Source organism: Ursus americanus, chromosome X (genome assembly GCF_024610735.1).
Source record: "Ursus americanus isolate L20-20 chromosome X, mUrsAme1.1.p, whole genome shotgun sequence".
NCBI classification, from domain to species: domain Eukaryota; kingdom Metazoa; phylum Chordata; class Mammalia; order Carnivora; family Ursidae; genus Ursus; species Ursus americanus.
The window spans coordinates 113,036,973-113,109,061 of NC_142164.1; the positions used below are offsets into that span (position 1 = coordinate 113,036,973).

The 72,089-nt window shown below is 42.8% G+C and overlaps 1 pseudogene; it reads left to right on the forward strand.

Moving 5' to 3' along the window:
• Nucleotides 1-27,841: 27,841 nt before the first annotated feature.
• LOC123794516 (small ribosomal subunit protein eS6-like) lies at nt 27,842-54,545 on the forward strand (annotated as a pseudogene).
• The last annotated feature ends 17,544 nt before the right edge of the window (nt 54,546-72,089 follow it).

A 72,089-nucleotide genomic window follows, 5' to 3' on the forward strand; every position in this document is an offset into this window, starting at 1 on the left:
CAAAGGTAAGATACACCATCATCTCTCCCTGCTCACCTGCAAAAACACTAACATTACTACCATACCACACCACTCCACGATTATGGGTATTCACGGCATAATTCGCCTAATACTCACATGACTAAATACAAATTTTCTCTGAAACAGAAACAGTGGAACAGCATGGTTACTACAACTGGTAAAATGCCATCATTTCTTACCTGATTATCTGAAAAAACAAAAACAAAAACAAAAACAAAACAACACCCATGGCAAGTTTAGTCAATCAACAACACTTATCTAGGTATGTGAAGGTCAGATGACTCGAAATGGTGTAGGTGGACATCATCACTTACCTGGGGAACAGAAATGTCCGCAGAGAGTGACTAGTGCTAGGTTCATCATCATCTCTTGACAGGAACCTAAAAAAGACATTATGATATATGTGTAAAGGACACAGCTCATTCTAACAGGACACCTATGAATAAGCGTGGTCATTTCCATCATTATGAAAGCATCAACTCCACCTGAATATCTGTAGTACCCCAAGTTCAAGACCATTGTCAGGTAATACAACTTTTACAGGACACCTACAAAATTCCCATGATCACTACTGTGGTTGAGATAGAATGACCAATACCTGATACATATAATCCCTCATTATTCAGAGTTAGACAAGAATTTTCTCTAAAAACTGAAAACTCATGGTTTCAAGAATTAGTAAGGAATCTATCATTTCTTACCTGAAGTCATGGTAATAACATGTATTAGGGACAAAGAAGTCATGGTAATAACATGTATTAGGGACACCGTCATCACTTACCTAGCTATCTGAAGATCAGATGGTCTGCACTGTGACTTAGGCCCACATCATCACTTATTGTGACATCAGCAATGTCCCCACCATTGATAGGCTCACTGTGATGTATTGATAGGAGTCTGAAAAAAAAACACTATAGAAAATATTTTTGGTGCATATCTCATTCTACCTCTACACATGCAGATTCCCTTGATCACTGTATCATTTCAGGAACCATCAACACTACCTAGATACTTAGAGAACTCCAAGGTCAATCCTTGAAGAGACACCTCCTTCTCTTCCAGGTATACCTGCGACAATTCCACAGTCAATGAAGTAGTGAAGGACAATATGATAAATTACCTGGGTATCTGCAAATCTGTCTACTATGTTAAGTACACATTAACTCTAAACAAGAACACACTCACACAAAGTCTTATTCTTATCAGTATTATAAGGGACAAATTAAACTCTTAACTAAATACATGCCAAAAACAAAGTAAATTTAAGAGACTTGAAATCATAAATTTGTAGATATCTTAATATAGAAAGGTCCTTAGGGGAACCTAGCTGGCTCAGTTGGTGGACCATGTGACTCTTGATATCAGGGTTGTAAGTTCGAGCCCCACGTTGGGTGCAGAGATTACTTAAAAAATAAAATCTTTAAAAAAGGGACGCCTGGGTGTCTCCATTGGTTAAGCAGCTGCCTTCAGCTCGGGTCATGATCCTGGGGTCCTGGGATTAAGCTCCATGTCGGGCTCCTGCTCAGCAGGGAGTCTGCTTCTCCCTTTGCCTCTGCCCCTCCCCCCTGCTCATGTCCACGTGCTCTCTCTCTCTCAAATAAATAAAATCTTTAAAAAAAAAAAAACTTAAAAAAAAAAATAAATAAAGGCCCATGGCACCTGGGTGGCTCAGTCAGTTAAGCGTCTGACTCTTGATTTCTGCTCAGGTCATGATTTCGGGATCATGGGATTAAGCCCTGAGTGGGGCTCCATACCCAGGGGGCCCTGTGCTTGAGATTCTCTCTCTACCTCTGCCCCTCCCTCCCCCACTCACACTCTCTAAAACAAATAAGTAAATCTAAAAAAAAAAGTCTTTAATCAGTTAATATCACATCATCTCATACCTGCATGCTAGTAAAGATCTTAACCTGATACCCACAAAAATCTAAAAAAAATACACATTAACACAAATGTTAAGGATATCATCCTCACTTACCTAGATGCTCAAGTTCTGACGGTCTTTATTGTAGTAGCATTCACTTTAACACTTACCTGGTTACTGGCAAGATTGTGTTAAAAACCATTTTAAGTTCACCCTGTTTTCTTAACAGGAACCTGAAGAAACACATACAAATGAGTTTAAGATACAATATGTTCTACCAAGACACCTGCACCTATCCTTGCTTACTTCCATTATTATGGAACACATCAACTCCACCCACATTTTCACACCAATTCAAAGTCAACAGTGTTGTCAGCAGAGACTAACATTACTTGACTGGATACCTGGAAAAATCCTGTGGTTACCACTGTGGTGACACTCCACTAGTTACCTAGATAGTATCGACTCCTCAATACTTACAGGATTAAACATAGATTTTCTCTAAAATGTGGGAAGTGTAAACTCATGTTTATAAGAATTGGTAAGGACTCTACCATTTCTTACCTGAACACCTGCAACAAAATCACGGTAACAAGAAGTGTTAAGGACACCATCATCACTTACCTAATTGTGTGACGATCAGATGGTCTGTGTTTGTGGTTTAGGCCCATATCACTTACCTCATTACCTGCTATGTGCCTCCTTCACTACCACTGACAGGCTCACAATCACGGTCTTAACAGGAACCTAAAAAACATGCTATGGAAAGTGTTCAGTACACATCCTATTTTACCTGGACACCCACAGAATTCCCTTGGTCATCTGTATCATTTTGTAACTCATCAAGGTCACCTGAATAACTGTAGAACTCTGAGGTTAAAGTCTCATATGAGATACCTTCCTTTCTTGAAGGGATAGCTGCAAAAAACAAATTTGTTGGGGACACCATCTTTATCTAGATACTGAAAATCAGATGGTCTGCATTGTAATAAGACCCACTTTATCACTTACCTGGTTACTAGCAATGTCGAATAATGACCATTGCTAGATTCACTGTGATTTCTTGACTGGAACCTGAAAAACACGTGCAATGATTATGTTTAAGAACACAACTTCTGGGGCGCCTGGCTGGCTCAGTTCGTTGGGCATCTGACTCTTGATTTTGCTCAGGTCATGATCTCAGGGTCATGGGATTGGCCTCACATCAGGCTCTGTGCTCATTGTGGAGTCTAGTTGAGATTCTCTCTTTCCCTCTGCCCCTCCACTCCTCTCTCTCTCTCAAAATAAATAAATCTTAAAAAAACAAAACAAAAACACAACTTGTTTGAGGTGCCTGGGTGGCTCAACCAGTTAAGCATCCAACCCTTGATCTCAGCTCAGGACTTGATCTCAGGGTCGCAAGTTCAAGCCCTGTGTTGGGCTCCACACTCCCCCCCCACCCCCAAAAAAGAACACAACTTGTTCTACAATGACTCCTACAAATAATCTTGGTCACCTTCATTACTGGGGAAGTTTCAACAGTACCTCAATCTTGGCAGAACTTCAAAGTTGACACTGTTAGAGACGCCATCATTTCTTTACCAAGTACCTGTAGAAACCTCCTGGTCAGTAGCATTTGGTATTGACTAGTAGGATAACCTGAACGCTTGTTTATCCCTGTCCCTTCTATATATAAACATACATTATATCCAAACTCTAAAATACCAAAGGCTAATGTTTACTAGCATCAGTTGGGACAGTATCATTTCTTACCTGAATACCTGCCCCCCCCCCAAAAAAAAGTAACACAAATATTAGGGACATCGTCCTCATTGACCTCAATATCTGAAGATCACCTGATCTTTAAGAGGCTTAAGGCCCGTATCAGTACTTACTGAGATACATGCAAAGTCTCTGTTAATGATGATGACCAGGTTCACTATGATCTCTTGACTGGAACCTGAGAAACACATTGTGAGAAATGTTTATCTAAGGACACACATCTTCCATATGGACACCTGCAAATAACCACCTTCACCTCCATCATGGCAGGATCCATCACCTAACTGGGTTTTTGCAATATTCAAGGTCTACCTATATTGAAAGACACCATCATCTCCTGACTACACACCTATAAAATACCATGGCTACAATTGTGAGGCAAAATTTCAGGGTAATTACCTGGATGAATGCAAATTACTCAATACTCACATGATTTCACGTACATCTTCTGTACAATATGACAGCAGGATAACATGGCTGTTAACACTGACAAAACATTATTATTGCTTAAGAACTCGCATGATAAAACAGGTCTGGGCAATCCAACATCATTCAGCCAGATATATAAAGATCAGATGGTCTGTGAGGTGTATATCATCACTTACCTACATACCAGAGATGTCCCCGTTACTGACTTATGATTCATCATGGTATCTTGATAAGAACCTGAAAAACACTTTGTGAAGTATGTATTATGGGATACAACTTTTTTTTTTTTTTTTTTGCCAGAACATCTGCAAATAACCATGGACACTCTACCAAGCACATCATGTCTACCTGGATACTTGGATTAATTCAAGGTCAACACCACAGTCAGGTAACACCATCATTTCATAACATAAAAACTGTAAAAATCCCACGGTTACTAATTGGGGGCAGGACACCATGACGTTTACCTGGATACACACAATCCCTCAACACTCACAGAGTTAAATTTTTCTCTTAAAAATAAAATGTGAAAACCAACGGTTACAAGAATTGGTTTGGAACCTATCCTCTATTAATTGAATACTTGCAAGCATTATGTTAACAAGAACTGTTAGAGATACCCATCCCTTCTTACCTATGTATATGAAGATCAAATGATCTGTGCTGTGGTTTCGGCCCACATCGTCACTTACCTTGATAACAGCAATATCCCCTGTAAACTCATCATTGATAAGCTCACCGTGAGGTCTTGACATGAATCTGAAAAACATATTGTGAAAAATGTGTTTGGTGTGTGACTCATTCTATCTCTATACCTACAAATTCCTTTGGTCATTTGTATCATTCAGGACCCACCAAGGTTACCTGGTTACTTGCAGAAGTCCAAAGTCCAAGGTTAAACTTTAGAAAAAGACATCTTCCACTTCTGGAGAGATGCCTGCAAAAGTCCCATGGTCATTGAGGTGTGATGGAGAATAGGATAAATTACCTGGATGCCTATGTATCTCCTTACAAATGTTAACTACACATTAGTTCCAAAGAGAATACTGTAAAATCTCATGCTTACTAATATTGTTACGAACAAATTTCTTAATAGCATACATAATAAGAGAAATTAATATGCATTTCTACATCATTAATTGTCTAGATGCCTGAAATAAAGAAGGTCTCAATGTCACATAGTACGATACTTGTATACTAGCAAAAACATTAATGCGATACTTGCAAAAAACATGGTAATACAAGGGTTATGAACATTATCCTCACTTACCTCGGTATTCGAAGGTCAGATGGTCTGTACTGTGCTCAGACCCACATTATCACTTACCCGGTTAAGAGCAAAGTCCTGTTAATATCCACTGAGAGCTTAACTGTGATCTCTTGACTGAAACCTGAAAAAAAAACATGTAACAAAAGTGTTTAAGGACACAACTACTTCTACCAGGATACCTGCAAATAACCTTGATCACTTCTATCATTATGGGACACATCAACTCCCTCTAGACACTTACAGTACTCCCAGATTAATAACCACTGTCAGATTAAGACCATCATCTGGTGACTTTATACCCACAGAATTCCCATGGTTACCTGTGTTGTGGAACACCATGATTGTTACCTCACTCTCAGGGTTAAATGTAAATTTTCTCTCAAATATCAAAAGTGAAAACTTGGGGCACCTGTGTGGCTCAGATGGTTACGCATCTGCCTTTGGCTCAGGTCATGATCTCCTGGTCCTGGCATTGAGCCCCATATTGGGCTCCCAGCTCAGCAGGGAGTCTGCTTCTCCCTCTCCCTTTGCCTCTCCCTCTGCTTGTGCTCTCTCTCTCAAAATGAGTAAATAAAATCTTTTTTTTTAAGTGAAAACTTGTAGTTTCTAGAATGTAAAGACTCTACATTTTCATACCTGAATTGCATACAATCAAAATATGATAAATATTACTGAAACCATCATTGCTTACCTACATTTCTTTTCTTTTTTTTTTTTTAAGATTTTATTTATTTGTCAGAGAGAGCGAGAGCACAAGCAGGGGGAGCAGCAGGCAGAGGGAGAAGCAGGCTCCTCACTGAGCAAGGAGCCCAAAGCGGGCCCAGGACTCTGGGATCATGACCTAAGCCGAAGGCAGATGCTTAACCAACTGAGCCACCCAGGTGTCCCAACTTACCTACATTTCTGAAGGTCAGCTGGTCTGTGCTGTGGTTTAGGCCCACATCATCACTTACCTGGACATCAGCAATGTCCTCATTAATGAGCACTGTTAGGGTCATTGTGAGGTCTTGACAGGAACCTAGAAAACATAAAGTATGTGTCAAAGGATACCGTTTATTCCATCGGGATACCTGTAAATAACCTTGTTGACTTCCATCATTATGGGACATATTAACTCTACCTGGATACTAGCAGTATTCCAAGGTCAACATTTTTAGGTAAGACCATTATTTCCTAATTGTACACTTGCAAAAATCGCATGGTTCCTGCTGTGGTGAGGAACACCATCATTATCTGTATACCTGCCATCTCCTAACACTTGGTCCATTGTTTAGGGACCCATCAATGACACCTGGATTTTGCAGAATTTCTAGGTCAAATCCTAGTAAAAGACATCTTCCTCTCATGGAGGCATACCTGTAGAAATCCCATGGTTAATAACATAATGTTGAAGAATATGATAAATTAACTGGATACCTGCATATCTATCTACCACTAGGCAAATTAAATACATGTTACCCTTAAACAAGAATTCAGTAAAATTTCATGCTTACTAGTACTGTTAGGAACAAATTCTTTTTTTTTTTTTAAAGATTTTATTTATTTGAGTGGAAGGGGGGGAGAGTGCGTGCATGAGCAGGGGGAGGGGCAGAGGGAGAGGGAGAAGCAGATTCCCCTGCTGAGCAGGGAGCCTGACTCAGGGCTCCATCCAGGACCTGGGGACCACAATGCAAGCCAAAGGCAGATGCTCAACGGACTGAGCCACCCAGGTGCCAGGACAAATTCATTTTTAACTACATACATGCCCATAACGGTTTTAACATAAGAGTCTTGACAACATCATTAATTAGATTCTGGAAATAAGAATGTCTTCGGTGAGGGGCACCTGAATGGCTCAGTTGGTCGAGCAGCTGACTTGATTTCAGCTCAGGGTTGCGAGATCAAGTCCCATGTTGGGCTCCATGCTCAGCGGGGAGTCTGCTTAAGATTCTCTCTCCCTCTCCTTCTGCCCCTCTCCTCTCCTCTAAAATAAATAAATAAATCTTTAAAAAATAAAAAAGAACATCTTCAATGAGTAAATATTATATCATCCCATACCTGTATTCACTAAGGAAGACCTTAATGGGAAACCCTCAAAGAAACAAAACCCAAAAAACATGGGGATACAAGTGTTAGGGTTGCAATCCTAATTTCCTGATTTCTGATTATTAGCTGGTCTGTAGCACAACATACATCATCACTTACCTGGATACCTGGAAAGCCCCGTTAATGAACACTTTTACATGCCCCATGATCTCTACCCTGGAACCTAAAAAACAAAAAAAAAAACAAAAAAAAAACACAAAAACATGTGGCAAGTGTGCTTAAGGATGCAATTTGTTCTACAGGATCATGACATATAAATAATCTTGGGCACTTCCATCACTAGGGAACTATCAGCACTACTTGGTTCTTGGCCTAACTCCAAGGTCAACAACATTCTTAAAAGACACCATTATCTCTTGACTGAGCATCTCTAAAAATCTCATGGTCATTACTGTGGTGAGAAACAGCAGAATATCTTCATGCAAAAAAACCATGACACAAATTTTAGGGACTCCATCCTTACTTACAGAGATAACTAAAGATCTGGTCTGTTGTGTGCTTAAGGCCTGTACGGCCACTGGACACCAGCAAGATCCCTGTAAACAACCTTGGTGAACTTCACCATGTTGTCTTGATTGAAACTTGAAAAACACATTGTTACAGATATTTCTGCCTATACATCTTTTCCCTCTTGGACACGTGTAAATTAAACAGGTGGCTTCCTTCATCGCAGGATCCGTCAGTTCTACCTGGATACTTGTTCTATATTCCATTGTCTATACCTTTGTGAGCAGCAATATCTTTGTCCCCTGGACACTTGCAAAAATCCCATGATTACTACTATGGTGGAGAACACATTGTAAGTACTTGGATACAGCAATCCTTCAACACTCTGATACACATCTCTACACACGAATACAGCAAAATCGCATGCTTACTATTAGGGACAAGTTTGTTACCTACCTACCTGTCAAATATGTCAGTATAAGAGTTCTTGATGCCATTATTAATTACCTAGATATCTGAAAATAAGAAGGTCTCTAATGTGTACCTCTCATGTTATCTCTTACCCATATACTAGAAAAGTTCTTACCTGATACCTGAAAAAAACAAAACATGGTAACGCAAGTGTTAGGAACAGCATCGCTGACCTAGATTTGTGAAGATCAGATGGTTTGTAGTGTGGAGGACCCACGTCATTACTTACCTGAATATCACCAAAACCCCAGGTTTAAGACCATTATTATGATCTCTTGACAGGAGTTTGAAAAACACATTATGAAACGTGTTAAAGGAGACTTTGTCTTCAGGAGATCCGCAACTAACCTGGGTCACTTCTATCATTATAGGACATAAAAACTCTACCTGCTATTGGTAGTACTCCAAGATCAACACCATTGTCAGATAAAACCATTATTTCTTGACCAGACGCCTACAAAAATCCCATGGTTTGTATTGTGGTGAGGAACACCATGATAATCACCTAGATATGGTAGTTAAACAACAATTAACACCCATAGCTTTAAACATACATTTTCTCAAAAATGTAGAAAGAATTCATGATTTCTAACATTGGTAAGGATTCTATTATTTCTTACCTCAATACCTGCAAAACAAACATAGTAACAACAATGGTTAAGTCATCACTGAACTTTTCCCCCCACCCCTTGATTGTTGCCAATTTTGTTTTGTGCATTTGTGTCGATGTTTAGTTTACAAGTTTGGGGGCCCTGTAGTTACATAATTTGCTTTGAAAAGTGCACTTAAAACACAATTTTCTATTGTTTAAGGCTGCATTCACATCAAAATTACCTCGGGTAATTTTTGATGTTGTATCTGTGGACAAAGCGAATAGTGGCTTTTTAAAACAGCACCTTGCCTGAACAGGACTTTAAAGAAATGAGCATTCGGAGGGGGGTGTATATATATATTTGAACCCTTGATTACTTTAATTGCAACATTAAAACATTTGACTTAAATTATTTGATCATTCCAGTCAGTGTACTATTCTAATTTCTCATTGTATAGGCTGATTTGTTGGTCAGTCCGTAGGTCTTGTTCACTGGGCTTTATAATTTTTGTGCAACTAAAGGCGAGGGACTAAATGCACTGCTGTATAAAGAGATCACATATGACTATCCTATTACACTTCAAATAGTATGTGGGGATTTATAACTGCTTGCATTATTTCACAAAATGAATACCTCATGTCAAATACCTGATAAGCATCTAGGTTATTTCTACTGAATCTTGGTGAGATAGGGACAGAACAAACAGTGGGTACAGGGCACTTGGGCACTCGGCGCCAAGTGCAGCTTCCACTACCCGGGTGATCACTGGACAGGTCCTCTTCAAGACTGCAAGGAGTCCTCACCACACCCTGACAAGAGAGGACATAGGTGCTATTATCCTCAACCCTCATTAAAAACCCGAGGGAAGGGGCGCCTGGGGGGCGCAGTCGTTAAGCGTCTGCCTTCGGCTCAGGGCGTGATCCCAGCGTTCTGGGATCGAGCCCCACATCAGGCTCCTCCGCTGGAAGCCTGCTTCTTCCTCTCCCGCTCCCCCTGCTTGTGTTCCCTCTCTCGCTGGCTGCTTCTCTGTCAAATAAGTAAATAAAATCTTAAAAAAAAAAAAAAAAAAAAAAACCTGAGGGAAACAGTCTTGCTTCTGAGCTGGAACTTTGCACCCTTGAGTGCCTAGTAATCCTGTTAACTTGGGGGCCCCCTCCCGTTATGAAGTGTCAGAGCCTATTAGTCACTGCACCTGTGCATCCGTGGAGTCAGAATACTTCCCCCTAAACCCAGGTGAGAGAGCGTTCATCACCTAATCCAGATCAGGGAGTGTGCCTTTATTTATGTGCCTATGTTGGGCCAGCAACACGTAAAATCAAATTTCATTTTCGCAATTCTCCTGTTTTTGTGAGCTGTTTGAGCGAGCTGGGACACATTAAATTGACCAAAGCTTTTAGTGCACGCTTCACACACAGTATCCAAATAAGCAGTCGACCCTACATGGGAGTTTTCGAAGTAGGTCGCAGCTACCCCTTAGCAAGACGACTTAAATTCATGCAGTTCAAGACTGAACCCAGTTCCCATCAAGTATACCTTCGCTGCTCAAGGCTTCTCGCACGGCCCCTCCCTTCAGACACCCATCATGGCTCGGTTACCTGAACCTGCACGTATCCCTGATCACCACGGAGAGGGCAGTTGACCCTTAAAGGAAAGGCACAGGAATGCGCCGGGTACTAAGTCGCTGATGTCTCCCTAGGGTACTTCAACCCAGGCTTTAACGGCTGAAGCACGAGTCTCGCAATCCCTGGAACACTTCACATCCTGCGCAGCAGAGCGCAGCCACATCACTGGTATTTAAATTCAAAATGGCGGGGGTGGGGAGGGGGAGTTCAGCACGCAGTCCAGTACGCAAGCGCGTGCTATGGCGTCACGTCCTGACCCCTGGTCCCATGCGCAGGCGTGGCTGGTACTCCAAGGCAGTGCGGTCACTTGCTTTCCTAAGTGAAGATCAAATGGTTTTCTGCTCCGGTTTAACCTTACATCATCACTTACCTGGATACCAGCACTGTCCCACATTAATGATGACTATTGTTAGGCTAATCATGGTCTTTTGAACAGAAAAAGCACATTGTGAAAATTTTCTTTAGTACTGGTCTTATACTAACTGGACACCTATTTCCTTGATCATTTCTATGTTTGCTGTTCATCAGTTCTACCTGGTTACTTGCAGAGCTGTGAAGCTAAGCCCTAATAAAAGATACCTTCCTCTCTTGAAAGGTTACCTGCAAAAATCCCATGGTCAATAACACAGTGATGGGTGATATGATAAATCACCTGGATTCCTGCTAATTGATACATCACTGTGAGTATTAAAAAAACAAAACAAAACAACACATCACATCATCTCAGAACAAGAATATATAGCATTTCATGCTTACTAATATGGTGGGGCAAATTAATTTCTTCCTTGCATCCCTGCCAAAAAACAGGTTATCAGAGTTATGATCACCACCAGTAATTACCTAGATATCTGAAATTTTGAAGGTCTCAAATGTGAAAATGTCATATCACTTCTTACCTGTATATTAGCAAAGTCCTCGCCTGAAAACCTAACAAAACCAAAACAAAGCACACCCTTGTTTATAGGGGTATAGTATTATAGGAATCATAATCTCTTACCTAGATATTGGGAAATCTGAAGATCTCTAACATGTAAATGTTCACATCTCTTTCCTGCCTACCAGCAAAGTCCCATATTTGCTGTCATTGTCGATTTCATGGTCATCTGGACCTTTATTTTATTTTAAAGATTTTATTTATTTATTTGACAGAGAGAGAGAGAGACAGTCAGCGAGAGAGGGAACGCAAGCAGGGGGAGTGGGAGAGGAAGAAGCAGCCTCCCAGTGGAGGAGCCTGATGTGGGGCTCGATACCATAACTCCAGGATCACGCCCTGAGCCGAAGGCAGATGCCCAATGACTGAGCCACCCAGGTGCCCCTCATCTGGACCTTTAAAACCCACGGTGGCAACCACAGCTAGGGACACATCTTTTTCAACCTATACCATGCCAGATCTCATGGGAACTACCAGCATTAGAGGAACCATCAGCTTTATCTGCATACTTGAATATTAAGGTCAAAGCCATTGAGATACCATCATCTCTTGACTGGATACCTATAAAAATCCCATCGTCAATAGTGAGATGAAAAACACCACGATAACTTACCTGGAAACTTGCAAACCCTTGAGTCTTGACCAGGGTTCAAAACATGTTATCTCTAAACTAGTAAACAGTAAGGGCAAATCCTTAGTAATTGTGGGAACTCTGTCATTTGTTATTGGAGTATCTGCAAAACAAAACAAAACATGGTAACACAAATGTTGGGGATACCATCATCATTTACCTAGATGTCTGAAAATCAGAAGGTCTATAGTGTAAGACTCACATAATCACTTACTAGATACCAGGAAAGTCCTATTAACCACCATTGTTAGTGACTCTGATCTCTTGACTGAAACCTGAAAAAACATTGTGACAAATTTATTTAAGGACCTAAATTTTCCTACTGGGGCAGTGGCAAATAACTTTTGTCACTTTCATCTTTATGGGCCCATTAACGCCACCTGGACACTGGTAAAACTTCAAGGTTAACACTGCTGTTACAGACACCATTATCCCTTGACTGTGTACCTGTAAATATCTCCTGGTCACACGGTGATGAAGAAAATTGTGCTCACTTACCCAGATGCCTGTCAATCCCTCATTCATTCCTCAGCTTAAACACACACAATCTCTAAACTAGAAAACTGGTTAAACTACATCTCATTGTTATTAGTATTTATAGGCCCAGTATCATTTTTTTACCTGAATACCTGCAAAAAAACATGGTACTGACACATCTTAGGGACACCATCATCATGCACTAGACTTCTGAAGACCAGATGGTCTGTACCATGCTTAAGGCCTACATCATCACTTACCTGATTTCATGATCTTCATCAGTATCTCTCGATTAGAACATGTTAAAATGCGCAGTGGTGACTGTAAGTAGGCATACAGCTTCTACATGGGCCTCAAAAAATTCCATGATCACTACTGTTGTTAGGGGAACCATGAACTCTACCTGGATTCTTTAGTTCTAAGGTCCACATTGTAGTTAATGAGATCATCATCTCTTGAATGGGAACTGAAAAAAGATGTTGGAAACCCTGGTTAGGGATACATGTTCATCCATCTGGACCCCTGCTGGTTCCATCTCTCCATTCCATTAGGGCAACCACTAAGTCTACGTGGATACTTGGAGATTCTAAGGTCAACACTGTAGTTTCAGACACCATCATGTATTCACTAGACACCTGCGAAAATCACATGGTTACTAATGTAGTGAGGAGTTTAATATATTGCTGGGGTACCTGCAAATATCTTTGTCACTACTAAGTTTTAAGACAAATCATCTCTGAATTAAAAAAAAAAAAAAAACAGAAAAGGGGCGCCTGGGTGGCACAGCGGTTAAGCGTCTGCCTTCAGCTTAGGGCGTGATCCCGGCGTTATGGGATCGAGCCCCACATCAGGCTCCTCCGCTATGAGCCTGCTTCTTCCTCTCCCACTCCCCCTGCTTGTGTTCCCTCTCTCGCTGGCTGTCTCTGTCTCTGTCAAATAAATAAATAAATAAAATCTTTAAAAAAAAAAAAACACAGTAAAATCTGACGGTTACTACTTCTGTTAGGGACATTGATTTCTTACCTGAATACCTGCAAAAACACATGGTAATAGTAAGAGTTTGGGACAGCATCATGACTTTTCTAGATATTTGGAAATCATATGGTCTCTAATGTGTTTAAGGCCCACATCATTTCCTATCTGGATATTAACAAAGTCCCACATTTACTCCCATTGTTAGGTTCACCATCATTTACTGATTGAAACCTGCAAAATCCCATGGTCTATAGTAGTGAGTGACACTGTGATAACTTATTTGAACAATTCCAAAATAGCACAGTGTCTACCTGGTTAATGCCTACATTATTTCTTGCCTTATTATTTAGCAAATCTGATGGTCACTACCGTGGGTAATTTCACCTTCATTTCTCTACTGGAACCTGCAAAAAAACATGATGACAACTGTAATTAGAGACACATCTTCTCTTACCAGGACACCCAAAAATCCCACAGTCGTTACCATGGTTTAGGTCACCATCATTAGTTAACAGATACTGAAAGGTGGCAGAATATGCCTCTTTGGCCTAAGAATTATTTTGAACTGATTATTTTGAGCAACTGCAGACACCGGAAAAGCTCTGGAAGCTCAGTGGAAGTTACGCTTTTGTAAGGGAAATTTATATCAGAAAGGGGCCTGTATCAAGAAGAGCGTTATTACCAGGAAGTCCCTCAGGTGAAAAAAATCATCTGCATGGCAGAGCAAACTGTTAACCATACATTTCTTCTTTCCCAGGCCCCTGTCCCTTTCCTCAGCTCAGAACAGAATATAAGCCTCAACTGCCTGGCCGCCTTTTTGAGTTTCATATCTTTGTGGGATTCCCTTATGTACATATGAGCATAAGTATCTAAAATTGTTTTTCTCTTGTTGATTGGTCTTTTGTTACTGAAGGGTCTCAACCAAGAACCTAAAAGGGTAAAGGAAAAATTATTTTTTCTCCCCTACAATACCTTCAAAGTCCCATATTTACTTGAGGTTTACCATCAGTTCTTAACTAAATACCTGTAAAATACTTTGGTCACCACAGTGATTTGGGACACATCATCTTTACTTGGTTATCTACAGAAGCCTATGGTCTCTGCTAGGTTTAGAAAAATCTATCTTACATGGAGATCTACAAATTATCCAGATAAACGTCAATGTTAGGGACACTTCGTCTCTAACCTGGGTAACTATAAAATACTTTGGTACTCCCATTATTAGTTACACATCATTTCTTACCTGGATACCTTCAAATGTTATGGTCACCACGTTTTTAGGGACATCAACATCTCTTACCTGGATACTTGGAAAATTTCTTGTTCACTGTTGTGATTAGGAGTGCCATCGTCTTAGGTATGCCATGACTGCATACCTGCAAAATCCCATCATCTTTTTCATGGTTAAGAACACCATCATCACTTTACTAGACCTCTGAAAAATCCCATGGTTGCTTCTGTGGTTAGATTTCCCATCATACCTGGAAAACCACGAAATGTCACGTTCACTAATGTAGTAAAGGATACCATCAGCTTCTACCTGCCTACTTGAGAAACCCCAATTTCAGTACTGTAGTTAAAGCCCCCATCTCTGAACTGGGTATCTACAAAATACCATGGTCACGCCCATGGTTAAATTGATCATTTCTTACCTATAGAACTTCTATATTCTATGTTTACCACCTCATTTCCTGCCTGGATATTTACAAACTCCCACAGACATTACCATGGTTAGGTCTCAGTCATCTGTTCATGCTAGATCTACAAAATCTCATGGGTACTACCATGGTTAGGGACACCATTATCTCTTCCCTGGATTCCTTTAAAAACTGTGGTCACTGTAACGGTGAGAGCCTCTATCATCTCTTACCTGAGTATCTGTCAAATCTCATGGTCACTGAATCTCTTGAATAGACAGTCAAGGCACTTCATGCTCTGACCTCCGCCTGTCTCATCAGCTTCAGCCCCTGCCATCCCTTCTCAACCTTTATAATGTGAACATTCTGAGTAGTCGAACTTCCCTGAAAATTCCTTTCTCTCCTGGTTACAGGTAGTAGAATGCTCAGGCCAGCCCTTATCATCTACTGGGAGCTGATTATTGGCACCTCTTTGCAACTCACTGTTCCATGGCCTGGAAATTGGCCATGGTGGAGGTATTTATGCCACAGAAATTGGCAAATGCTACACATCAGGGCTTTTCTTTAAGGCATTTACCAGGATGTGCTGATGAATAAAATAATAAATGAACAGGGAGAGGCACTACTGAATAATGACAACTCAGTCTTGCTTTCTCATGAATTTGATGGGACTTCTGTGAATGAAGCAATGTGTCAGTTTGTTCTACAGATGCCTTAAAATAATGTTTTCCCAAATGTTTGCAGTTAATGAAAAAAATGGATAAATGCTTTTATTATAAATTACTTAATACAATACTAATGCTGATCAGGGCTTATGTAATTTCAGTGTGTCCAAAGTTTATAAATTCACTAAAAAAACCCCGAAAAACAAAAAATAAAAAAACCCAATAGTTAAACATTAACTAGACCTAGCCAAAAAATATTTTATATATATATATATGTCTCATCCATTTACCAGAGCAAATCTTTTCTTTTCCTCACTCTATAAATTTCTTATTGTGCTTTTGGTGACAATCTAAATTTCTATCAGTAACCATATTTAGATTTCATGAGGTTCTTAGTCACTCTTCTTTCGAAAAACAAGAAAATGTCAAGTGAGAGAAGCATCACCCTACATCCCTGCTTTTTGGGTCTACAGTGTGGGAGCCAATTTTATGGTGATTCTGGTGGGGGGGAACAAAGAAAAGGAAAGGAAAGGAAGCTCCAGTTGGCTGCAGTTCTGAGGGCTGTGTCCTTCCGGACGCCCAGAGACTAGCAGAAACGGAATGCAATAAATAAGGGCTTTTTTTTTTTCCATGTTGGGATTGGTTTCAGCTTCTAACTTCATTTCTCCTTGCATCTTCACTTTCCGTAACGCTTCCCCATCACAGAATCCCCCTAAATTAAGTCAACAATGGAGATTATAAATACAAAACTGATAATACCACTGGGCAATTCTTTTTTTTTTTTAAAGATAATGTTCTATTTCTTAATGCTTCTTGGTAGCTACTCCCCACTTCTACTCACCAAGGTCAGCCATCAGCCACGAGAAACAGTGAATGAGTGCACCACCAGGGACGTGACCCATTCCTGAGGATCAATGCTGTCTCCTGAACCAGCTGCTCGCCCACCTTGCCCCTGACATTTTCTAGGTGAAAAAGATTATCTTCGTTGCTAGTACTGATCTTGTTACAGGGACTGGTTGAATTCACGTGGAATTATATACTTTCTTGCAGGGAATTAAATGTGCATTACAATTATAATGGGCTACCAACTGGGTTTTTAGGTTCCAAAGCCCCCGGGGTCAGATTCACGTGGGGCTTTCCCTTTATATTTTGACTTTAGTGGAGAAAATGTTTTCACAGTCTTCTCTGTTAGCCATTTGGTTAGAGTAACTGAAGAGCGTTCCTCTGTGTTTATCAACAGCTATCTGGCAACAAGTGACAGCTGGGCCCTGCTTTCGGCTGAAGAGAGGGCAAAGTCTGGCATTTGGGGTTCCAGCTAAGGCATGCCCTGACTCAGCAAGGTTCCTCGTCTTTAGCAGCCTTGCTCTCCCCCAGGACATGACTGAGAGATGCCTTCTAAAATTAATTCTGAGATCGTAGCTACACTTGCGGTGAGCACAGCATAACTTAGAGACGTTGAATCACTATGTTGTACACCTGAAACTACGGAACATCACGCGTCAACTCATTTAATTTTAAATTCTGTAATTTACATATCTCATGTCTTGACTATTATGTCTGAATACAGTCACAGTTCCATATAGCTGTTATGTATATGATCTATAGGATACATATATGTTAGTATAGATACTACTACTAATTTTAAGTAATAAATTCGGAAATCCTGGGATTGATACTAAAATTACTACTTTGGCGCTTAAGAGTTCTAATCCCCATTACAATGTGTGGAGGGGAGGTTTTCCCCACACCACCAATTCTCAGACACCAGCTGGGTGTTCCTCAAATTTAACTCAATTCTGACACTGTCTACCTAAAGATAGCATCAGCTCCTACGGGTTCAGGGCTCAATCCCACAAGACCGCCCCCCTCCTTCAGACGTCAGTTGCAAGCCCAGGTTGTTAGCTGAGCTTCGTGTGGGGCATCCCGATTGGATGATCGGATGGGGGTGCCCGGCAGCGGCAGCGTGGGCGGTGAAAGATTCACCCCAGGCAGAACAAAAGAGATAGAAGTGTATTGGCTACACCGCAAGGGAGCGGCGGGCAGTTCAGCAGAGAGCCTGTCTGCCAGGAGGTGGTGCGGAGGGGCTGCAGTTACAGGGCAGAGTAAGGGAGTATGGGAACATACGGAATTTTCCCTTTTTTGGTACCTGTGCCTGGTTGTAAGCGAGGGCCTATGGTTATTTCGAGGTGTGCAGCTTAATGAGCCCATTTGCGTTCAGCCCAGCGGTCGCTGTGGCCATTTTACCTTACTCAGGTCTCCATCGCTCAAGCCTGCTGCCCAAAAGCGGCCTCTACGCTTTCGACAAAGCCGCTTAGGAATCAGATGTCCCCACGACTCCCTCCTTGGCTTTGGTTCACTCGCTGGAGCAGCTCATCAAACTGAGAAACGTTTTACTTACTAGATTACCAGTTCATGACAAAAGGATGTAACTCAGCCACAGCCAGATGGAAGAGAGGCAGAGGGCAGGGTATGGGGAAAGAGTGGGGGACTTCCAGGGCCCCCTCCAAGTGTGCCATTCTCCCCAAACCTCCACGAGCTCACCAACCCGGAAGCTCCCCACCAACCCTCCTCTGGGTTTTTATGGAGACTTCGCCTGGCAGCCGTGCTTAATTGAATCACTGACCTTTGGTGATTGATTCAACCTCCAGCCCCCGCCCCCTCCCCTCCCCCTCCCGGAGATGGGGGATGGGACTGAAAGTTTCAACAAGGCTGAAAGGTTTCAACAAGGTTTGAGCCAGGTTGGTTTCCCTGGCGACCAGCTCCCACCCTTAAGCACTTTGCAAAAGTCACCCCATTAATATAAACCCCATTGTGGTGGAAGGGAGTTGGTTATGAATAAACACAGACCAATTACACCTTTATGGCTCTGCGGGGATTTCAGAACTGAGGACAAGGGACCAAATACGACAAAAGATGATCTCTTTGCTCTTATCACTCAGGAAATGCCAAGGGTTTTAGGAGCTGTAAACCACTAACCATGGATGGAAACCAAAAATATATGAGAAATAAATTTTGATAATCTGACTCACCAAATATATAATTCTTATAAATCACAATATTGCAGTACTTTAAAAAAAATCAAGAAAAATCACACACACACACACACACAGGCTGCCACTTTTTTTTTTTTTAAGAGTTTATTTATTTATTTGACAGAGAGAGACGGCCAGCGAGAGAGGGAACACAAGCAGGGGGAGAGGGAGAAGAAGAAGCAGGCTTCCAGCGGAGCAGGGAGCCTGATGCGGGGCTTGATCCCAGGACCTAGAACACTGGGATCATGCCCTGAGCTGAAGGCTGACGCTTAACGACTGAGCCACCCAGGCGCCCCCAGGCTGCCACTTCTAAGCATACTATTTATATTAACAGTGAAACCCTACTTACAAATTCTGATTATTTAACTTCACTCTCTTCTCCCTTTTCTGTAAGCAGACAGCAAACACTCAGATTTTCTGGGCACAGTGAAAAATATCAACATCCACGCACACAGATTCGTGTATCATTAAACAGGTATTTATAAAATCCAGCGTTGTCAGTGTCCAATGAAAAAAACAATTTAGTAACCAGTTTGATGTTCTTTATTCAAGGGAAAACAATCCATGGGTTGGGGAAGTACAGCCCCTCACCAGCAGCACAGCTCCCTTCCTGGGGGGGTTGGGGCAAGAGAGAGTTTTGTAAAGAGGAGCGCCAATGCAGAAACGGCATGACTGGCCAGGTGCTCAAGGATTTTCACGTCAGGCTAACAGTCCTATTTCCTAGGATAAGGGAAGCTAGCTAAAGCTGAGGTGGGAGGACTGTGACTGGTCCGTGTTAGGTTCCCCTGACAACTGTTCCCATAGGCGCAGGCTGACTTAGGTTTAGCTTTGCAGCACGGGGCCTGGCCACTGGGGCGGCCTCCAATTTGCGGGTCTTGATTTATGGATTAGCTTTATCATTAGACACAATGGAAAGTCAAAGATTTGTTTATCCTCTGTAGTCTGCTGTTTGGTGCTATTCAGCCACTTGTGTTCTCTTTCCTGTTTTTGTTTTCTTATATAGAAAAATGTTGCTACACATCAAAAAGAAACATTAACTACATGAAGTAGTCAGATGGTAAAGTCGTACACAGCCATGAGCGTACTTTACGTGGGGCGCCTGGGTGGCTCAGTCGGGTAAGCGTCAGACTCTTGCTTTTGGTTCAGGTCACGGTCTCGGGGTTGTGGGATGGATCTCCGTGTCAGACTCCGTGCTCTGTGTGGAGTCTGCCTGTCCCTCTTCCTCTCCTCCCCCCCCCCCAAACCTTGCTCGCTCTCTCTCTCTTAAATAAATAAATAAATAAATAAATAAATAAATAAAATCTTTTTTTTAAAAAAAAAGAACATACTTTATGTGGGGCATCCTGGATCAGGTGAAGGCCAGTGGTGTGGGCGGTGAAAGAATTCACCTGAGGCTTTGTCATGACACATCTCCAAAGGCAAGAGAAACAAAAGATAAAATGAACTCGTGGGACTTCATCAAGATAAAAAGCTTCTGCACAGCCAAGGAAACAGTCAAAAAAACTAAGAGGCAGCCCATGGAATGGGAGAATATATTTGCAAATGACACTACAGATAAAAGACTGGTGTCCAAGATCTACAAAGAACTTCTCAAACTCAATACACGAGAAACAAATAAACAAATCATAAAATGGGCAGAAGATATGAACAGACACTTTTCCAATGAAGATAAATGGCTAACAGACACATGAAAAAATGTTCAAAATCATTAGCCATCAGGGAAATTCAAATCAAAACCACACTAAGATACCACCTTACGCCAGTTAGGATGGCAAAAATTGACAAGGCAAGAAACAACAATTGTTGGAGAGGATGTGGAGAAAGGGGATCCCTCCTACATTGTTGGTGGGAATGCAAGTTGGTACGGCCACTTTGGAAAACAGTGTGGAGGTCCCTTAAAAAGTTAAAAATTGAGCTACCCTATGACCCAGCCATTGCACTACTGGGTATTTACCCCAAAGATACAGACGTAGTGAAGAGAAGGGCCATATGCACCCCAATGTTCATAGCAGCATTGTCCACAATAGCTAAATTGTGGAAGGAGCCGAGATGCCCTTCAACAGATGACTGGATTAAGAAGATGTGGTCCATATATACAATGGAATATTACTCAGCCATCAGAAAGAACAATTACCCAACATTTGCTGCAACGTGGACGGCACTGGAGGAGATAATGCTAAGTGAAATAAGTCAAGCAGAGAAAGACAATTATCATATGGTTTCACTCATTTATGGAACATAAGAACTAGGAAGATCGGTAGGGGAAGAAAGGGATAAAGAAAGGGGGGGTATTCAGAGGGGGGAATGAAGCATGAGAGACTATGGACTCTGAGAAACAAACTGAGGGCTTCAGAGGAGAGGGGGGTGGGGGAATGGGATAGGCTGGTGATGGGTAGTAAGGAGGGCACGTATTGCATGGTGCACTGGGTGTTATACGCAACTAATGAATCATGGAACTTTACATCAAAAACCAGGGATGTACTGTATGGTGACTAACATAATATAATAAAAAATATTATTATAAAAAAAAAAGAATTCACCTGAGGCAGAATAAAGGCGATAGAAGTTTATTGAATACACCGCAAGGGAGCAGCGAGCAGGATGGCGGAGGAGAGACTGCCAGGAGGCGTGGGGAGGGACCACAGTTACAGGGCGGAGTGAGGGAATATGGGAACGTAGGGAATTGTCCTCTGTTTTAGTACTCTTAGAAACTGTGCCTGGGTCTAAGTAGCCCATTGGTCAGTTAGGGCCTATGGCTCTTTTGAGGTGGGCAGCCTCATGAGCCTGTTTCTGTCAGCTCGGTAGTCACTGTGGCACTTTTGCCTTAGGTTTCCAGTGCTCAAGCCTGCTGCCTACAAGTGGCCTTTATGGGACACCTGGGTGACTCAGTCCGTTAGGCATCCAATTCGATTTCGGTTCAGGTTATGATCTCAGGGTTGTGAGATCGAGCTCTGCATTGGGCTCCACACTCAGCATGGAGTCTGATTGAGATTCTCTCTCTCCCTCTGCCTCTGCCCCTCCCCTGGCACGTGTGTACACTCTCTCTCAAATACATAAATCTTTAAAAAAAATAAATAAGTGATCTCTACACTTTAGAAAGTATCAACTAACCTATAAAAATGCTCATAAATAATGTTGTAGGAAGAGGAAAAGATACATGATATACATATATATAATAAAGTCAATTACATTTAAAATAACATTATTCATGCAAAAAAAAATTTGCAACGTCATGCACTGAACAGTTATCTCTGAGAATGGAATAATGGGTGAGTTTTATGTTCCCCTGTAGACAGTTTGTAGCTTGTAAATTCCTACAAGGCCTGTATTTGAGTTATTAACAGGAAGGGGACAAACCATCTTGAAGGTATCTGCTTTCTTCTTGACTGCTTTATTTGATGAGAGCAAGACTGTCTGATGGGACTTCTGTGAGGCTTAACTAGAACATCTGTAAACCACAACCGCAGCTCAGTACCTCTAAAGATGCTGGTCCTTGTCTCCCCACCAAGGCTATTTCTGCAATTTTATTTGTACTTTGGAAACCGCTTAAAAGTTTAAAGTTCAACAAAAATCAAAATGGCTGCACTAATGCTTCAGTGAAGCTCAATTTTAAAGTAACCTTTTTCCTCACTTCTGTAAACTTCTCCTCCTCCCTTCGTAGCCTTCTGTTTCAGGAACCTGGCCCCACCCTAAAGACACGATCCACGAGCCTGGCAGCACAATTCCTATTAAAACTGGCTAGATCCTGCATTTCCCTGTAATCGCACCCCCCTAGCCCTCCCCCAGCCCAGCCGCCCCCCGCGGCTGGCAGTGGTTGAAGGCCATAGCCTGCCCTAGCCTCCTTTGCCTGCAAAGCAGTAAAGGTATTGTTCCTCTTTATCCCAAACTCTCGTCTTTGCGTTATATTGTGGCTCTGAAGCATGGAGGTCAGTTTTTAACAACACCTCTGATAATACCTGGTATTATTACCTATTTGTCCTTGTATAATCTGCATGCTAAACAGACTGTAATTTTTCCAGTGTTTACCTCTTAGGACCCCGGTACCTAGGAGGCCTCCAGTAAGTAGATGAGACTAGAAATCATTGACCTGTAGGCTTTGTGGGGCAGCATTTCAAGACTAACTTCCTGGGCCTCATGGAAAAATAGTCTAAAGAGAAGCATTATCTTTGTACTACAAAAATCAATAAAGAGATAAGAGTAATGAGATCTTTAGGATTCCGGTACAGCTGAGGAGCTAGGCCATGGTGGCTACTTTCTCAGATCACAGCGGGGTTCTAGCTCAGCACATTAATACCTTGGACCAGATCATTTTTTGTGGATAATTCTTTGTTGTAGGAAACCTTCCTGTGTGTTGTAAATGTTTAGCAGCGTCTTTGGCCTCTATCCACAAGAGATCAGTAGCACCCACCCCCCACCCCAATCCAGTTATGTCAACTAGAAACGTATCCAGACATTACCAAGTGGCCCCCAGTTGAGAACCAACGGGTTAGAGGAAGAAGAAGAAAAATAAAAAACATGGTGTTTTTTTTACTTTCTCTAAATCATCTGATCAATAAGACTGCGAATGGAAATCTAGAGACAGGTCATAATAGAACAGACTTAATTTAGAAAGATATAGTTATGGATTTAGCCACTTGAATACAAGTTATAATTCTTATCTTTAGTCCACTGCTTAGTCATCCTCAGAAGAGTGTCTTATCAAACAGATCTCTTGGGCTGTTTCAGATTTAAGGGAAAAGAGCTGGAAACTCATAAGGTGGAGTAGAGGTCTGCTTAGAAGCCAGAGAAAGCCTATTCTGCAGCAACTTGAGAGTTAACGGCCATGCACAGAATTTGTAAGAAACCCCTTCTGTCACTGAAAAGGTCACTGGGATTTGATACCGTGGAAATGAAGTCTGGTTCAAACCATAAAACCAAATAGCATTAAAAGATCCTTCTTTTGAAAATCACATTTAGTTTGATTTTAACATTGTATTTGTAGAGTGTAATTTTAGCTGAAAATGTGGTTTTGTGAAGGGGTTGGTGGCTGCTAGTAGCAATCAATACGCCAGGTCCCCCAGGGACCAGAGGCTACTCACACCTGCATTTCAACAGGCCTGCCTCTGGTTGTATACTCATCATGCCTCCCCGTTAGCTCTGACATGAAAAGAGCTGGGAAGTATCACTCCTACCGCCACAACAAGAAAAAAGCTGAACAAACTGAGAATCGATAATTTTCCTTGGATCTAGCAGAGAACTGAGATCACAAGGAAAACGACCATCCTGAAAACTAGAGAGATATGTAAATACAAAGAATCACAGCTCACCAAGAGCCCTCTGGAGCCAGACTAGTTGGAACATTAAAATGGTAGTTGGTGGGGCACCTGGGTGGCTCAGTCGGTTACGCGTCTGCCTTTGGCTCATGTCATGATCCCAGAGTCCCAGGATCGGGCCCCACATCGGGATCCCTGCTCAACGGGAAGTCTGTTTCTTCCTCTCACCCCTGCCACTTGTGCTCTCTCTCCCTCTGCTCTCTCTTTCAAATAAGTAAATAATCTTTTTTAAAAATGGTGAATTACTAAAGGCTGAGTGTAGACTAATTTGAGAGCTAAAAGCTGCTGCTGCCCCAGCCGTAGAGGCCCTCCCATAGTTTTGTGAGTTTTATCTCCAGGAGCACTACCAGGAATGAATATCATGGGGGAGAAAAATGCCCTTTCCTTTAGGCACCAAGAATCAACTGGGTCTAAGTAACGTTTATAGAATACTTCTTCCAACAAAGCAGAATACGAATTCTTCTCAAGCTCACGTGGACCATTCACCAAGTTAGGTTACAATATGGGCCATAAAATACACCTTAATTTAAAAGGATAGAAACCATACAATGTGTGTTCTCAGGTCACAGTGGACTTTAACTAGAATTCAACAACGGAAAGACAGCTGGAAAATCCCCAAATGTTTGGAGATTAAACAACACACTTCTAAATAATACATGTGTTAAAGAATTATCAAGAGAAATTTAATTTTTTTTTGAAGATTTTTTTATTTTAGAGAGAGTGTGTGTGCTTGATGGGGGGAGGAAGGGCAGAGAGAGAGGGAGAGGGACAAGCAGACGCCACACTGAGCAGGGAGCCAGACACAGAGCTTGATCCCAAGACCCCAAGATCATGACCTGAGCCAAAACCAAGAGTCTGATGCTCAACCAACCGAGCCATCCAGGTGTCCCAAAATTTTAAAATATTTTGAACTAAATGAAAATGAAAATACAACTTATCAAAATATGGAAGATGCAGCAAAAGCAGTGCTTAGAGAGAAATATATAGTATTGAATGCATATATTAGAAAGAAAAGATCTAAAATCTGTATTCTAAGTTTCCACTTTAGGAAACTCGAGAAAGAAGAGCAATATAAACCTAAAGCAAGCACGAGAAAAGAAATAGTAAAAATTGCAACAGAAATCAATGAACTTGGAAACAGGAAAACAATTTAAAAATACCCACAAAACCAGAAGTTGTTTCTTTGAAAAAAATCAATAAAATTGATAAACCCTTAGCCAGGCTAATTGAGACGAGAGAAGAAACAAATTAGTAATAAAAGAAAAGAGGGGCCATCACTACTGATCCCATGGACATAAAAAAAGATAATGAAGGAATATTATTTTTTTTTTAAGATTTTATTTATTTATGTGACAGAGAGACAGCCAGCAAGAGAGGGAACACAGCAGGGGAGTGGGAGAGGAAGAAGCAGGCTCCCAGCGGAGGAGCCCGATGTGGGGCTCGATCCTGGAACACCGGGATCACGCCCTGAGCCGAAGGCAGACGCCTAACGACTGCGCAACCCAGGCGCCCCATGAAGGAATATTATGAACAATGCTACACCCACAAATTTGATAACTGAGATGAAATGGACCGATTCCTTGAAAGACACAATCTATCAAAATTTGCCCAAGAAGAAATAAGTCATTGAATTGCTAAAAATGGGAGCAACCAAGATATCTTCCAAGAGATGAATGGATAAATAAAATTTAGCACATCCAGACAATGGAATATTACTCACTGATTATAAAATGAGCTGTCAAGCCATGAAAAGACATGGAGGAGCCTTAAACGCATATTGCTAAGTGAAAAGATCCAGTCTGAAAAACGCTACAATACCGTATGACTCCAACTATGACATTTCAGAAAAGGCAACCCTACAGTCAGTCGAAAGATCGGTGATTGTCAGGGGATCCACATGGGGGGAGGGGTCGAAGGGGAAGTGTAAACAGGCGAAATATGGAAATTGCAGGGCAATGAAACTATTTTATATGACACTGTAAGAGTGGATACATGACATTATGCATTTGTCAAAACCCATAGAATGTACAACATGAAGAGTGAACCCTAATGTAAATTAGGGACTTTAGTTTATAATAATGTGTCAATATTGGTTCACTAATTGTTAACAAATGTACCACACCAACACAAGATGTTAATAACAGGGGAACTGTGTATGGGGGGGGGGATATGTGGGAACTCTCTGTACTATTGGTTCAATTTTCCTGTAAACCTAAAACTAAATTCTAAAAAATAAAGGCTATAAACTAAAAGAAAAGAAAACAAAAAGCCTGCCAATTTCAGACTCCTTCCAAGCCTACCACCAGTCATAGGAGTCAAAGCCATCAGCTCCATTTTTCCCGCTTGGTGTATATCTCTCTTTCATCTGCCTTCCTTATCTCCCTGGAATCACAGGAAGGGGAGCATGCTGTGACTATTCTAGAGTCCCCTTGCCTCTTGTTCTTTCCTCCCTCCATCCCATGACAGGTGGCTCTGCCTAATTTTTGCATTCAATATTGGCCACCACTGTCCCTCTGTCTGTCCACTGTAGACATTGTTCAACAATTACGGCCCTCTTTTTCACTAAGCTGGAACACAGTTTTGCGTCATCAGCAGCACCACTTTAAATGAGTTGGGGTTTGGCACAATAGACGATTACAATTTTCTCTGTCTGAACTAGGTGTTTGCAATTTACTCCATAGATGAGATGAAGCTGCCTCATGGTTCTCCTTGGATCTTGATATATTTTGGGGGGCAAATGACCAATAGTTGCTCTTATGAAAAAGGTGTTTAAAAATACTGTTTTGCTCCTAACCCACGTCATAAAAATGGGATTTTAATAAATAATAGTTAATATTTCCTTCTTACAAACTTCTTTGTACTGGCAGCTCTCAAAACTCTTGAAAATATGAATTTTTCTCCTAGTTTTATGGTATAGAGCGGGGGTTGACAAACTTTTCTTGTAAAAAGCCAGATCCTAAATACATCTGGCTTTGCAGACCTCTGTTGCAACTGTGTGATTCTGCCATTCTTGCAGCAGGAATGCTGTGTAGACAATGTGCAAACAAGTGGGTGTGTTGGTGTTCTAATAAAACTTTATTGAAAAAACAGGTGACAGGAGACCATAGTTTGCTAATCCCTGATATCAGGAGACACCAGCCATGCAATTCAAAAAGCATTGGAGGGGAGCCTGGGTGGCTCAGTTGGTTAAGATTCTGCCTTTGTCTCAGGTCATGATCCCAGGGTCCTGGGATCAAGACTCATATTGGGCTTCCTGCTCAGCAGGGAATCTGTTTCTCCCTCTGCCCCTGGCCCCACTCATGCTCTCTCTCTCAAAAATAAATAAATAAAATCTTCAAAAAAAAAAAAAAAGAGTATTGGATTTGGAGTCAAAAGACATACTTTCAAGCCTCTGGTAAGTAGGTCAATTCAGCTGAGTTTTCTAATTATAAATCAGAATATGCCCTTCCTCATAGGATTTAATGGGATATTTGTGAAAATACCATGTAAGCTGCAGTGCAAGACATCCACAGAAACACAGGACACACTTGTAGAAAGGTGTTGTAGCCAAGGTGTTGAGGGCTCTGCCCATATCCTCCCAGCACTCAGAGTTCTAGTACATACCAGTGGTATCCACTGGCCATGGCTTCTACAGCTGAGGACTTCCGCTTGAGCCCAGAGCGGTTCCGGTCGGAAGTGAAGGAAAGCTAGCATCTCTGGAAGCAGCCCTCAGTCAGTAACAGATGGGAGCTGGAGGAAGAGTCACCCCGTATAACTTGCTTCTCAGTAGGCAGCGCTCTGAGACACGTTCTGCAGTGTTTCCCAAAGCTCGCCCACAGAGCCAGCCTCAGTTTTCCTCAACCATGACCAGCGTCCTTCCCCGCCCTGCCTCGCTCCCTTTAGGGGTGCTTGCTGGGCTCACCTCTTGACAGGATCCCTGGCTCAGAGCCGGCTCTCCTGGGATAAGCCAAACTAAAGTAGTCGCTGAAGAGAAAGCTTTCATCAAAGCCACATGTCCATGGTGAATAGAGTTCAGACTAAGATGGATGGTGATAGAAGATGTGAATATAAAATGAGAAGATGGATGGAAGCGGGCTGGGAGAAGATAAAGCACTCCACAAATACAAGGGGAGAGCATTAGTATTACGGGTGTCATGAACATCAGAGCTGGAAAATTGCTCTCTAAACCCTGCCAGCTCACAGCTACCTATAATGATGGAGGCAAGCAGTGGTATGAATAATGTAAAACAGTAGGTGATTGAAAACCTAATAACACATGGCTTCGAAGAACAGTATGTGAAATTTAAACTGTATTTTTTAGTATTTTCTTATAAATTTATAAAAGTACAGTCATGAAGAGAGTAACATAATATCCATATATGCACTAGCTGGAACGAAAACGTGGCAACATTTTGCGGTTGTCTTAGATCTTTTTTTAAAAATAAGCAAAGCATTGCAGATACGGTTGACTTTTCTTTTGTACCCCTTTCCTGTCCTAATTCCCTCCCTCTTTTCCCAGTGGCGGCCATACTTATTAAACTGGTGTGTATTCTTCATATTCATGGTTTTGTACTTTTACTCCATATGCATATTTCTATGAGCAATACACATTATAAAGCTTTATTTTAAGATTTACATAAATAGTATCATGCCGCGCAAAGCATTCTGCAACTTTCTGTGTTCACTCAGCACCATTACTGAGACTAATTCAGGCTGATACATATCAGTTGGGTTCACTCACTTATCTTTGAAGAGATCCTTTCTTTATTCTGAAAGGAACCATTTGAGAGACTTTTAATAAAATAAACTGGTGGTTCTCAACTAGGGGCGATTGTGCACCCCTAAGTGAAATTTGGCCCTGTCTGGAGATATTTTGGGTTGTCACAATTGGAGGTGGGGTGCTGCTGGCCTCTAGTGAGTAGTAGCCACGGTGTGGCAAAACTTCCTTCAATACATGGGCTAGCCCCACGACAAAGAATTATCCAGTCCAAAATATCAACAGTGCTGAGGTTGACAAACCCTGATATAGATGAAAGCTAAGTACTAAACATTCTTGAAGAATTTCTAGATATGCGGAAATAACCCAAAAGAAGGACCCTTCAAGTTGAGACAGCACATGCTCTGCTTGGTGGAGCACATTAGAAAGTGTATTACATTAGAAAGTATTTTCTTCTTGAATGTGGATTTTAGACTGTTTTGTGGCTAAAAATTATTGCTTATTTTTGGGGAGTTTTGTGTACATTCATGTGTATTGTGTATGTGCAAATATTATGCCAAAGGTGGGGGAGGGGCATCCACAGACTCAATCTCTATTCCTCGTTTTTTTTTAAAGATTGTATTTATTTATTTAAGAGAGAGAGCAAGAGAGATCAGAGGCAGAGGGAGAAGCAGACTCCCCACTGAGCAGGGAGCCCAATGCGGGGCTCTATCCCAGGACCCTGAGATCATGACCTGAGCCGAAGGCAGACGCTTAACCGACTGAGCCACCCAGGCGCCCTCTATTCCTCATTTTGATAGAAAAATATAACAAGGAACTAAACTAGATATGAGTTAGCAAAAACTAACTGTGCTTCAAGGTCCTTATTCATGGTGTTAGAAGATATTTTTTTAAATCATGACTCTCATACAGATATAAAAATGAACATGTATTAAAGATCTTACTTAACTCATTAATGAGGAAAATGCTACGGTATTACAGCCAGTTCAAAGGAGAATCGAAAGAACAGACACAGTCATTGTGATAGTGTGATTTATAATAAACATATATTTGGTCTTCTTCTGTTTCTGGCACAGAGCTCCAAAAACCCTGGGAATGTCCTAAGTGATCGGAGCTATAAAGGTGTCTTGATATTCATCAACGACCCCTTTCAAGCACACCTAAGTTTATGTTAACAAGATGACTCTTGGACAGCATCTACCAGTGGAGAGGGGTGGTTGCCAGGGGAACCAACTAAGTGATTGGAGTGTTGGAACTTTTGGTCCCACCTGCCTGACCTCCCAGCTGGCGGAGGGGCTGGAGGTTGACTCAATCACCAATGGTTGATGAACCACCAGTTTATTTTATTAAAAGTCTCTCAAATGGTTCCTTTCAGAATAAAGAAAGGATCCCTTCAATCATGCCTATGTAATAACGCCTCCATAAAAGAACAAAAAAGGCTGGGATTCAGAGAGCTTCTGAATTGGTGAACACATGGAGATTGCGTAGAGCGGCACCCGGAGGGGACATGGAAGCTCTGTGCCCTTTCCCTACGCCTTGCCCTCCGCATCTCTCCCACCTGGCTGTGCCTTTTATAATCAACCAGTGATCTAGTAAGTAAAATATTGCTGTGAGCTGGTTTCTGCAACCTGCTCTAGCAAATTAATCGAATCCAAGGACGAGGTCTTTGGAACCACCAATCTATGCTTGGTCAGAAGCATAGGTAACAACCTGGACTTGCCATTGGTGTCTGAGGTTGGGAAGGGGGGCAGTCATGTACAACGGAGCTCTGAACCTGTGGGATCTGATGCTGTCTCTCCGTAGATAGGGTCAAAATTATGTTGAATTGTAGGACACCAGTTGGTGTTAGAGAATTGCTTAGGGGTGTAAAGAACCTCCCCCAACTTACACAGATCAGAATTGGAATCAAAATCATTAGTTGGTGATTCGAAGTGGAATCAGTGCAGAATATTGGTTATAGATGAGGAATAGTGAAATGAATATGCCTATTGGGGCGCAACTGGTTTCATCCACAGAAGAGAGAAGTCTGTTGAGCCTCTACCCCTCTACCAAACAGGACATAATTTGATGTCTATAAACAACAAGTATCTTGCACTGCTGTCAGTTATCAACAATTTGCAGAGTTGTAAAATAGCTCCCATGAATTGGATAACCCCGAGAGGTGCCCTACACTCAAAAATCCAGTTCCCCACTGAAGAACAAATTTACCCCCCCCCCAAATGTGGTAATTTTAAGACTGCATAAGCCAGTCTTCAGAAAATACACTGCCTACTATGACACTTATCTTGCTTAAGCTATGAAGCCCAGATCCAACCCTAGAGTGGGTATAGGCTTTCCACCACCTCCCTGCCCCCTCACCCCTGCCAAAGAAAATGGGTATTCTACTTGTCAGTCATTCTGAGAGAAGATATTTCCAGGGCAGGAAAATAAAGCTAGACTAGGGCTTGAGAAATTCTAGAGGATTTCTTCTTTCTCTAAGTTGGCTGGCAATGGGACCTGAACTCCAAGCTAGGGCAACACCCGGAGTTGCTGATTTCTCTTTGAGCCATCTCCCTGCCACGTGAGGACTGCTGAGAATTAGGCAAGTGTTTAGGGTGTGAGTTTGGACTTGTTATCTCTAAAGATAGCTACTTCTCCTGGATGTTGTAAGTTATTCTGTTTTACACTTCCTTTTCCCGGAGCCTTCAAGACGTGGCTTTTTATTTTTTAATTTTTAAAATTTATTTATATTGTTAAAGGTTTATTGATTTATTTTGAGAGAGAGAGAATGGAGGGGCAGAGGGAGAGGGAGAGAAGCAGACTCCCCGCTGAAGAGCGGAGCCCTACATGGGGCTCGATCTCACTACCCTGACATCCTGCCATGAGCCGAAATCAAGAGTCGGATGCTTAATCTCCTGAGCCCCCCAGGTGTCCCTGATGTGGCTTTTTAAAAGTACAGTTTCATCACAGTTAGATATGAGGAATTTGGAGAAGAACTAACCTTGCTTTGAGACCACAATAGGGGTAGATCAATTGTGGTCACCAAGCGAGGACAGCAGTGTCCAGCAGCATTACTGTCCAGAAGAAAGACAAAGAGGCAGGAATAAAAGATGGTGACCACTCCTGGGTACTTATGAGGCATTATGCTGGGGACTTCAGAAATAGCAGAAAAAACAATTTGAGGAGGGCCAGTTTCCAGCAGTTTTGCTGACTTGAGCCCATGACATACTTTGGGTGTGAGACAGAAATGTGACTTAATATGGTTGCTGCAGACTGATAAAGCCTGAGACGTGGGTTAACAATTGTTGGCACATTTTATCAAATCATGAAATATCGAAAATAACAATGATAAAGTTGCTGGGCTAAAAATATGCCATTCTTCAGATGTAAAGTTTGAGCGCTGATTTGGTTTGGAAAAGTAAGCATAGCATCAGTATTTAATAACAATGAGACTGAATTTACAGCGAGAAAAATTCAAGAGCGTGGTGATTCAGTTCCTCAGACGGCTTTATCACTGACAAATGTGAATTACTGGACTTACGCTGTCTAACTCAGACTTTATTACATAAGCCAGTTCCAGGGAGTGCATGACAGGTGCCTTATAGTTTGCTGCAACGTATTCAGTCATAGCCAATTTTCTTTCACGTTTGGATCTATAATCTTAAATCTAAGGTTCTGAGAATTCACTTTGTTGGCTAATTTATTAAGAATTAGTAATATTTGGGCGCCTGGGTGGCGCAGTCGTTAAGCGTCTGCCTTTGGCTCAGGGCGTGATCCCGGCGCTCTGGGTTCGGGCCCCATCAGGCTCCTCGGTTGGTAGCCTGCTTCTTCCTCTCCCACTCCCCCTGCTTGTGTTCCCTCTCTCGCTGGCTGTCTCTGTCTCTGTCAAATAAATAAATAAAATCTTAAAAAAAAAAAAAGAATTAGTAATATTTTAAGCCTAAGTTTTATACTGCTCAGCCTAAATGTCAAGGACTGATAGATTTGTCATTAGCATTCAAATAGAATTTGCACCAGAGAGGCAGTGTGCCTGGTGGAAAGGTCCAGAATTTTGGTCTCAAATTTTAGCCCTGTCACTTCCTAGCTGCAAAGTCTTGAGCAATTTGAATCTCACTGGGTTTTTATCTAATCATATGGTAAATTGAGGGGTCTGACCAGATGATCCCTAAGGATTCTAGCTTAAAAACTCTATGATTCTATAAAGAAATCATTGCCTTCTTCCAATTTTGCATATGGCAGCAAAACTGATATAATAACATGGAAAGGGAAGAGCCAAAGAAGCAAGATGGTACCTCTTACTACTAAAAGAGCTAAATATGTTAAAATTAAAATAATGATGAGAAAAAAATTTGCATCTATTTAGACTACAAAAAGTCAACAGAATAGTCAAATCTCATGTGCTGGCAAAGCTGTAGGAAAATAGTACCACACATATATTCCCGATGTTACTGGTAAAATCTTTTTAGAGGATATTTTGTGGGTTTTGTTTTTTTGTTTTTTTAAAAGATTTTATTTATTCATTTGGGAGAGAGAGAGACAGAGAGAGGGAACACAAGCAGGGGGAGTGGGAGAGGAAGAAGCGGGCTACCAACCAAGGAGCCCGATGCGGGGCTCCATCCCAGAACACTGGGATCACGCCCTGAGCCCAAGGCAGACGCTTAACAACTGAGCCACCCAGGCGCCCCCTAGAGGACATTTTGATACACATATCAAGTATCATGAATGTGTTTTGACTCAGTCAAACCTCTACTCTGATTTTTATATTACAGAATTATTATATTTCTCCATTTCTAAGACAGTGTCAATTTTAAGATGCAACATCAGTTTAATTGAGGAAATATGAAAATTCAAAAGGAGAAAAATCCATATGTATGAAGATATTTACAGCAGAGTTATTCATAATTTAAAAAAAACAGCATTTGCAGCCAATAATAAGGAAATGGTTAAATAAAGTATACATATTATATATAACTAAAATGATACGGTATATGGTTATTAAAAATTTTATGGTAAAAATGTAAAACCAAGAGAAAGTGTTTCTAAAATAATGTTAAATAATGTATAAAACTTATAAATATATAACATATATACCGCTTGATGGACATTAGAAACCATATGACCATATGGATAAAAGTTTGAAAGAACTCCAAACAAATGAAGATCATTGTACTGTTGGCATATTGGAATTACGTACGTACTCTAAAAGCCCCTCATATATTTTAAAAGCACTTTAATCCCAAATAAATTTTCTGCAAACATTCCTATTGTGATAGCCAATTCTCTTCCTTGGGTCCAGTTTTCTACCCCTCTTGGTGGAGTGGGTAATTTAGATATTCAGCTGGGCGGCCAGGAAGTAGGCACGTTGCGATTTTCGGTAATGACATATAATGTGTTTACACAATCCCTTCCTTCATGGGTAAAGGGTATAATTATGCAGCCATCGACGGGCAAAGCCAATAAAGCAATCACTCTCATCTCTACCCAAGAACCCTGCCGAGGCTTGCAGGAACTAAGTATTTTTGAGGGAGGGAACAGGCTGGTAAGAATTCAGCTCCTCGTCATGGGGAACAAACCTCGGCATCTTAGGGATGCTGGGACTTCTCTTTCCTCACGGGGGCTACGGCTCTGCCAGAATCCCAAGTTCAGTATAGCTTAACTGGACTTTCCTGTTTAAAACAGAGACAGCCCTGGGGTGCCCAGCTGGCTCAGTTGGTAGAGCGCCTGGCTCTTGATCTCGGAGTCATGAGTTGGAGCCCCACGTTGGGTACAGAGATCACTTAAAAACAAAGCCTTAAAAAAAAAAAAAAAAAAAAAAAAGCAGTGACAGCCGTGAAGAATTTACGTTTTGTTACATTATGGCATAGGATAGAAGTGGGCACATTAATCCCTGAGTTTACACATGTGATCTGCCTATGGAAACGCAGACCATTGATTTGTCTTTCAGGATCAGGAGTTACTTACCAGGGAGACTGGGTGACTCAGTCGGTTAAGCGTCTGACTTGGGCTCAGGTCATGATCCCAGGGATCTAGTCCCGCATTGGGCTCCTTGCTCGGCGAAGAGTCTCCTTCTTCCTCTGCTGCTGCTCCCCGTTTGTGCTCTCTCTCTCTGACAAATAAATAAATAAAATCCTTTAAAAAAATAAAAAGTAAATAAACATTTTCTTTTGAGATGATTCCGAATGTACAGATGTGCCAGGAGAGTACAAAGCACTCCCACACAGCATTTACCCAGCTTCACCAAGTTCACTTTCCGCCTCCCCCTGCTCCCTCCGGCTCTCTTCCCCTTCCTCCTTTCCCCACTTTTGTGTATCCCTTCGCCCAGGGACACTAACGTATTTTCTCAGAACAATGCCATTCTCTAATGTAACCGCAGTGCAATTCTCACATTTAGAGAATGTGATAGTGATATACAGACCACTGTCATCTAGTATGCAGTTCTGATTCAAAATTTCCCAAATGTCAATAATTTTTAATTGAACCAAATTATTTTTATTAAAATATTTTTAGAGAAACAAAATGGGTGAAAAGTTGAATTTTGAAAAACATTTTTGTGTTTTTAAACTGTATTTACAATAATTATTCAGACTTTCTAATTTAATTGGTTTTCCCGCTCACCATCAGGACTAATACCACGTACTTCTACTTCACAAGTCTTTCTCTTGATTAAACACTCAGTCATTTATAGAGTACATCTGTGAGTGAATTTTCTTAGGGTGGCATCTTTTTTCCCATGATTTAAAACAGATTTTTTTTTTTAAGATTTATTTATTTATCTGAGAGAGAGAGCGAGCAGAGGGGAGGGGCAGAGGAAGAAGGATAGAGAAACTCAAGCAGACTCTGTGCTGAGTGCAGAGCCCTATGTGCAGCTCAATCTCAGGACCCTGCGATCAGACCTGAGCCGAAACCAAGAGTCAGACACTTAACCGACTGTGCCACCTAGGTGACTCCCCACAAAAAAAGTTTTTTAAAGTAATCTCTACATCCAACATGGGTCTTGAACTCACGACCCCGAGATCAAGAGTTGCATGTTCTACTGACTGAATCAGGTGGGCACACCAAGACTGGGATCTTTCGAGACCATATATAAATGAGAATGATTTTGGCAGCTTTTGCACATGCCTTGATATGGAATTAGCGACTCACATACAGCCTTTCCCTTCAAAATATTACATATTCTGTCTTGTGTATCCTGTTCATGCAGGCTGGTTGGGTCCGAGGACCCAAAGGGGGTCCCGCAGGACCAGCCAAGAGGGTCCCTGGCTGCGTGCAGGATTGGAATCCACTGCGAGCCGAGAGGAAGGGAGAGCAGAGTTTACTGAAGACAGAGAGGGAGGGCACATACAGACCGGGTGGCTGGGAGACTCGGAAAGGAAGGGGAGTCTCGTCTTTGCTCAGGGTCTGGGGTTTTTATTGAAGACAATGGTCTGGTGTCCACGTCCTCTAGGGCACCCAGGAACTGGTCAGAACAAGGACGAGTGCTCAGGTGTCCTCCATAAGCCACTTATGCCCTGGGGCCTGGGGTCTTGGCGTCAAGGCGTCTGGAGTCAGTGGTCTTGGAAAAAGTTCACGATGACCCACCCGGTCACTCCATAGGTGTTTTCTACTGCACTGGAAGTCTCCAAAGAAATCATTGACTCCTTGACCTTTACAAGGAGGACATATGTTAAGGCATGTGTAAGGCCTGGGTGCAGATCCTAGCAAGAATAGAAGCAGGAAAAAGAGCAAAAAAGCAGGTTTTTTTCATGGGGCCCCTTCGGTTTCCCTGTCTCACTGTTACTCTGTGACACTCAGGAGAAGCCCGATTTCGTACTTTGGGGATAATCTTTTTTTTTTTCTTCCTGAAAATCTATGCCATTCTTTATCTTTGAAATTTAAAACATTAGCTGCTCACCTTCAGATACTGAACAATTTCAGTCAATTTTGCTTTGACTGTGATCGGATCTTCCCATCTCGAGATGCAACTTTTTTCTTTAGCTCAAGAAAACTGTATTCTCTTCTCCAAACATCGCTTATCTTCCACTTGTTCTGGAATTTTCTCTTAGACATGTCAACAATCTATGTATTAGCTCTCTAGTCTCGTGTCTCATATCTGATTATCTTAGGCTGCTACTACACCGGTCTCAGGATAAATGTGTTCTTACTTTGAATTTTAAGCTTCCAAGTAGTGTTCATTTCCTGGTCAAAGCTGGAGCACCCTATCTGCAGTTAATACTGAGGTCAGCAGCTATCTATCCCTCCCTCTGTGATGCAGATTTGTCTGCGGTTGAGAGAAGTTTCTAGAGATTTGATCATTCCCTGCTTCCTGGTACAGTGAGGGAGACACACAGATGGAGATTTCCCTCATCAGTGTAAATGTCTCTTACAAAAGGGTAAATTCTCTTTTTTCAGAGCTTCTGTGTCTGTTTTTTAAAAACAACCACTTCAAGATGATCCTTATACCAAAAAGGCCCAATTCTACTTCCCTTCACCTGCTAACACTGGATTTCAATAAAATGCGCAAGGCAGACAGGCAAAGTTTTTGAGGCTCTATTTTACAGAATTGGGTGGGGGCTGGGAGTGCCAACCAAATTCCTTTGGCTATGGAACGCTTGTTTGCTTCTGATACATCTGACCACTAGTGGTCCGTCTCTAGCCACATCCGGGCTGGCAGGTGAGTTTCTGCGGGTGCACAGTAAGAAGCCGGTATCCACCCACAATGAGCCCCGAACTCCAGTGGCGCAGGGGCCAGATGCTGTGCATGTAGTCATGGTGTGTGCAGACGCAGGAAGTGGCACGAGGACCCAACCTGAGTCGTCTGGTGAGGCACGACCCGCAGTCGCACCTCTAACATTTTTTAATAGGAATTCTCCCCTCCCCCAATTCAAGACCCTATCTAGGATCACACATTACATTTTATTGTCCTGTCTTTTTTGTCACCTTTACTCTGGGGGAGTTCTTGCCTTATTTGGTCTTTGATGGCATTGACATTGTTGAAGAATACAGGGCGGCTGTGTTGTCCTGCAGGTGGCATGCAGGGGTGTAAGGCCACCTGGCTAAGGAGTCCCAAACAGACCAGATCTGGCCCCTCGCCGCTGACAAAACCCGAAGGCAGAGAGACAATGGTGGTGAAATGAGAAAGGGATTTATTTCAGTGAGGCCAACACCTAGCGTCTCAGAGACTGTCTCCAAAGTGCCAGACGTGCATCCAATCCAGGCTGATATAAGGAAAATGTGGGGCAAAGGTCGGTGGGTACGTGCAGGTGGGCAGCCAAGGGCAAATCCAGCATGGTCTTGGGGTCAATCACAGGCGGGGTCTCACTGGCTCGGGGCGGTCCTTGTTGCTTGAGGGAGTAGTTTCATTTTCCATCAGGGGATGCTTTGTCCTCAGGGTCTTCTGCCTGAGCCAAGAGACAAGCTGGAAAGAACCCAACTAGAAAGTTCGAGGTCAAAACGGAGGCAGCTGAAGTCTTGTTTCAGTAACATGTTGGGGGGTGTTTGATGTTCTCTCACGATTACAATCAGGTTATGAATTTCTGGCAGGAGAATTTCATAAGTGATGTTGTGTCCTTATCAATGTATTCTATCACGAGACATCATTTTGGTGCTGACTAATCATCGGGTTCAGGTGGTGTCTTCTGGACTTCTCCACCGCAAAGGTACCTTTTTCCCGTTTGCAATTAGTTATGAACTATTACATTTTGAGACTGTAAACCACAGTGTATGCTTTGAGATCTTGTTCACCCTGGATACTCCACAGACACTTTTCTTACCACAAGTCAAGAACCAGCCTCTTTGGCTTCACCCTCTGTACTCGGCTTCTCCTTCCCAATTTCCTCTCTCCGCTGGTAATGTCATCACCCACCCAGACTTCCCAGCTAGAAATCTCAGGCATCTTTAACTTCTTTTTCTCCTTTCCACCTGAAGGGAAGGAAGCATTCTTCTCTACTGGCCAAGCTCTTCCAACGGGACTAAGAATTAAATTGACATGAGAGAGATTAACAGAAGAAAAAAAATCCCAGTTTTTTTACATGTGCACAGAGGTCCAATCATGAAATTGAGCCCCAAGAGAATGACCAAGGCAGGCAGTTTTTAGACTTTTTAGACAAAGAGACAATCTATAAGGAATTGACAGGGCAAAGAGAACGGAATTTGGGGTGCTTCATTTAGTAAGGAATTCTAGACAGAATTTGGACTGGGGTAGTAAATTACTAAAAAGTAACAAGGCTTGTGTAGAGGCCGCTTTTAGGCAGCAGGCTTGAGCAATAGGCGGTGGAGCAAGGCCAAAGGGCGCACAGGGACCACCAAGCTGGATATAAACAGGCCCATCAGGTGACCCACCTCGAAATCTCCATAAGTCCTAGTGGACCAGTGGGTTACTTGCAACTGAGCACTGGTACCGAAAAAGGAAAATTCCATACGTTCCCATACCGCCTCCCCCTCCCCCTTTAAATACAGCCCCCACCGCCTCTTAGCAGACAGTGTCTTTCCTCTGCTGTCCCGCCCGCTGCTCCGTTCAATAAATTTCTATGTCCTTTGCTCTGCCTCGGGTGAATGCTTTCACTGTCTGTGCTAGCAGCTTCTACCCGATCATCGGGTTGCCCCACGTTCAGGGGCCGCCATCTGATCGAGAGAGACACCACAGGTCGTGTATACAGCCTTCTGGGCTCGAAATTTCCCATCTCTGGTGATAAGGCTGTCTCTTTACCCTGCCACCGGAAGGGTACCTTTCACATGGGAGACTTGTTTCCTGCTTTCGGGAGGACAGAGGAGGGTCGGAGAGTCCCTCTTGTGCAGGCTGCCCCTTAAGTCACTTTTATTTACAATAATCAACATGCCAAGGCGGCACACTTGGGGCAGCCTGCCGTGGGCCCGTACACACCCAAACGGCCAAAGAGTCCTCCTGATTCCGTCTCAGAAACATCTCCCAAATCAAGTGCCGCCTCTACTCCAATACTTCAACAGCCTAAGTGGCCGCTGGGCTTCCAGAATACCACCTCTATTCCAGGCCATCCTGCATGCTATGCCAGAATGATTTCCCCTACACTTGACATGATTGGGTTACTCACTGCTCTGCTGAACCTCTCTTTGTATACACAAAGTAAATGTTCAGGATGTATAGAAGATCATCCAAGATTCCATAACTTGACCCCAGTCTAGCTCCCCGGCCCCCCGTTTCTGCACTCCCCACTTTCCCCCTGAACACCAGCCAAAGTGAACTCCTCATTCCCCACAGGTTTCACATCGTTCAAAATCTCACGTCTTGATCCCTGCTATTCTCTCAACTTGCGATGCCTTTCCTTCGGTTATCCTTATACTCTCGCCCGTCCTTTAAAGATTTCTATCAGATAGACTCTTGTCTTTGAAGATTTTCTCAGCCCCTTCCTCACAGGAATTAGCTGCCCTCTGCCCAGACCTCTAAGCTCCTCGATTACAAGACTGTTGCTCACCCGGTGTTGTGCCCCAAGCGCTTAGACAGTTGCCGGTCAGTGCTTCATGAATGTTTGCTGAGGGGGAGAAGGCACAGTGCAGCCGACCACACACCTCAAGTTGTCTGACAGAGTGTGACACTGAAGAGAAAGCTGGGCATATCATTGTGTGAACATTTCATATATTTGTGTCCTAGAAACAAGAGTTTAATACATCTAGACCCAACGGCACGAGAATTTCCATTTCCGCACGCACTGAAGTATGTTGAGAGAATTTCTAGCAGAGCCTAAGTTGTATCTTAGTTGTGAAGTGGAAATGTCACTGAAATATTGCATCATGTCCTGGGGGCCTGAGAAAGTTACTATTCCCCCAGATCGCTTAGTTCACTGTGAGTTAGTTTAGTTATTAGAATAAACTTTGTCCCTCATTGCTAAAACATTAACTAGAATAATGCATCTTAATTGAGGGGGTCTTTTGGGGGGGGGTTGTGGGTTTTTTGTTTTTACCTTCGATGTTCAGGAAAAGGAAAGAATGTTATGACTGACTAACAAACTTATTATCAGACATTTATTTCTAAAAGCATCTTTCAGGTAACATAATGTGTCAGTGTGGAGTATTCTCCAATAGTAGACAATGAAAATATATTACCATTATTAGGGGGAAACATAACACTTTATTTTTAAATGCACAGGATACATCTTTACTACTTAAGGTAAAACTATGCTACGACATATACATCCCAAATCTCAGTGGCTTAGAAAAACTAGAAATTTATTTCTTTTTCATGCAAGGTCCAAGATGGGTGTTCCTGATAGGTGGGTGACATTCCTCCAAGTGCCAGTTCTGGTACATAGTTTTCTTCTATCTTGTGGCTCTGCCATTTTCAACATATGGCCTCCAAGATCATGGGTAATAGGAAAAAATTCAAAGGATGGTACCTGAAGGATTGTAATGGGTCAGGCCTGGAATTCATCCGCTTCACTTCTATGCATTTCATTGGTTAGGATATAGTCACATGGCCACACCAAACTTCAAAGGGCAGCTGGGAATTGTGGGTGCTCAAGAGGCAGAAGAGAGGGCTTTGTTCAACCACTAGCCAATCTATGCCAAGAAGGTCCAAATTTCTGTGTCTCCTTTATCAACTCCCGGAGGCCTAGTCCATGAATAGCTGTGATCATAATTATGAACCCCTACTACAAGACTTAATTGTCAAAACAAACACCTTATTGAATGAATGTATGGTGCTTACTAAAGCATGAAACTGAAGATTGAAAACAGAATGGTTTTCTTAAGTTCATCCTGAGTTGGATAAAAATTAAATAAAAATATACTTGTGAAACCGCTTCAAAACATACAGTTGACCAAAAATCAAAATGGCTGCACGTAACGCTTCAGTGAAGCTCAGTTTTAAAGTAAACTTTTTCTTCACTTCTGCAAACCTCCCCTCCTCCCTTCTTAGCCTTCTGTTTCAGGAACCCGGTACCACCATGAAAACAACTAAGGAAGCTGGCAACACATACACAATCCCTGTTGAAACTGGCTAGATCCTGTATTTCCCTGTAAAATATCCCAGCCTCTTCCTCCTGGAAGGCTCCCAGTTTTTGAAGGCCACTGCCTGCTGCAGCCCCCTTTGCCCAGCAAAGCAAAAAAGCTATTGTTCCTCTTTATCCCAGACCCTGTCTTCGCATTATATTTTGGTTCTGAAGCACGGAGGTTGGTTTTCAACAACACTTGTTTATTGAGATTTGCAGTTAATTCAGGTTTTGCTGTTATTATAACACAGAAAGCTGTCGCTTTAATTCATGCCTGAAAAATCAGAAGAGTTGATTTGCACCATGGATACTAAAATGCTATGACATAGATACGTTGCCTACTGCTTGACAAAGGCAGCCTGCCCCAAGAAAGTCAGCCAGGTGGAGGCAATTAATGTGATTGTGGCTGAGTGATTCAGCTGGGGGCGGGGACTCACAGAACCCAGGAGAGAAGGGGCCGCGTAGGAGTGGAGTTGTGTGATTAAACCTGAGAATTAGCTGGCTAGTCCTGGAACAATCTAAAGGCTTTTGGGGGTACATGTAGAACCAGTGCTTTATGGAAAAAAAAGTACAGAAGCAGGCATTGCACAGCAATAGCCAAATGGAGTGAGCAAAGGTGGGACAGAACTATGTCTTTTTTGGTCTGTGTCATGGGTAGTGTAGGGGCTAAGGGCAGCCTGTCCCAGCATGGGCCACTTTAGCATAAAGATTATTTTGACTTAAAAGCAATCAAAACCAAGCAGATTCAGGAAAAGCTCTTTATATTCCTCTCAACTGCCTAAAAAGAGTTGAGATAGGGGACCTGGTCCAGGAAGGCAGCTGTCGCCATAACTACACTATGACATGAACTAGGCATGATAGGGATGAAGCTAGCAAGACCGGTTTGATCAAAGTCCTCTATGTCCCACTGTTTCTGAGTGGCCCAGCAAACATGTGCTTATGAAACGTTTGCTATTCATCTTCCTGTAAACTGCATTCCTTCCCTTTGAAGTCCCAGATACCTACTTCCTTCTCCTTAATTCGGATGACATACGTACTTCATTATGTCTGTCTTTGGAATTTCATGGCTGTGTGCATTCCTTGTAAGCATAAAATTAAATTTGATTTTTTCCTGTTGATCTGTCTCATGTCAGTTTGCTTCTTAGTCTGGTTAGAAGGACCTAGAAGAGCAGAGGAAATTCTTCCTTCCCGACAGTAGCGTAACCGTTGAGTTCCTAAAGCAGCAAACACCTCTTTGTTTATGATGAATGGTCAGGAAATCTCATGGACTGTACTTAAATGAAAGGAAGCGTTTGGCAAGCCATCTTATTTCCTCTTGTAGTGTCATCTCCAGATGCCTTTCACAAAAGAGGAAGCACATAACAACAGCCGCCATCACTGAGCACACAGCACGGAGCAGGTACCCTACTAGGCACGTACACGTTGTCCCCATTGTGGGTGGTGACTGTTTTTGAAAGGAAATCGCTTGCTAATTTTCTTTTTAATTTTTTCTGATTGTGCTGAGTGAGATATGTCAAACCACACCAAACAATAGCAATTTTGGAATGATAGCCCCCTTCCTTCTCTAAAAGTCATGGGATGTGGTTTGCAAAAGACAGATATATTCAGAAATACAAAAATTAAACTTGCTCAGGGGCACCTGGATGGCTCAGTCAGTTAAGCATCTGCCTTTGGCTCAGGTCATGATCTCAAGGTCTTGGGATCGAGCCCTGCGGCAGGCTCCCTTCTCAGCAGGGAGTCTGCTTCTCCCTCTCCCTCTGCCCCCCCCCACTCATGCTCTCTCTCTCAAATAAATAAAATCTTTTAAAAAATTAAACTTGTTCATAAGAATATTAAAATTGTTCAATTTGGACTAAGCACTAGAGTTATTTTCTAAAGAATTCCTCCATGACTGAAAAACATATTGAGGAAAGTTACTGCTCAGGCTCTCTGTATTTATTCATTTCGGACTAGGCACTAAGTTTATAAAAGAAGAAGAGCATGGTCATTGCTTATTTGGAGTCTTTGAGGAGGAAACAAACAAACAAACAAACAGTGGTCCACAAACATTGGGATCGCTTGGGGAGTTTTAAAAAAATACTGACATCTGGGTCACACTTCCAGAGATTGTGATGTAATGAGCTTAGGGTGTGCAGGCAAGGCTGAGACCCTTTGCAGATAGACATGTAACAAGTGTCTGGAGCATGGGGGAGAGGATTCATTGGCCTGGGACCATAGGATGTGAAGTCTTCAAGCTTAAGATTTAAAGGATGAATAGGAGTTTCCCAGGCACACAAATCTAGAAGTCATTTTGGGAAATGGTATGTGTGAAGGTCCGAAGAAGGAGAAAGCAGCGTGTTTTGAGGGCATGGCTCCCAGTGAGTACTGCCAGCTCGTCACATGTGTGGGACAAGCTAGGGGACATGAATCAGAAGCCGGTACACAGAAGCTGCTAAGTCCAGTTGAAAAAGTTAGGTTTTCCATCGTAAGCAGGGGAAAGGTGTTGAAGAATTTTGAGCAAGATGAAGTCTGAAAAAAATGGGGAAACCACTTGTCTAAATAATCAAATCCCCTGCATGCTTTTATACCAGGTTTCACTCTCAAATGAAGGAGAGAAAGTCGTAGAAAAACTCTGTCTTATACAGAAACAAAGGGCAGTAGAGTGGGTTTTTGTCTATGTTAGTGAATTGTGTTGGTTTGAAAATGTGCCAATTATATGGGCACAAATCTCATGAGAGCCCAGAGATTTGTGGGATGTGTGGAGTACAGGCTATAATAGAGAGGGGCATTCACCCACAAAGCCTTAAATACAACAGGTGGGGGAAGCGGTAGTGAGAAAATTTTTGGTCTGTTCATTGACAAAACTGTTAGAATGTCTACCCTTGAGTCATGAACTTCTCCAGGGGACTCTGCAGGTTTCTTAATCCATAAAGCCCATGTGGCATGAGCCAGGCTCCTGCCTGAGTGTGGAGGTGGAAGAATAAAGAGAACAATTAAGGATGGTCCTGCCTCTAAGGAGGGGTCATGTACTGTCACTGTCACTTTCATAGAGGCAGACAAATGGAGAACATATTTAAGGATGGTCTTGCTTCTAAATTGGAGTCATCCATTGTCATGGTCACTCTTAAGCTGAACAGAGAAGAAAATTACGCCCACAGCATTTGCTAAGTAAGGACAAAGAAAATTGTCATGCAATTCATCTATTCTCTCTGGCTGTCATGCGGCCCCTTTCCAACCCAGCAAATAGATTTCTAATCTATCACACAGGCAGTAGTACCTTGAAGTTAGTAAATCAGAATGCTAAGACTTTTTCTTTTGTCACTTTAACATCTTTAAAAATAATGAATATATCACTCTTCTAATTTTTCTCCCTGAGCCTAGAATTTTAAAATTGAAATCAATGCAAGAAGAAAAAAATCACATTTAAATGAGGGTGGAAAGATTAGAACATGAGAGGAAATTACACCACAGCCAGACATGAGCTCTGGTTGACCCTCGGCCTGCCCTTCGATGACAGGACGTGGGCCCACAGTCCTCCAGCATACCCAACGCTATTCTGCGCTGGAATATTTTTTCAAAGGCAACTGGAGACCACACTCTCTCACATAACAACAAATCCACATTCAACTACACTGCAAATTAGTTCGAAATCTTATGGTTTCTATTTACCAAGGTTTTCAAATATTTGGATATATAACATTGACAAAGAGCTTGTGCTGTTTTGTTGTTGTCATTGTTGTTGTTGTTTTTCCTCCAACCTCAACGTAAACTCTTGTTCCTGACCATGACTTCATTTCAAAATGTTCAGATCCTGGAATAATCCAATTTGTGGTATGTATGTGTGTATTTGAAGGAAGTAGATTGGTAGAAGAAAACAAACTGGGATCAAGGATAGAATTACCCACATGAAATTTTTAATCTCAAGAATGTTCCACAGAGAATAGAGAAACTCACTGGTGCTCTCTTGGGTGGCAGTTGGGGGGGGGGCGCGTTAGTCTTTTCCTAAACTAGCCACCTTTCTGATGCATCTAAATTGTCGTGAGTTACCTTCAAAGCCTCATGTGATGGACAGATGAAATAAAAAGCCAAGCTACTGTACCCGAAGACCATTTGCCCTTTCTCTGGCAAGGAGAGCAGAAATGAAACTTTCTTTCCACACCTAAGTAATGTGAGGCTTGATGTACGCGTTATCCTTAGCAGATTCTATCCCTTCTGCCTGCCTTTTGCCGTGTGCTTTTAGCTCTGAACCTCCTTCCTGAAAATATGTCATTTCCATTTGTCCCCAGAAATAAAACCTTCTACCCTTGTTTTTCCAGGCTTAAATATCGAATGTGTTGGTTAGTTTTGTCAGCAAACAATGAAGCGATAAGCAGGTAATGGGGGTTAGGAAAGATCACAGGGTCTGAACACCAAGACCCAGATCCTCACAGAGGTTCGACAGCCCTGGGTGTGATGGAACAATGACTCTTATTTTTGTATTTATGCCACACCTCTAAACACACACACACACACACACACACACACACGCAATAGCTTCCAATAAAAACACACATAAAGTTGGGTGCGTACAATAGCAGCAGAGAACAAAAACTGTACAAAGGCAGAGAAGCTGAATATGCAAGCCACATAGGTTAATACTTGTACTATCAATAAACGGAAAATTTAACCTGGGCGAAAACGTAAGCAGGTCAGTTACTCATGAAGCGCCTTAGTTTACAGAGACGGTTGCTTCTACTGCTAAAATCTAAATCCTTTACTCACGAGAACTTGAATTATATGTTACGCAATGATTTAAATAGTTTTACAAAAAATCGAGAATGGTTTGGTCAAATAGCTATTTGGCATAAATATAGGCCAAGAACAGTTTCTAAAACGGAGATTGTTAACCAATATCACAGATATTTTCTTATCAATGATACAGTTATTGCCAGTATCTCAGAAGTTCATGTTCTCATTCCTACTTTGAAAGTACAATTGCTATTAGAACTCAGCTCTTGGATGCCTCAGTTGGTTAAGCATCCAACTCTTGGTTTTGGCTCAGGTCATGATCTCAGGGTCTCGAGATGGAGCCCTGCGTCATGCTCTGAGCTCCGCTCAGAGTCTGCTTGAGATTTTCTCTCTCCCTTTGCCCCCCCCCCGCTCACATGTGCTCTCCCTCTCTCTCTCTCTAAAATAAATAAATAAAAATCTTTAAAAAAAAAAAAAAAAACCCAGGCAGCTCTTGTTTGTAATGCCTTAAGAAGCATATATGTTGCTGTATCGAAATATTTTGCTAACTGCATTTTAGTGTATGTGGTTTTCTTTGTAACTCCGTGCATTTTGGCATTTTGTTTATGCATTTAGATGCTTACTGTGGGCAAGGTCCTATGAGTTTCACCAGACCACCAGTGGGCTCCGTAGCACAGAAAAAAATCAGATGCCGGCTCCAAAGAGGTAAAATTCTAATCTAACATGGTGCAGAACTTTCTGATGATCTAACTTGATACAAGTACAGGCTCGGAAAATCTAGAAGGGAGATAAGATAGGATGTCTGTTAAACTACAAACCTCTTTATGCTAAAAAAAAAAAAATCCCATGATCTTGAGTATTTACTGAAGTTCTGAAGAGCAATCAGAGCAGGAGATTCAAGGGGCCCTGTGCCCTGTTTTTTAAATTGCATCCTATTCACTGAGTGACTAAAACTTGAACATTCTCCTTTGCCCGTATGAGTATGGCCTTTGCCGTCTTTCTCTGAAATAATTTCCTTCTGAATTAAGGTATGAAAGGACAACCAATCAGCTGAATAGTGGGGAAATGGCCCCAGAGTGGGCCAGATCCTGATGTTATCGGTTATATTTTAATATCATACAGGACATGCCATCTCGGGCCTCCTACTGTTGCCGTAATCCTCTTGAGTACCCTTCAGCTACATTCAGGCGCCCCTTTGGAAGGCTGGAATGTCCCATCACTCCTGTTTACGTGGCCTCTTCCCACAGAAGCTCCTTAGACTGCTCTCCCCCAGCGTCTGCTGGAGCCAGACTTATAGTACTTATAGTACTTCACTCTGTTATCACTGAGCATTTTTCCAGCATCAAACATTATTTGTCTCTCAAAGTATTGTAATTCTGGCTCTATCCTACTTAATATTTTTTTACCCGTGTAAACAGCACCCAGAGGGAGAAACTGAACATCACCGATACCCCAGGAGCTCTCTTGTGACCCCTTCCTGGCCCTGGGCCCCCCCACCCCACCAACAGTAACCACAAGGCTGATCTCTAACAGCACAGATTAGTTTTTCCTGTTTTGTCATACTTTATAGAAATGAAATCGTCAAGTATCACATTTGTGTCTGGCTTCTTTCGCTCAACACTGTTTGTGGGATTCGGGTTACTGGAAAATTTTAAACTCCAAAGTTTGATTCTTGTTTATCCCTTTTGAAGGTTAGTGTATGGTATGGGGAAAAGAACAAAAATATTTCTTTTAGAAAAGTTGACTCTCAGGGGACCTAAGAATCCAACCCTCATAGTTTAGATAGTACTATTTTTTACTTGTTCTGTGCTTTTTCCTAGAAATTGAGCTCTGATTATCATTCTGTTTCCTGTCCAGAGTTAGCGTTGAGTACAATGAAGCTGTGGGTTGGGATATATTGGACGCTTTGCACAGAAATTGTATCTGAACTCTTGAAAGCAATCATACTTAGAAATTAGACCTTACTGGGGTGTCTGGGTGGCTCAGTCTGTTAAGCGTCTGCCTTCGGCTCAGGTCATGATCCCAGGGTCCTGGGATAGAGCCCCACGTTGGGCTCTCTGCTTAGCGGGGAGTCTGCTTCTCCCTCTCACTCTCCCTCTGTGCTCTTTTGCTCTCTCTCTCTCAAATAAATAAATAAAATCTTTAAAAAAAGAAGAAGTTAGACCTCCTGCCATTCAAAGCCACCCAGAACATCATAGCTGCACATTTAAAGCAAACCAGGGTGTACTGCATTATTACATGTTTAGAAGCCTTTCTCCCGCCGCTTCTCTGTGTTACATGCCTTACGACGTACACGAGCAGAATCAACATGGGACGGTGGGGAGAAAGCTGAGCAACCTATAAAAGACTCCTATTTTGTTCCAAATGTGGGCTCATCCAGCTGGGTCACGTGGATTCTTTGAGCCTCAGTTGCCCTCATCTCTTGGGCTTGAAGAAAAGAATGAGACAATGGGTAAGAAAGGCTTCACAGACTGTATCTTCCTGCGCACAGTTGCAAGCTCCCCAAATCCCTATGCTTGCTGTTCTTACTCGCAGATTTGGTTCCTTCTGTCTGCTTACCGCTCCTTTTTCATGACCTTCTCTCTGCTCGATTGCTCATTTTGCTCTCCTACCTGTACTTCAAGACCTAGCTCAAAGTCCGACGTGTTCGTGAAGTTTCTGCCATACGTGCACCCACTACTTTCTCTCTCTTCTTTGGACTCCTTTTATCCTTATGGATAATGTTTCCTCTTTGTTTTCTTTTCTTAAATAGGTTATACATTCCATTAAAAATATATATATATACACACATATATATTTCCCTTTGTGTATATATATATATATATATATATATATATTGTTTTTTATAATATATATATATATTGTTTTTTATAATATATATATATTATATTGGTTTTTTTGGTGGGTCCACCATCTTAAAAAGGACATGGCAGGCATTTCATGCATAGCGTTCATTGTCTGTATTTAAAAAGAAGGGACAAAATCAATGGTGTGCTGTCAAAAGCCCTGGTTTATAGCATTTGCTGATTCCCATGATGTAAATACTTCCACTATGGCTGATTTCAAGTTACCAACATGATGTCAATCAACTCACAAAATCCCTGCATTTTTAAGAATTAGATCTTATGGGCCCATGTGAGCTGGCGCCAGTACCCCGCTTGACAAAATACTACACGTAAGAAGTCCCTTCTAAAGAAACATCATAACCTTCTTCCTGATTCATAAGAAAATCTGATATTCGATTTTATAAAAGTCATTCTGTTACTTCCTTAATCTCCCAAGAGAAGGTTGGTTATGAGCATTTTTCAAGACTAGATTAACATGGACAGATGCTACAAGCCAATGCCTAATTTTTCAGAAGCATCTTGCTCTGTCTGTCAAGTGTGGCAAGCACCATAAAGTGATTCATCTGTATCATGTGTGTGACTTGGTGTCACCTTAATTAGAAATGCCATTCTTCTAACCATAGATAGCACTGTGCTGCAATTTTAATTTGAAAAATGAAAATGTTCCCACAGTGGAAAAATTTCCAACGTGCTGAAGCTTTGAGTAGAAGGCTTTCAATTGGTGAGGTGCAGGAGAATGGTCTTGCAGCTGTAGGCAAATGCTCAGAGCTCCAGGGTGGCATGGGAAGGGGGTCAGGGCACCAGGGAGATTTCCTAAAGGAAAAGATACCAGAAAGCAACCAAAGACCCTATGTATTCCTTGAGTGTTTTGAGAGATCTTGTACTAAATTTTCAAGAATATGTTTAAAATCTTACAGTAATCATCTGGCTGGCAGAAAAACACAGTTTCATAAAAAAACCATATGAAGTTCATTTTTAACAATCCATGTCTCTGTAGAGGAAAGCAATCTGGTTTGGTGAGGTCAGAAGATTCTCAAAAGCATCAAATAAGATTCATCCAAGATGTGATAAATTTGGACTTCACCTAGCCTGAGCCGGATCTTTGGAAATGTACTATCTCTGGGTCACAGGAAAGAGCGAGGTGAAATGCACATGAGCATATGTACAAAGACCATATGAAGGAATAATTGAATGCTATGCTAGCTGAGCCCTGGTCCTTTGTTTTCTGAGACAGAACTAGGAACTGACCTACATACCAATCATTTATTTTCTTTTTTTCCTGAATTAAAAATGAGTTCACTGTACAAAAGTGGCTGGTTTCCACAGCAGGGGGGGAGGGTGGGGAAATCAAGAGAATGATACAAATGGTTTGCATTCAAAGGGCCTCTGTAAGCAATGAAAAGCAATTCTCTGGAACGGCAGAACTCAAAATAAATAAAGCATGTGGGCATTTTGGGTGGAAATCATAGGGGTCTGAGATGTCGAAGTCCCAGCTCACAGTAGTTCAAAATGCGACCTTATTTAGAAATAGGATCATTGTAGATGTAATTAGTTAAGATGATGTCATACTCAAAAATGTTCAACAAAAAACCAGCAAACCCAACTTAAGAGCACATCAAAAGGATTATACACCATGACTGAGTGGGATTTATTCCTGCAATGTAAGAGTGGTGCAGCATATGAGAATTCATCAGTGTAATATAACACATTGATAGAATATGGGACAAAAAAACCACATGATCATTTCAATTGATGCAGGAAAAGCATTTGACAAGACCCATGATAAAAAACACTGAACATACCAGGAGTAGAAGGAAACCACCTCCACATAACAAAAACCATATATGAAAACCCCATAGCTAAGGTCACACTCAGTAGTAAAACAAAAAATTTCCTCTAAGACCATGAACAAGATAAGAATGCTCTCTCTTGCCACTTTTATTCAACATAGTATTGGAAGTCCCAGCCAGAGCAATTAGGTAAGAAAAAGAAAGAAAAGGCATTCACATTGGACAGGAAGAAGTAAAATTATCTTTGTTTGCAGGTCACAAGCTTATACGGGAAAACGCTGAAGAACCCCACAAAAAAGTGTTAGAACTAATAAATAATTTAGCAAAGTTGCAAGATTCAAAGTGAATGCGCTAAAACCAATTGTGTTTCGATGCACTGACAACGAACAATCTGAAAAGAAAATCTAAAAATCTTTACAATAGCATCGAAAATAACAAAATACTTAGGAATAAACTTACCCAAGGTGAAAGACTTGCACAATGAAAACTATAAAACATTGCTTGAAGAAATTAAAGACATAAGTAAATGGAAAGACATCCATGTTCATGGACTGAAAAACTTAGTATTAAGTTGTCAATACTATCCAAAGCAATCTGCGAATTCAATGCAAGCCCTATCAAAATCCCAACTGCACTTTTTGCAGACCAAAAAAAAAAAAAAAAAAATCCATCGTAAAATTCATGTGAAATCTCAATGGACCCCAATTAGTCAAAACAATCTTGAAAAAGAAGAGTACAGTTTGAGGTCTCACCTTGTGATTTCAAAACATATTTGAAAGCTATAGTAATCAAAACAGTGCGGTACTGGCATAAAGACAGACCTGTAGGCCAATGAAATAGGATAGAAAGCCTCCAAATAAACCTTCGGATATGTGGTCAAATGGTCTTTAACATAGATGCCAAAACCATTTGATGGGAAAAGGATAGTCTTTTCAACTAATAATGCTGGGAAAACTGTATATCCACATGCAAAAGATTGATGTTGAGCTTTTCTCTTATACCATATACAAAAATTAACTAAAAGTAGATTAAAGACCTGAACTTAAGACTGAAAACTGTAAAACTCCCAGAAGAAAATGAAGGGGTACAGGATGAGATACCCCAAAATGGGCCATTTGGCATAAAGATTATTTCCAACTAAAAGTAATAAAAACCCAGCGGATGCAGGAAAAGCAGTCTGCCTCCCCCATGACTGCCTACACTTACATTGGAAAGAGAGCCTGCAACAGGAGGGAAGTATGAACAGAGGCCCCCTTTACGGAAGGAACTCATCTGCATTATAGAAAAATCTTGTTTTTCCAAACTTCTCCTTTCACCTCTTGCTAATGAGCTTTCTCCTCTTTGTGTCAGCAGACCCCAACCTTTTCCTTTAGCTCATAGAAGCTTCACATCACCTCATGGTCTTTGGAATCTCATGTCTGTGCAAATTCCCTGCATCTATGTTATTAAATTTTATTTTCTCCTATTAATCTGTCTCATGTCAATTTGATTCTAAGTCCAACTCTAGCTGAAGGACCTTGAAGGGCAGAAGACTCGGTCTTCCTCCCTGACAAAAGCATCAAGGAAGAGCTTCACAACTTTGGATTTGACAATAATTTCTTGGAAATGACACCAAAAGTACAGAAAACAAAAGCAATAATAGAAAAATGGGACTCTACCAAACTTAAAAGCATTTGTGTATCACTCTTTTTTTGTGGTGCCTTGGAGGCAGCAGGCAGCTTTAGGATAAAGCTGAACATCTCTTTCCCAGCTACTGGCTGCCAGAAACTCAGTGAAGTGGACGATGAACGCAAACTTCATACCTTTTATGAGAAGCAGATGAGCACTGGGTGGTATGCAACTAATGAATCATCGAACACTACAGCAAAAACTAATGACGTACTATATGTTGGCTAATTGAACTTAAATTTTAAAAAATTAAAAAAAAAAAACAAAGCAGCAGCATATGGCTACAGAAGTTGCTGCTGATGCCCTGGGTGAAGAATGGAAGGTCATGTGGTCCGAGTCAGTGGTGGCAAGAGGAGCAAGACTTCTCCAGGAAGCAGGATGTCTTGACCCACGGCCGTGTCTGCCTGCGCCTGAGTAGGGCACTCCCACTACAGACCAAGGAGAACTGGAGAAAGAAAGCACAAATCTGCTCAGGGTTGCACTGTGGATAGCAATCTCAATGTTCTCAGCTTGGTCATCGTAAAAAAAGAGGACAAGGATATTCCTGGACTCACCGATACCACTGTGCCTCGTCGCCCAGGGCCCAAAAGAGCCAGCAGAATCCGTAAACTTTTCAATCTGTCTAGAGGTGATGTCTGCCTGTGTGTTGTGAGAAAGGCCCTAAACAAAGACAGAAGAGACCTAGAACCAAAGCGCCCACGATTCAGCGTCTTGTTACTCCACGTGTCCTCCAACGCAAATGACGGTGTATCACTCTGAAAACACAGCATACTAAGAAAATAAGAAAGAGGCTGCAGAATATATGAAACTTTTGGCCAAGAGAATGAAGGAGGCCAAAGAAAAACGCCAGGAACAGACTGCTAAGAGACAGAGGCTGTCCTCTCCGAGAGCTTCTACCTCTAAGTCTGAGTCCGGTCAGAAAGGATTTTCTAAGAGCACCAAACCGATAAGATCAGACATCAACAAATCAACCGACCAACCAAGCAAAGCAAAACAAAGTTGGTGCGTCCAAGGGCGTAATTCACAAAGTGCAAAGACAACCTATGGGAGAGAATCTTTACAAATCATCTATCCGATAAGGGGTGAATAATTAGAACACAGAACTTGATAAGAATAACAACAAACAAATAACATGGTTTCAAACTGGCCATGAGATGTGAACAGACATTTCTCCAAATGGCCAACAAGCTCCTGAAAAGATGTTCAGCATCACTCATCCATTAGAGAAATGCACCTCAACACCACGGTGGGATACCACCCCACACCCACTACGATGGCTTAAAAAAGAAAAGAAAAACAAATATTAGTGAGGATGTGGAGTAACTGAAACCTTTGTGCCCTGTTGACAAGAGTGTAAAATGGTACAACCAGTATGAAAGGATACGACGATTCCTCAAAAAAATTAAATCTAGAACGACTATATGATCCAGTAATTCCACTTCTGGGTATATAGCCTAAAGAATTGTAAGCAGGGTCTCTGAGATTGCTTGTTCTAAGGGAAACAAGCTGTTCTGTTTCGCTCAGGCCCACGGAGGACCCGAAGCCTCTGGCTAACAGCCCCGGAGCTGAGGCGAGCCCATAACCACATGGGGGAGTCTGCAAGCCGATCCTCCAGCCCCAGCCCCATGTTCCAGGGAAGGCTGCCCTGGTCAACAGCTTGACCGCAACCTCGTGAGGGTCCGAGAGCCATCACCCAGCTAGGGTGCTCTTGACTTCCTGATCCACAGACATGGTGAGATAATGGACGTTTGCTGGTTTAAACTATGATTTGGGGGAGACTGTTATGTAATGATACAAAACGAACAGATAACCATGGCGCTAACATCGTGAATGGAATGAAGACATTTAAACGTTACTGCAGAGACCCATCCCTGTTTTTCAACTTGAGCTGCTCTCGTACATTCATGGGGAAAAGAAAGAGTTCATTGTCTAAAGTGCTTTTTAAATGTACATAAGCGTGGTTGTTTAATAGTGGTGGGAATGTCATAATCAAATATCAAAACTAGAACACACAGAAGATTACATGGAATCACATCAGAATGTGACCACCGATGTTTGAAGGACCAAAATATTGTCAACTATTTTGAATAACTGAAGAATGCTGGCCTCATATGCCCTCGCAATATTTGCATTTTATATTCAAGATATTCAGATTATATGCTGTATTCCTCGCTAGGATCGCATGCTCCAGATCACAGAACATTGCCTCCCCTCATCACGATTTGAGAACATTCCATTTCTCTGCAATTACAATTTTCAGGAGCGGCAGCTGCTGAATAATCATAGGGAAATTGCTTGAGTGCTCTTCCATAACATGTTCCCGAACCCGACATTTGTTGAGATTGTGACCCCATGGCTTGAAGATGTAGAGGCCCACGTTAAAGATCAAAATGAAATCTAAATGTATTTTATAAGATTTCCTTTGAATACCTTGGCTGCGTTACAGCAGCGGGCAAAGGGAATATTAGTATTCTGTGAATTATCTATTCAACCAATTTTTTGGTTTTATTTGTCCAAAATTGTCATTAAAAGAAAAAAATATAGAGAGAGAATGTATAGATCCTCCTTAAAATGGAAGGTTGGAATAGATGACAGATTATTTTTAAGGTCCATTTTATAGACTGTAAGTGTATCTAAGAAGGAACTCATGGGCCTAAATGAGGAGTCTTAGGGCTTGTCTAGAAGCCCTCTGATCACCTAGTATGTGGCCTTCTGGGGAGGGGCCAACTCTCCTAAATAGTCAGAATGGAAAGCAGACTGACCCTGAATAAGATATAGGCCATCCTGCTAAGGATGGAATCAATGATAGGAATGTTCTGGAATCCGGACAATTTGTCGTGGTTCCCTAGCAGACAGGTTGATTTTTTCTGAGTAAAGATGAAAGAGAACCCTTGGGCAGAACCGTTGGCATGTGGCCAATCCGTGCAGTGGGCACAAAGCTGCAACAGGAATGTGTATGTTATGTGGGGGGGGGGGCGGCATGGGGATCTGAGAGGGAGGAGCCCCCTTTGGGGACCACTTTATATAAGCACCTAGACCCCAGTGAGGGGATAATCAACTCTGGATAAGTTGGAAGGGAAGTTTCCAGGCTCCCTTTTATTGATGTGTGCCATGTTTGAGGAATCTGAACCTTAGAAGCTTACAGAGAAGAGTGTTTGTCAAGAAGCAACAAAAAGGGGTGCCCAGATGGCCCAGTTGGTAGAGCGTGTGACTTTTTTTTTTTTTTAAAGATTTTATTTATTTATTTGACAGAGATAGAGACAGCCAGTGAGAGAGGGAACACAAGCAGGGGCAGTGGGAGAGGAAGAAGCAGGCTCATAGCGGAGGAGCCTGATGTGGGGCTCGATCCCACAACGCCGGGATCACGCCCTGAGCCGAAGGCAGACGCCCAACCGCTGTGCCACCCAGGCGCCCCAGAGTGTGTGACTCTTGATCTCGGGGTCATGAGTTCAAGCCCCACACTGGGTGTAGAGATTACTAAAAAAAATAAACTTTTAAAAAAGAGAAGCGATTAAACAAGGAGGAAACACACCAGTTATTTTAACAGAGAGAATTTAGTGAAACAGGTATTAGAGGACTGAGAAGTCATGGAGGGAAGACTGTAGTGACACAGAAGTAGTCACTGCTGCTGGAAGCAATGGTCACTCCTGGGCCTACAGGAGCAAACAGAAGTTGGGGCTACCAGAACCCCAAATCTATGAGCAGAGGCCTGCAGAGCCAGGCTCCAGACCTCTGAGGAAGCAGCTGCTAGTTGGCTGGTGTTGGTACCTTTAAGGGGATGGAGAATAATACTGGAAAGTGGAACCAACCATTATTGGAAGCAACAGGTACAGGGCAAGGAAGCATGGCTAAGGTGACACTGGCAGGACCAGCAAGCAAATGGGAAGAAGTCACGTCTTCCGTCCCTCATACTTCTCTCTCCAGCTAGCACCCTTCCCTGGCACAGCCAAACAGGGAGACAGATGGCAAAGGGGCCGTGAGGTTTGCAGAGTTCCGGCCCCAGGATCAGAGGGCAGAGTACAGAAGGCAGGGCTTGAGCTGAGAGACTATGGTTTAATAACTAGTCTAAGAAGGAGAAAATGCACAAAAGAGGGGCTATGGCCTGGCGAGATGTCAGAGCAAAGCGCAGTGGGATTGACCTGCTGGGAGAGAGTGGCAGGGAGTCAGGGAATGGATTCTCCTGTGAAGGATACTGAAGCCAGGGATTAGACCCGGCGGGGGGCGGGGGGGAGCAGTGAAAGGCACAGGGGGCCAGGGAGAGTTGGGCCATTTGGCTCCGGCCTCAAAGTTGGATTTGGATGGGGCTCAATGTCAGCCATCGTTCAGTGGAGGAGTTTGTAAGGGAGCAGAGTAAGTCCTCATCTAGTTACATAGGCCATTAAGAAAAAGCAGTTCCTGTATTTAGGTGTATCTCAGAAACCAATCTTGAAACAGTTAACTTGCATTCATCCAGTGGTGCTGGAAATTAGGTATTAAAATGCAATGAAACATGATTAAGAGTTTCCTGCTTGGTCACCAGGTAAAATAGGAAATGGATGTCCACTCGTTTTCCAGAGTTGAGTGAATGGCGGTGGGTGAGTAAGAGAGCCTCTGACCACGTGTCACATTTTGTATTGTAAAATGCACTTACATGCTTTGGCAGAGAGCTGGAGAAGCACACTTTAAAGATTTATTTATTCATTATTATGAGAGGGGGAGAGAGAGTGAGCGAACACAGGGTGGGGTGTGGGCAGAGGGAGAGGGAGAGAATCTCAAGCAGACTCCCCACTGAGTGTAGAGCCACATGAGGGGCTTGACACGGGGCTCAACCCACGACCCTGACATCATGACCTGAGCCGAAATCGAGTCAGACGCTTCACCCACTGAGTCAGCCAGGCACCCCAGTGAAGCTCTACTTTAATACTTCCTTCAAATTCTATCACTCAGACCCCACATGGCCATGCTCAGTGTGCCCGAGTGGCCCCTGGTCTCTTTGTTTGCTTACCCATGATCCCTTGCACCACTCTGAACTTTCCTAGTTTGTGGCCCTAACGCCCCACCCCTCTCCCCTTACAACGAAGCAAAGTTTCCACTCAGGGAAAGACACTTGTTGCTGGGTTTCTTGTAGAATCAAGATATCAAGCCACTACCTAAATGGGTCTTCCCTCTTTCCCCTGGATTTAATACTCTGGAAGGGGTAGGACGATCCATTTAGAGAAATGTGTGATTATCTTCCAGCACCACTGATTCTGCTAAAGTAGATTTTAAAGAGAACTACCCATAGCCATAGCTTCAAAAGATGCAAGAGGTTTTGATGCCAAGAAAAAAAGATGCTTTGATGCCCCAAATAGGATGAGTCGTAAAGACACAACCACAGCTCCCAACAGGATCAGAACTGGAACAAATTGATGACAGGGAAACAATATTGCAAAAGATTCTAAATTACCTCCTTGATTTTGTTTTACACAATGACGTCCTCTTTTAAGCTATCAGATCTGTTTTTTAATATTGATGTCTTAACAAGGGTTCCTGTTTTTATGAAGTACAAAAGGAAAGCCATGTGGTCATAACAAAGCTCCCCTGGGGACGGTGTACCTAATTTCAAGGCAAGTTCCTAAGAGAAAAATAGCCTTTTGAGGCTTGAGTTTGCAGTCTTCAAGATTCAAATTAATGACAATAAAGCACGCAATAAAAGCATGTTGATAGTATTGTTCTCTCTTGTACTCCTGGCTGTTCCCAAAGCGGTCCCAACTAGTAATTTTTTGTATTCATCGTTGGGCTCACAGTGAGGTCCATGCCACGTGTCTGCTTCATTCAGACTCACCCAGGAAGTAATTATAAACTCCGTCACCTTTGAGTAATAAGGTTGGGCTGTGTTTCATCCGAACATCTAGCATTTATCATCTCCAGAGGATGTATAAACTTGTTCTCAAAACCACCCGCCACGCCTGTGAATAAGCCTTCTCCTCACCTGCAACCTGTTGGGTTGGGACTTGTAACCGGAAGGCAGATTTAGGCTCAATCAAGCTGAATCCAAAAAAGGACTATGAAATAGTCTCTTGTAATTTTTCCTTTAAAGCCTTCCAGCTGGGGTGTTGGCCTGCTATTTATGTGTCAAACTCCCGAAAGCATTTCCATTTCAAGCTTTTTACCTTTCAATCTGGTCCCAGATTTCCCATGAAAGAAACCTGTCCAAGAGTCTTCCATGGATGGTGACCAACCATGCTGTGTTCCTGGGACTCGGGACTTCGGGGCAAAAACTGGGCAAGTTGGTCACAGCCGGGCAATGGGTGGTTGGCCCCAGTAGGCATTAGGGATCAACTTCAGCAGGTTTCTTTTTTGTCTAAATTCAGTCTCCATGTAACAACATGTAACAAGAACTTCTAGTAGGTTTTGTGGTTGTTGTTATAAAGCAAGCAATTTTGGTTTTACACAAATGTAAATTTTACTGTTTAAAACAAGGGTCGGCAAATCCTGCCCATCACCTGTTCTCCATATGTTTAAATGACTAAAAAGAAAAGATTACACGACAGAAATGTTTTGGAGCCTGCTCCTCAAAGCCTAAGATAGTCACTACCTGCTCCTTTATGGAAAAATTTGCTAATCTCCGGTCTAAGATATAGTAAACTATAGAAACGCCATAGAGCCAAAACACTAGGCCCATTTTTCTGATAGGATGAATATATTTCTGACAGATTGCCCAATTCCTTTATAAATTGTACATTTTGTCATATACTGCTTTATAAATTTATAAAAAATATCAAATGCTAAATTGGTTAATCTTTTTCTAAATTCGGAAATATCACTCAGTTATTTTTCCTTCTAAATTAAATGTGGCAGTAGAAATCACATAACCAAGCCCTCTCATTCTATAGGCAAGTAAACCGAGGCCAGGCAGGATGAAGGGGCTTGACAGAGGTCACCCACGGCTAGTCGGAGAAAGAGCCAGAATTAAGAACCCTGCCTGGATTCTAGCGATTTTTTTTTTTTTTTGAAGTTTATTTTTAAGCATCTGTACACCGGGTGTGGGGCTGTAACCCACAAACCCAAGATCAAGAATTGCACGCTCTACCAACTGAGCTAGCCAGGCGCCCCTAGCATTCTTTACATTATGCGAAGGTGCTCTTCTCATTCAAGATGGCAATTTAAGGAATGAATCACCGTGGGCGCCTGGGTAGTTCAGTCGGTTAGCATCTGCCTTCGGCTCAGGTCATGATCGTGGGGTCCTGGGATCGAGCCCCACACTGGGCTCCCTGCTCACTGGGGAGTCTGCTTCTCCTTGCTCTGCTGCTCTGCCTGCCTGTACTCTTTTTCCCAAATGAATAAGTACAATCTTAAAAAAACGAAAAAAAAAAAGAATGACTCATCGCTAAGTCGTTAACATACCAAATGTATTCTCCTGGACGATTCCCACTCCCTGCCCCCACTAGACTAAGACAGAGCAATGTCCTTACCACCTCTATGGGGCAATATTTGCCCAGTTTACCTGCTGGTTCAGTGGTCTCTTGTAGTCTGTGCTTTAGACCTGGGTTTCCAGCCAGCCTTCCTGCTGTGGAGGCATGGTAGAATGGCCTGATGTATGCACTGTGTGTGTGTGTGATTTTGTTTTAATGTCATCCTCAGTTATTCTAATCCAATCAGTCTGAGTAGAGCCTAATGAGCCTAAGGCTCAATTGATTCTAATATGAACCACGAAGTTTTACAGAAAGCAAAACTGTTTTTTACAAATGGTGAAATATGAAATATCTTCACCAGAGCACATACTCTGATTTGGGCGGTGTCTCAGGCCTGAGTGATTTTTAAACACTAGAATAATTTTAATTAGGAACTTTTAAGGAAAAAAACATATATTCTGCAGACTATAATTGACAGTGGATTAAGGCAATTCATTTTGGTCTCCATTTTATGTTCCTCTTTATAAAGTTCATTATAATTGTCTATCGTTTTTCCCCCCTGGCATCTAAAATCCACTTGACATACAAAGAAGGCACTTAGCTAACTTGTAAAGCATTGTATATAATAACTAGTGATCGATAGTCCTTAGGGTTTGGGATCTGGAGTGGTTTAGTCAACATGTAGCTACTTGGGTAGAACAATTGGTATCCAAGGAAAACAACACAGTTGGCCCTTGACCAACTCAGGTTCAAACTGCGTGGGTCTACTTATATGCAGATTTTTTTCTCAGTAAACACAGTACACTACTCTAAATGTATTTTCTCATCCTTATGATTTTCTTAATCATGCTTTCTTTCCTCTAGCTTGCTTTCTTTCGGGAATACAGTATACAATATAGACACAAAATACCTGTTAACCAACTGTTTATGATATCAGCAAGGCTTCTGGTCAACAGTAGGCTATTAGTAGTAAGGTTTGGGGAGAGTCAAAAATTATATACAGATTTTTGACTGCACAGGGGTGAGCACCCCAATAGCCACATTGTTCAAGGGTCAGCTGTGTTTTTCTATGCATCTCTATTTATATAGGTGGATGTATATGTGTATATATGAGATTACTGATACTCTGATTTCTAAATATTGAACTGAAAAAATTTTGATCCGGGAAAACATGATATTAAATACCATAAACCTACTACAACATGTGATTTTAGATATAGATTTAATTATATATACGTGTGTATATATATATATATTATATGCATGCATATTCGAACAATGTGTATTTTATCCCAATGTGTCATATTCTAAGAGGTTATAAATATTTCCAAGTGAGGAGGAAGAATTCTTTAATCACATTTCATGCCATTTGGAGTATATTTAAGACTCAGCTGAGCGTGAAGTAAAGACATGCTGTTGGCTGTAAGCAAGCAAAATTACCGCGCGTAGGAAAATTTTCACCCCTCTGTGCTCAATATACAATTTTCTAAAATTTTACACCCACAGCTTAGATCAAATCCTCCAGTGATGCAGCCGAAGATGAGAAATTGTCATGTAGGTCCTGTGTCTTTGTCCAAAACGGTTCCATATTCTCAATTAATATAGCGAACATGGGAACCTAAGTCCCTCGAGGGGCCCGGTCGGCAGCAGCAATCTGTCTTGACAGGAATTTGTATGTTCTATTGACAAAGAAGGCCACAGAGCAGAGCTGCCCAGCCGCAGCACTCCTGACATGTTGAGCCGAAGAAGTCTCTGTCACGCAGGGCGTCTTGTGCGTTGTTGGCCGTGGCGTCCCTCGCCTTGACCCACTACATGCCAGCAGCACACACACCCCTTATTTGTGACAACCAGAAATGTCTCCAGACACTGCCCAGTGTCCACTTCGGGCAGAATCCCCCCACCCCCCGCCCCGGTTGAGAACCACTGCTAGAGAGTACAGATCACGGAAGTGAAATCACTTAACAACAAGAATGGGAAGTTACTTTGTCACTAAATGCCTTTCCTCCCTTCCAGTATGAAATAAGATGGCAGGTTCCTGACGAGAGTTATGGTGACACAAACAGTGATTCAGTCTCTGTGACGGTATTAGCAACTGGCAACAGATTCCTCTATTTATCATCACATCGTGTTTCCGCTCAGGCTTTCAAGTCTGAAAAAAAGGGCAAGCCCCTTGCAGTCACAATGAAGTTAAAGCTGAAACTCCGTCTTCATTTTAGCTAGAGGGAGGTTTTGTTTGGGACACGGCTCTTCCTCATGTACTGGTCCCAGAACTGTGCTCTTGGAGGGGGATGGGCAACCTTGAGTACAGATCAAGTGGAGGGAGGGGTACTGGGCAGACATTGGTCACCCAAGAAAATATGTCAACATCTGTCCATCAAGGCAGTCCTGGCCCGAAGATCATTTTTTCTGCTTCTGCAAGCACCAATGAGGTAATGCCACCGAGCTGTGTCCTTTGTTGCCCGTGGCATTTCCCACCAGTGCGCCACCTCTGATATGCTAATGAAGAAACCCAGGGTTTTGTGTGGCTGAAAAGGCTTTCAGGCACCATCCGTGGGTCCACAATCCCGTGACTCAGCGGGCTGTGTGAGAGGCTCCCCTTCCCAGGGCCCTTCCTCACACCTTTTCTATGAATGTGCATGTGCTTGAGGAAGGCTGATTAACCATCTGGCTGCTGGAGGAAGGGACAGAACATTAAACAGCAAGAACGTGCACCTTGAAAACTGCCAAGCAGCACGTGATTGTCTAGCCCGCTCTGGGGAGAAGCCGTAAACTGATGGCCTCAATCTGAAAATGACCTGTTGGCACCAGTTCATAGTGAAACTTGGATGAGAAAAATCCACGCACGCTCTGACTTCAGCATGCCTGGTTCTTCATGTAAATGTACCCCACGTGACTGACAAGGTTTAAAAATACCTTCTGTAGGCGTTCAGAATCATAAGGTCACAGAATTATGAAATGTTAAGTGGCAGAAGTATTTTCTTTTTTCTCTCTTGGCAGAGTTATTTGCTCATCCTAAGTCTTCAATTCATTAGATCGAAATCAACAGGTTTAAAGGGAATCTTGCATGGATTCTTTTTCCAGAATTGTCTCTACTTTCTAGAATTATTTAATGATCGTTGTGTCTTTATCCAGACCAAGTAACACCAAAGGTTTTTTTGTTTTTGTTTTTAACAAATTTATTTATTTTTTTAAGTAGGCTCCATGCCCAGCATGGAGCTCAACAGAGGGCCTGAACGCAAGACCCTGAGATCAAGTGTCAGACTCTTAACCGACTGAGGCACCCAGTTGCCCCCAAAGGTTTTTTAATCCAAATAAATTCATACTCATAAAGTTTCCCCCACTCCTCCTTTCAAATTCTAAAAATTCCTACTAAGACTGTTAACTATTGCAAAGAAATACTGTTGTTCTCCTTTAAAACCTGGATTGTCGGCTGCCAAGGTTTATTCATTTATCAAAGATTTATTGTGGTGTCAGACACTGTAATAAGCCATGAAAACTCAAAGAAGAATAAGATATAGTTTTGACCTGAGGAAAAACATAGTGACATTAAAGAGATAGTATATAAAACAAGGGGTCAGTACATGATGAAGCAGTGTACTTGGTGTTTCCGGATCATAGAAGAGGGGTAGTCAGGGGAAGTCAAGGAAGGCTTCCTGGAGGAGGTGAAGCTGTGTGCTGGGGGGAAAAGAAAGGAAGTGTAAGATACAACTCTGGGGACTGTAATAGAGACAAACTATCCTTTAGATAGAGTCAAGAATAGGCCAGGGAAGAAACACCGTGCAGCTGTTTAATATTAAGCTAGTCTTCTCTGTTGTTGTTGACTTTGTTTTGGTTTGGTTTTTTACTATTTAAATGTTCTTTCTCTTGAGATATTTCTGTTTCACTGATAGAAGAGTTGAAATCCTCATAGGAGAATGCTAAATTTCCCCTTTATTTTCTTTCTTACTGTTTGCGACTATCAACCCATCAGGTATCAGCTTTAACTGCATTTCTTTAACTGCATTTAACTGCATCTTCTAACCCAGCCAGGAGCCCAGAGTCACTGGATCTGCTCATTTTGCTCAGAAAATAAAAGACAGGTGTTCTTCTCGCAAGGAGGCGCCTTGAGTTTCATCGAAGTGTGGGTTGTTGGACTTCCGTGGTGTTCAATGTGTCTATTGTGCCGCCTTCATTCATTAGCTAGTTGAATAATTCTTTCGCTTGAGATGTGGGTGCCCACACAGGGCTAGCCTTCGGTGATGCGAAGAGGACGGGAGCCACTCCTTGACCTTGAGGAGCTCTGCCCTGTGCATTAGGAGACATGTATGCAAACGACTTTGAACTGAATCTGAAGATCAAGGGTGAGTTTTCCCTGTGAAGAAGTTGGAGAAATAGCATTCGTAGCCAAGGAAACAGCACAGAGAAAGCCGTGGAGCTGGAGGAGCTCAGAGGTCTCTGCTGTCACGTGGTGGGCTGGACACGGGAGGCGGAGGGGCAGAGGGGGGCTCTGGGAGGGACAGCTGGGGTTACAGCGTGAACTATCCTAAATGCCAAGCTAATCTGGTCTGAGAAGCAGTGGGGCACTAGCAGGGACACGTAAGCATGAGAATGTCACCAGAAGCTCTACGGTTAAACGGGGCTGTCCGACAGAACTCCTCACCGTGACAAGAGTATTCTCTAGCCGCATTAAGATATTGTAGCCACTAGCCATGGCTGACTACTGAGCAACTGAAATGTGGCTCATGTGACTGAGAAACTGAATTTTTACTTTTATCTCCTTTATACTAATTGAAGCTGAAATCTACCAGGCCACACGTGACTGGTGGCTGGTAACAGCCATGTTGGAGTCTCCAAAGCGGGAAAGTTATCCCAGGAGCAGCAGGGAATGGAGGGAAGGTGGCCGCCTATGGGAACAAATGACTGGATTAGAGAGGGAATGAGTTGTCTTCTTTTTCTCTCCGAGACAAATATTTAATGTTATATAAACAATTTTGACTATGGATTTGTATATTCAATATATAGACCATAACTTATTACAGGGCCAATGTAGTCTGTATGTCTGTAATCGAGAGGAAAGGTATTTCCGTGTAGAGTTATGGAAGGCACCACTGATCCCACCTCAAGGCTGAGGATGGGACAGTGAACAGTTCTTTCATGCCTTAGATTTTTATTTCAGAGAGCTGAACTTCCACCCCCAGTCCCCCAACCATACTATGGGTGTGGTCACCAGTGAACTACGTTCTGCACACAGTGGCCAAGACAGTGATTGTCAATGTGGGGAATGGGGGGTTGCAATTTTGTCCCTCAGGGGACTTTTGACCTTTGGCAATATCTGGAGGCATTTTTGGTTGTCACAATAGGAGGAGGGGATGTCACTGGCCCCCCATCCGCAGAGCCCAGACACGCTGCTGAACCTCCCGCAGCGCACAGCACAGCTTCCCCAACAGCACAGAATGATCTGGCCCAAAATACCGCCAGCACTGTGGTGGAGAAATCCTGGTCTAGGGCGGTACTTCTCAACCCTCAATGTCCTCGAGAGTCACTTGGGAAACTTTAAAAGTATCCCAGTGGCCTGGGCCTTCCCCAGGCCAACTGAATCTGAAACTCTGAGGGTGGGGCCCAGCCTAGGCAGTGGTGCTTTTAAAAAGCTTTCCAGGTGATTCTAACATGCAGCCAGAGTTGAAAACTCCTTCAACATCCTAAACCCCTAACTATCTGATTCCTGAAAGCACCATTTTGTGTCTCTCACGAAGTCCTCCACATCCCCACCTTCCCCCTGGACTGCCGCCATGTTTCTTCATCTATTTATCACTGTGGGGCTCCTGAGACCTGTCAGACAAAGATAGGTTTGGGTTTGCCTATCAAGTGAAAGGGGATTAGAGGGGCTTCTCTGGTAAACCACGCCATAGACTGCTTCCTGCCCAGCGGGGGAAACCCAGAGTTAAAAATGGCTAACAGGAAAGCCAGTGGAGGGAGATCATTAGCAAATATTAGTTCTTTGGTGGCTTTATTCGTACTCCATGGGATCACTCTGCAGCAGGAAAGGCCAGCCTTACCTCAAGTCTGTTTAGCTTAATGAAGTGGAAAAGAACAGCAGTTGTTTTCACATTTTTTTAAGGAGGAAGAAACACACATTTTGATGTTGCCCTTGTTAATTTGTTGAAATGTCATTGGAAAGATGCTTCAATGAAAGGAAAAAAATTTCATGGTTTTTGTGAGAGTTCAAAACACTTTCCCTACATCATCCTTTAATTGTCAAGAGACACCAAAGGGAAATTTCTTACCCTTGTTTCACTTAAATCTAAGAGCTTAGCGGAAAAAATCAGAGGCCTTCGTTCTCTGCAAATTCTCTGGGCAGCCTGTACAGCCCCGCGGCTCAAGGCCTTCATCGGCCGTCCCCCGGGACCTTTGGAAATACAGCCCTTCCACACACGGGGCTCTGGTTTTCGGTTGTTTTATGCTTTACTAGAGGTTTCATTTGTTCGATGTTATAGCAACTCTAAGCATTCCAGTTATGCTTGCTTACCTGGTGGGAGCTCACCAGGCTATCAGCATGGTGTCTTTTGCTGCATGTGTCCAGCCAGGAGCTGGTCCCCCTCGGGGCAGCTGCAGGAAGCCAGCGAATGCAGGTGTTTATTAATGCAGCGCTGTGTGTCAGCATAAAACTCTCCTTCACTCTTCCACCCTCAGCGCTGGGATCCCACTCACCTCAAGCTGCTGCTTCTCGGCCTCCCCATGACTGACATTTGGGACCAGACATTATTTGGTATCAGTGGGCTGTCCCAGCAGCATCCTTGGTCTCTACCCACTAGATGCCAATAATGCCCCCAGTGATGACAGCCCAAACTGTCTCCAAACATTGCCCCCAGTGGGGGGGGGGGCAAAATCACCCCCAGTTCGGAATCTCTGTTGTGGACTTACCAGCTTCTAGTCAATAATTTCAACTGGGGCTTTGGGTGTGCCAACTGGCAAGGGAGGAGGTAAGGGATCTACCTGATTGTTGCTCTGTGGGGACTGGGAGGAAAGGGGGCAAGAAGAGATTCTAGACCCAATAAGTCCATGTGCTAGTCCAGGCAAGAGGGGGTGATGGCTTAGATAGGGATTTTAGCAGTGGGAATGAGAGGTGGTCAAAGGGAGATAGCAGGCCCAAAATGGAGTCACTTGTACAAAGCCCACATCACCAAACCAAGACGTATTGCTTGGCTTACTTGCAGTTTCAGCCTGTCCCGGGAGCGGAATCTTAAGGCAGTTTATCTGGAATAATGTGGTCAGCACTAAGGAAGTAACTGGCCTGATGGACCCCTGCCATCCCCCACAGGCAGGTGACTGCCTGAAATAATCCATTCGTCCCCAGGAACTTCCTTGTCCTGCCCCCTTCCACCTACAAGAGTCTTTCATATTGTATAGCTCTTGGAGCTCTATTTGCTAGAACGGATGCTGCTTATTCAATGAGTCATGAATATCAGTGAATAAAGTCAATAAGAGCTTTAAAATTTACTCAGCTGGATTTCATTTTTTAACAGAGGGACAGATGGATTGGAGAAATGTTCCGGGAGAGCTACCAGGGCCAGTTGATGGCCTGGAAAGGGGGTGTGTGGAAAAGTTCACCCTAAATGGCTCTCAGGTTGCTGGCGCTCAGTGCCACACACGGGGAAGCAGGCTATGGGAGGAGAAACTGGTGGAACCCATGCCGAGCCGGGGAGGGGGTGGGTCAAGAAGTCCTGCTTCGAGCATGTTCATTTTGAAACCCTGCTAGACAGTCTGGCAGAGACTGTGAGGAGGCAATTGGGTGTCAGAGTCTCAGAACTCGGGAGTGAGGAGTTGGGGAAACAGATTTGGTCAGAATAGAGATAGTGCGAGACACTATGGGGAAGCAAGTGTAGACGGGAAAAAATCGAGGGCTTCTTATACTTGGCAGCTCTCATTTTAAGTTCTGTTTTCTTTTCTCTCTCTCTTTTTTTAAATTATGTTCAGTTAGCCACTGTATAGTACATCATTAGTTCTTGACGTAGTGTTCAGTGATTCATTAGTTACACATAACTCTGTTTTCAACTCCCACTGCCCCAATAGATTAGAGGCAGATTACAAGTGGGAAGAGGCTAGTGGGGTTTAGCGTAGCCAGATTTAGCCAGAAGCCCCGTTATGTTTGAATTTCAGACAAGCGAGGAGTAACTTCCCCTAAGTATGTTTGGGACATGTTTCATCTGGCACCCCTAAACGGAGGCCAGTACACCAGAGAAAGACGGCAATGGGCAATGTTTGACAGCCATAATGTGAGCCTTGAGACGGAGCATGTGGAACAATGCTTGATACCTTCTTTAGAAAGGAGCCTCAGCATCAGAGATGTGGAAAAAACAGAAATGCAGACTCTCAGGCCCCACCCAGAACACTGAGTCAGAATCTACATTTTAAGAGGAGCCCTGGGTGACTGGCATGCACATTAAAGTTTGAGGAATGGTATATCGCGCTATCTGGAAAATGGCCCCAGAAAATCCCAACACGGAGCAATGTTAAGGATCTGTAGGAATATGGTATGCGTGAAAACGTAGGAGACTCACAATAATTCCATCTTCCTTTGTATAATGCTGTGATTATTGAAGTGTCCCTGCATATATATACCTGCTCAGTTATGAGGAAGGTTTTTACTCTGTCATATTACAATTCCATAGGAACCTTCATAAACGGAGGGGTCTGGGCTTCCCTAACGCTCTCGCTTAGTCCAAGTTGTGGGTCCCTCTCCAGCGTCCCGCACAGCCATGCTAGAACGCCCCAGGCAGCGGGGCTTCACACCCTTGCTACCGTTCCGATTCTGCAAGTTTTCGCCACCGACTGCTGCTCCAACAGCGCCCCTACCGGTTCATTAACTACGTCCCTGCAGGACCATGACAAAAATCGTCACTACCGATCCCTGAATGCCCGCCCCATCAAATAGGGACTCTTCTCACTTCCAGGATGATAAAACAAAAGCACAGAGAAGAAGTTAAAACATTAATTCCCCCTTCAAGTGCCAGCAGGGGAAACAAAACAGAGAGGCATGTCACGAAGACCAGACCACAGTTCCCTCTGCGGCTCAGAGGGGAAAATCTGGCCCAACACCTAGGTGGCTTACTGGGAAAACAAACTGGTCATTTACTAGATCCAACTCATAAGTGGCAAAACTCCATCCAAGTGGCTGCAAAAGTCCTGCCATCCCTCAGATCAGTGATCCCCACCCTGGGCTGTGCATGGCAATCATCGGGGGAGATTTTAATCTCATTGCCAGGCCACACCGCAGATCGATTACCAAAATCTTTGCAGGGTGACTCTAGGGTCGAGAAGCACTTCCTCATATTCCACTGTCAGTGGTGTCCTCCAGCCTAAGGCCAAATATACGGCTTTCTTCCTCAAATCGGCACTCAGCGTAAATGAACCAGCCAGGCTGGAGGAGGGCGACTCTACGACTACTTTAAATTTACACCATGGTCTTGTGATTTTACATGAGACGAAGAGACCAGCTTTTCCCTCAACAGCCAAATCCCACCCCCACCCCTTTTCACGAGACAAGACGGTAGCTCGAGTTTCTCTTTCTAGAGGGATCTCCAACCAGAACTCACTGTGCCAGGGTAGCTTTCAGAATCCCATGTGTGTGCTTCTATTTAAAAGTTGTCTGTCTACAAATGCTCGAGGGAACAGACAATCTGGTTTCTCCTTCACTTTTAGTCAGTTTGTGCTGGAAATAAACGTCCAGGTTTTATGTGATAAGCTATGTCCCTGCAGGACAGCGACAAACGGAGAAACTCAGAAAGGAGGCCCGGGCGCAGTCTCGCCAGGAGCAAAGTTGCTCTTGGCCCAGCCACGCCGCTACCTCTGATGGGATGCTTAAGTACCAAAGGACGAGACTCAGGACCAGTTAGTATATAAACATACACTCGATCAACAGCGACCTCAGCAACCGCGGGGTCCCCTCCGTCCCCAGTCACTGCGCTAGCCTCCCCGGCATGGCCCAGCAAGGGTCCGCAGGATGGCTCAGCTCAAGGGCCATCTGTTCAGATTGCTCGTACCTTGTGCTGCGCGGTTGTTACAGCTACGGATAGCACCCGTGGGTAAAGGTCACGCTTCGGAATCAAGTGACCTGGGTTTCCGCTGGTTCCACCAGTTACACACCTTGTCGTGAGGGCTTAGTTTCCTCAGCTGCAAAACATGAAGTTTCAAGAAACTGTAAACCGTTTTGAGCCGAGGTCAGTAAATAGCACTATTATTGTCTTTGTTTCTGTCCAGTTACAAAGAATGGACTCTCACATCCCTGACTCTCCTTCCAGCAGCTACAGCTCGCTCTTGTCCGTTGGGCCTATGGAATTGTCCAGAAACCCCAGTACAGTGTAGTCACCTAGAGGGCTGGGAGGCTGAGGCTTCTTCTTTTGTGGGGCTTGTGGTTGTGGGTGTTAGGGATGTTTCATTTCTTATCACGCATCACATTTTAGAAATTTATTTTTAAACATGCTCCACATTTCCCCTGAAACTGCCATCGTCATTTTCTTCCAGGACTCCTTGGTGCTCCTCAAAGCCTGGATCTGCTTCCTTCTGGTGCCCCCTCCCCACTGCACGATGCAGACTTCACCTGGTAGTCACGGCGCTGCTCGCTTTTCTGTTTCCTCCCGCCTCCCCGTGTTGGGCAGATTAGATACACTCGGGTGTGCTTGTCTTATGGCTACAAATGGTGGACTTCCTGTTTTCACATCCCGGGTAGATTCTCTTGCATTTCTCAGCGGCCTCAAACTCTGTGTGTCACGGTCAGTTGCCGTCCTCCTACCTCAGGGCCCCCTCTCTACCCGTCAGGAGCTGGAGTTCAAGTTCCATTGTTTTGTCTTCATAGCTGTGTGTTGCCACATTGGATGATACAAGAATAGGCCAGTGATCTAAATGCAGAATGACCTTAGTGTATGTGTTGGTCATCTATTGCTGCATAACAAATCACCCTAAAATGTAACAAGTTAAGGTAACAACAGTTCTAATTTTACACTCTCTGCAGGTCAAGAATCTGGGAATGGTTCAGCTGAGTCTCTTGCAGGCTATAGTCAAGGTGCTGGCTGGGAGCTATAGTCATCTCAGGCTCAAGTCCTTGTGGACAGTATTCAGTTCCTTATGTGCTGTGAGACTGAAGGCCTCAATTCCTTGCTGGGTTTTGGCCAGAGGTCTTTCTTTGTTCTTTGTCTCATAGGTCTCTCCATAAGCCAGCTTGCAACATGGCATCTGGCTCCATCAGAGAGAGCAAGCAAGAAGAGCCAGAGAAAAAGAGAAGTTGCGGTGATGATCTTCAGAACTTAATCTTGGACGCCATATCCTATCACTTGCACCATATTCTACTTGCCAACAGCAGGTCACTAGGTCCGGCCCTCACGCAAAGGGAGGGACTACACAAGGTGTGACTACTGATGTAGAAGAGACGTTAGGGTTCAGAGCCCACGGCCAAGAAAGAATTCTTGAGACGTCTTTGGTGCAAAAAGGTGGTTTTATTAAAGCACGGGGACAGGACCTGTGGGCAGAAAAGGGCTGCACTGGGGTCATGAGGAGTGACCCATTATATACTTTCAAGTTGGGAGGGGGTTAGGGAGAGCGTGAACCTCCCAGATATTTTGGAAACAAGGTTTCCAGGATCTTGAGGAGGGTAGCTGTTGTTGGGAAAAGGTCATTTATTACTGTTTAGTTTCCCAAACATCAGTACCACACAAAAAATCAGAGAAATCTAGGCTAGAACTATATATAAGTGGTAACAAATCCACCAAAATGCTTCAGTGACCACTATTTTCTGGGATAAAAAAGTTTTACGCAACCCCTTTATAAGACTCAACTGAAAAAAACTTAAGAGTGCAAAAGGGCATTATTCAGTAAAATATGTCCCACGTTGGGCAAAGGT